The sequence below is a fragment of the Salvia splendens genome, chromosome 3, assembly GCF_004379255.2.
Source record: "Salvia splendens isolate huo1 chromosome 3, SspV2, whole genome shotgun sequence".
Taxonomy (NCBI): Eukaryota; Viridiplantae; Streptophyta; class Magnoliopsida; order Lamiales; family Lamiaceae; genus Salvia; species Salvia splendens.
Window position 1 is genome coordinate 23,113,476 of NC_056034.1, and position 72,089 is coordinate 23,185,564.

Genomic DNA, 72,089 nt, shown 5'->3' on the forward strand with positions numbered 1-72,089 from the left:
AATGGCGGACACTTCCCGCTTCTCGTACGCCTAATTCACGGCCTGGTGGAACGGAATTGTTGCTATGGCAGCACAACTTGGCCTTCCGACTCCCCCTAAACCTCGACCGCCTCCGGAGGATGATTCGCCGGCAGAGTAGTTTTTTTATTTTTTCACGTTTAATTGTGTGTTTTTTATTTTTTGTTTTTTATTTTTTTAGGATTTTAATTGTGTGTTTTTATTTTTTTTTAGTTTAAGTTGTAATTTTTTTTAATGTTGTGTGTTTTTTAATAAAGTGTGTTTGTTTTTTTATTAAAGTGTGTTTTTTTAATTGAATTGAGTTGGAAATAAAAAAATGAAATTGAATGAATAGTAATTTAAGGAACGGTTAAGGAACGGAGGGTTGCAGGTTCCGTTCCTTAGTTAAGGAATGGAGTAAAAAAGTACAGTGGGGCCCGCAAATAGTAGTTTATGGAACAGTTTAGGAACGGTATAGGAACAACATTGTGGATGGACTTAATACTATCATTACCACAATCAAATCAATATTATTTGCGCATTAAATATTACTAAATATTTGATTTTTGTCTTTTTGAGATTCCTCTTGCATTGCGCCGACAAGCAACAAATATAAGGATGTTCACACGCCACATTTTTTCAGTCCTCTTATTTTCATGCCCTAACTTTTCAAACCAAAATGAATCCGAAATCCTTTGATTAGCATCATCATTCTTCAGCCTACCGATGTTATTATTAATTAAAAGGATAGTTATGTGTGTGAAAATATGAAATCAGAGGTAACGGTTTTTGGGATCTGCCGCAAATATGATTAACATCGGTAGTTAGTAACGGTTATGTGTGTGAAAATATGAAATCATTCAGTAATTTAAAGGCAATAGTTGGTAAAGAAACGTTTAATTTTATATGTAATGAAAAAGTTCAAAAAAAAAAACTCTACCATTTTTTTTAACAAAGTTAGGTTCAAAAACAATTGGGCTGATTGAGAGAGCCCGAGGGGGGCTTAATGGGCCTAATGTTGAGCGATTAGCCCAAACTATGTGTGGGCTAAGGTTAAGAGTGGGGGATATGAATTGGATAGCCCATTATCATATACCATCCACTAAACTTTTGTAGTAGTATCAAGCAGCAGTTTAAACTACTAACTATTCCATCCGTTCCTTGTTAATAGATATATTTATTTTTGACATGGAGTTTAAGAATAGTGTGTTAAATGGATTGTGAAAAAGTAAAAGAGAATAAAGTAAGAGAGGTGAAGAGAATAAAGTAAGAGAGGTGAAGAGAACAAAGTAAAAAAGAAAATTACTTTTTGTCGAAAATAGAAATGACTCAATTAACTTAGAACTTTCCAAAATAGAAAAATGGCTCTATTAACATGGAACGGAAGGAGTATTAATCTCTATACAATTTACCTGTTTATCGCATAAGAGAGGCATCGGATCGACTGCCTGCAATTTTAGTTTATGTAGTAACATAGGATTATGTAGAGTTTACATATCGTTGTCGTTAATAGTGACTCAATGTGAGAGAGATAGTAGATACTAACAGTGTCGTATCGACTACGTGAGAGAAAATATAACGTAAATATTATACATATCTTTGTGTCAGATTTTTCAGATTGTGAGAATACTATCAACGTGGGAGTGACTGCTCTTGATGGAGCAGCCGTCCCGCCGAAACAAGATGGTTAAGAGCATTCACAAACTTGTCCCATTATAATGATTGATTTCCATTTTTAGGAAAAAAACAACACATTTAATCTTTTTTTATTCTCTCTTATTTTATTTTCTAGTTGTCACTCTACTTTTTACCTACTTTATTCTTTTTCCACTTAACTTAATAAATATTACTCCCTCCGTTTCATAGTAGTAAAGTTATTTTGTCATTTTAGTACGTTTCATAGTAGTGGAGTCATTTCTCTCTTTAATAAAAGTAACATATTTCTTTTCACTTACTTTTTCCTCTCTCTTACTTTCTTCTGTCTTTATCTTTCTACCTTTTTTATTTTCTACTTTATTCTTCCTTTACCTAACTCACTTAACATAATTTTTCTTAAATCTCGTGCTGAAAAGAAACGCCTCCACTACTATGGAACGGAGAGAGTATTTTTTAAAATCTCGTGTAAAAAAAATCAATTACTTATAGCAAAGCAGAGAAAGTATTACTCCCTCCGTCCTTGAAAATTTGTCACTTATTTCCATTTCCGTCCGTCCCTAAAAATTTGTCACCTTTCACTTTTACCATTTTTTATAGTGGGCCCTACATTCCACTAACTCATTCATGCTCACATTTTATTATAAAACTAATATATAAAAGTAGAACCCACATATCACCAACTTTTTCAACCCACTTTCTATTACTTTTCTTAAAATCCGTGGCGGATCAAATGGTGACGAATTATTAGGGACGGAGGGATTACAAATTTGTACTTCTAAACAAAGTATATTTCAACAAAATTTATTAGAAGCTCGTATAACTACATGAAAATCCAAATAATAGTTATTTATATTGATGAATTACATACTTATGGTGCAACTGTTGTAAGATAATTACTTTGTTAATTCACTTATAAGAGCATTCACAGTGGAAAAGAATAAAGGGAGCCACGATGCACGGAGGGTGTTCCCCTCTACTATGGGGGAGTTGGGACAAGTTGGAGATGGGCGCTATAGGGCCGTCGGGGCGGGAGGGGCGTAGCATCCGGCGAAGCCCCTTGTGAGCTTCCAAACCGCGACGGGCTTACGGGGTGGTTTTTCAAGGGTGGATAGGATTCTTTCTTTTTCTAAATAAATTTAAATATCAAATTTTACAAATACACATCCTTCACGACCTAAAACTTCATTATTCATTCCACACATTTATCTTTTATGAAATTTATCTCTCTACAAAATATAAATCCGACGCCGGACGAAAATGCTCTTCTCGATCTTGCCCTGGAATTGATTGTAGACCCACTTCTTGAAATTTCTCAAGAAATTGGGAACATGTCATTGCCCCGATTCATCATAGTCATACACGCAACCCGACTCAAGATAGCTTTTATGAGGCTCTCTGTGACTTCAAAATGAGTGACAGTCCAACAATACTCCAAACTGGAAGTCAAGGATACGTCGAAGATGACCGAGGAGGAGCTCCGAATGACCAATCTCATGTTACGCGTACTCATATTTTCTATCCAGACGTTATTTTATTTTATTTTCTATGAATTCTGTAATTTTATTTTTTTTATCTATGAAATCATTTCGTGTTATGTATTTTGTACTCATATTTTAGTTTTACAACTAAAACAATGTACTCCTATAATACAAATTAGTTTAAGAGGCGTGACGTGAGGACATCCATTATAAAGTTGTGGCCTGATACAAAAAAAAATAGGAAAATGATAATATGGGGGAGAGTTTTAGCGTGATGGGAGTTCTCACAACGTGAATGCTCTAAGAGCATCTCCAAGGAAAAAGGAAAATGGAGAGGTAAAGTCTTATAATTATCATATTTATCTTTTTTTAATGAAAAATCATTCTCAAAGGGAAAAGGTATTTGAGAAGGTATTATACATTTTCCTATTTTAAAGAGGTATCTTCACCTCTTCATTAATGGAGAGGTAAAATCTTATAACTACTATATTTGTCTTCTTTTCATGAAAAATCATTCTCCAAAAGGAAAGATATTTGAAAATGTATTACACTTTATGTTTTGGAATGCATTTTACACTATTTTTAAAAAATAATTTATCTTTTTATATATATTTTTTTGGATTGGAGTTTGTTATTATTTGAAAGAGTATATTTTCTTTTTTTAGAAGATAAATAGATACTAATATTTATATATTTTTTCCATATATATGTGATAAAATAATGAGATGATACCGTTACCATACATGTCACCATTTATAACAGAATAAGCAAATTATTGGCCACAAATCAGCTACATATTAATTAATAAGTAGGTCATTTGACCATAAAGCAAAATGCCTGAAATTGCATCGCGATTAACACTTATGTTATAACATGTGTTTTGGTTAATCTCCCAATACAGATTATTTTATTTCTGAGAATAACACCTAGAGAAACCTATATTTTTATTACACCAAAATTAGATTGGGCCAAACTAGAATATCTTGGAATTAGCATAGTAAATTATTTAATACTCAAACACAATACAGAATCCATAAAAAAATCCTCCCCGTCTCTCTCAAAACATAAATTCCTGTTTTAAAGAGCCCTCGCATGCATGTGTTGTTGGAAATCAAGATCGGAGCAATAGCAAACTGTAAACAAGAACACGAGGATATACGTGGTTCGGCGTAAGCCTACGTCCACGGGAGAATAACGAATCGATTTACTTCAAGCACGATCAAGAACTACAATCATACAACAAGATCACACACTCAAGAACAAGCTACTCTCTCTTCGCATATGAACTCACATCAAACCGAAGACTATACAAGCTAGTTCCTCACAAAGATAGTGTGTATCTCTCACTCTAGCTATTGATTGTTGTTATGATCTCTCAGCTGAGTTTTCTCTCTCGGTTCTTCTCCAATCTCTGATATGGAGCTGCAACTGCTCTTATAGGAATCAACTATGCAGTTGAAACTGCCGTGCAAGTGAACTCAAACTGCTCTTCTCTAATAGCCGTTGCATAACAGAATTTTGAACTCAAACTTCTTGATCACGTGTCGCACACTCCACGCTCGGTTCCGATGCACCCTCAATCCTACGGCTAGGATTAAAACTTGACTAACAAAACAGATCTAACGGCTGCCGGAAACGAGTTGTCATAACAGCCGAGCTGCCGAGCTGCCGAGCTGCCGAGCTTGCCGAACTTGCCGAACTTGCCGAGCTTGATGAACTTGCCGAGCTTGGTGCTTGTTATCATCACAAAACTCCTAACAATCCTCCACCTTTTGAGATGATACAACACTTCTTTCGATCACCTTGTTCTTTGTCGATCTCATGTCCGAGTAGCGCCAATCTTGACTTTTCTTGTCAGTATCCTGACTCCGAGAATCATCCCCAGATCCTCCTTTATCACTTCCTTGATCAGCCACAACGCCCCCACTGGACGATCGCCTCCACCGGACGATAAAACCTCCACCTAATCTGAATCTTCCCTGTTCAGAATTGGAGTTGCTGATCCCTAGAGATATCACACATCTCTCATAAGTGATAACCGAATTTCTGTCAAGATTATGCCATTTTCATCGCTTAGGATCGATGCCTGGACCGCTAACGAGCACGCGTCGTCGACACTGCTCTCATGCTTCTTCGCATCCCTCAAATATCTCCTGGTTACACACAGCTCCTACGGCTTTCGTCACGAAACCTCTGATAGAAATCCTCACCTCCCAAATGGGTGTGTTGCTTCTTCCTTCTCGGCTCAAGACCGAACTCCCTTCTCGGCTCAAAACCGAACTCCCTTCTCGGCTCAAAACCGAACTTCCTTCTTCTGCCTCTAGTATGAGCTCGCCTCTTCTCGGCTTCTAGTAAACTCAAACGCTTTTTCTCCGCCTCTGCATGTTGAACACGCATTTCAACCTTTGAACCCAGCTCAGCACGTAGCTCCAAGAATGATAGTTTGTAGAACCAAGGATGATAGTTTGTAAAAGCAAGAATGATACTTTCGGCCGCAATCCAATCGGTGGATGAGCTCCTCCACGAGCTCCGCGTCGGAGAAGCAATTCTTGACGAATTTTATCTTCTTTATGCGATCCTGGATTGGCACTCTCTGCCGCACCATCTTCACAATCTCCGACATCTCATCCATCAGTGCTTTCACAACGTCCGTAACCACCGCCTCCATCGCAACGAGGTTCACGGGATCCTCCGCCTTTGCCTCCACCGCGATGATCCTTTCAAGAATCTCAGCAGCAGTCTTCTGTTCCTGAATTTGTCTCAAAACCTTATCACCAAGGTTCAAGATCACCGCACGATAAGCCTTGAGCTGCATCTCAGCCAGCTTCGCCTGTGCCTTCTCATTCAGAACAGGTGCCTTCCCTTTGCTCTCGGGATCGGGCTTCTCCAAGACCGCTGCGCATCCCTTTTCGAACTGATCTCCGACTTCTTCCAACGATTCTCCTCGTTCCCACAGACGGCGCCACTTGTTGGAAATCAAGATCGGAGCAATAGCAAACTGTAAACAAGAACACGAGGATATACGTGGTTCGGCGTAAGCCTACGTCCACGGGAGAATAACGAATCGATTTACTTCAAGCACGATCAAGAACTACAATCATACAACAAGATCACACACTCAAGAACAAGCTACTCTCTCTTCGCATATGAACTCACATCAAACCGAAGACTATACAAGCTAGTTCCTCACAAAGATAGTGTGTATCTCTCACTCTAGCTATTGATTGTTGTTATGATCTCTCAGCTGAGTTTTCTCTCTCGGTTCTTCTCCAATCTCTGATATGGAGCTGCAACTGCTCTTATAGGAATCAACTATGCAGTTGAAACTGCCGTGCAAGTGAACTCAAACTGCTCTTCTCTAATAGCCGTTGCATAACAGAATTTTGAACTCAAACTTCTTGATCACGTGTCGCACACTCCACGCTCGGTTCCGATGCACCCTCAATCCTACGGCTAGGATTAAAACTTGACTAACAAAACAGATCTAACGGCTGCCGGAAACGAGTTGTCATAACAGCCGAGCTGCCGAGCTGCCGAGCTTGCCGAACTTGCCGAGCTTGATGAACTTGCCGAGCTTGGTGCTTGTTATCATCACAAAACTCCTAACATGTGTCATGACAAATAAATCAACCAAAAACACATTTTTTTATTCTATCTTCACATGGGTCTGGTAAAAGTTTTCAAAGTAAAAATAGGTAAAATTTTTACCTCGTGACACAGGTGGAAAGTATTAATGGTCTCTGGATAATTCTCTGGAATAAGGAAAAAGTGATGAAACTATTGGAGTTTTGAGTCATCTCATTTTTTCTATCTCCATTTATTGATAATAGTAAGAATAAAGCTATACGGTCACATTATGGCCAGCCATAAATTAATTAAATAACAAAAAAAATTGATTTTTTTAAATTTTTGGTTTAATACTACTTGATTTTACTTTTATATCATCTTCATTATATGTTGTTCAACATGTTAGTGTTGCTCTTTCGTAATTTTTGCTCAACTTATTACTACTGTCATTTCTTTATTGTTGCTCAATGTATACAGTAATTCGTGATATTAATGTGTTTTACGTAATGGAATTCAAAGATAAGTATCAACTCACAAGTTCATTCACACACATATAAGTTTATATCGGTAATTCTAATTTTTTTATACATGTAAATGGACTAAATTAACTCTTTATGGCCGGCCACATTATGGCCATTTAGCATCGCTCTAATAGTAAATCACAACATATTATTTTATTAATACAGTAATTTACTGTCTCCATTTATAGATAATAGTAAGTCGCAACATATTAATTTTTTAATAGATTAATTTACATTTTTCTATTAACTTTCATTAAAAATTCCGCATTTACATTATCTGTATACTGTGCCTCTTTTGAGTATGGATGATTTATTTAGCACAAATTGACCAAGACCAAGTTTCTGGTGATAAAACTATGCAGACTGCAGAGAACAGTGTCTTTTTCTGGGATATGCCTGAAAATGGAATTTGCTATTGTCAGCTATCTCTCTCTCCCATGTTTTTGATTTGTTGTGCAAACACAGAAAGATAGGAGTACTAACATGAAAACATGGTAGGTTTTACACACGTATTAACATTAACACTTATTTTGTGATAATTATCACTGTCTCTGTCCAAGAAATTATATTTATATTTATTTTTCATCCGTGATGGGTGGAGTGGACTCTTTATCTACTAACCCATTACATTCATATTTTATTATAAAATTAGTACTAGAAGTGAGTGAGACCTGTATTTTGTTAACTTTTATTCCTACTTAATTATTTTCATACTTCCAGATAATTGGAGCATTTCTTTTAGCTACAAAATTTAAGAAATTAATGTACTAAATATTAAAAATGTACTAATTATCTTAAAATGAAGCGAGATTTTTTGTTAAATTGCAATGGTGAAAGTGAAAGTTTAAATCATATGGCCTATTTTCATCCTCGAAACCCTACTACCCTTAGGCCATCCACAACGTTGTTCCTATACCGTTCCTAAACCGTTCCTTAAACTACTATTTGCGGGCCCCACTGTACTTTTTTACTCTATTCCTTAACTAAGGAACGTAACCTGCAACCCTCTGTTCCTTAACCGTTCCTTAACCGTTCCTTAAATTACTATTCATTCAATTTCATTTTTTATTTTTATTTCCAACTCAATTCAATTAAAACAAACACATTTTAATAAAATTAAAATAACATTACAACTTAAAATTTAAAAAAATAGAAAAAGACATAATTAAAATCCTAAAAAAATAAAAATTGACATAATTTAAAGTACAATTTTATAGAGACAACCAAGAATAAGTTTGTCTCACATCGAAAGTGGAACATAAAACATTCAAGGATGTCTCTATAAAATAGAGACAACCAAGAATGAGTTTGTCCCACATCGAAAGTGGAACATAAAACATTCAAGGATGTCTCTATAAAATAGAGATAATCAAGAATGAGTTTGTCCCACATCGAAAGTGGAACATAAAATATTCAAGGATGTCTCTATAAAATAGAGACAACCAAGATGAGTTTGTCCCACATCGAAAGTGGAACAAAAAACATTCAAGGATGTCTCTATAAAAGAGAGACAACCAAGAATGAGTTTCATAAATTCGCAAGCCCATCAAATATATATGGGCTAATACGAATTTCTAGTATTCATTTATTTGTAAAAATTGTTTTTAAATATAAAAAACTATTTTTATAAATAAAAATATTTTTTTTATTAAATTCGATTTTTTTAAAATAAAATCGAATTATTGCGTCACCGTGACGACGCCCACTCGCGGGGCAGCGAGTGGGTGTCACGCGTCGAATGGGAGGCCGCCACGTCGCCTCGGCGCGTGGCGGAACGTGTCTTGCCGCGTCTCGCGGGAACGGCACCCGGCACGGCACCGGCACGGAATGGCGACGACACGGGCGGCTGCAACGCGTGCCGCCGCGGTTCCGTTCCTCCGGAACGAAATAAGGCACCGCAACGGCACGCGTTGCGGATGCTCTTACAGCTTCTTTTTTATTTGTTTAAATTGTGTTCCCGAAGGTGCCGAGCAGGCTTATTTCCTCTCAGTGTCAGTCCTAGTCCTCTCTCTCTCTCTCATCCCCCACTTTTACTATTTCTAAATTTTAAAGAAGTGGTAGATTTTAATGAGTTTAAGAAAAGCGGTTTTAACTTTATTGGTAATCTTTATAAACAGTTTGACAAGTATCCAACAAAAACAAGAAACTGTGTGTGAAACTGCAAAAATAGCTTTTCCAATGGATTTCAATGTGAAGCATTGGAGAGAGGAGTCAGAAGAAGATGAGCATCAAACATCAACTAAGCTACCAAGACTGGACTCATCATCTCCTGCAGCTGCGCTTCCCTTGTTTGTACCTCAACCTCAATCCAACCACTACTACTCCACCAAACTTCCCAGTACCACTACCACTACATCTCTCCCTCTTTATATATATATACTCATAATGGTTGATTCTGATTCAGGGATTAATTGATTAGTGTTCATAACTAATATGTGCAGGAATTGGGGGTGGTGGGAGCTCCTTCAGTTGGGCGCAGTGGCAAGAGCTTGAACTTCAGGCTCTCATATTCAGCCACATAATGGGCGGCGGAGGCGTTCCGGCGGAGCTCCTGTATCTTGTCAAGAAGAGCCTTGTCTCCTCTCCTCTCCATTATTACCATCCTTCTTCTTCTTGTAAGTAGCATTCATTAGTTATCCTTGTTCAAGTTGAAACAATCATGTGATCAATGGTTGATAGTGGCAGTGGGGTATTGGGGGGGCAAAGGAGGCATGGATCCTGAGCCGGGGAGGTGCCGCCGGACCGACGGCAAGAAATGGCGTTGCTCGAGGGACGTCGTCGCCTCCCAGAAATACTGCCACCGCCACATGCACCGCGGCAAGAACCGTTCAAGAAAGCCCGTGGAAATTCCCACTCCTTTCACCCTCTCCCACCCGAGGTAGGAGTAATGTTTTTTGTATTTTCTTCATCTTGAGTGCTATTCCCATCTATGTTTCACTATTTTCATTTTCTAGGCCCGAGACTCAACCCGCCGGAGATCCCACGCTCCGGCATTTCTTCGACGATTGGCCTACATCACTTGGGATGGGGGCAACTAACCTGTCCATCTCTTTAAAGCTTGGAAGCGATGGGGGCTCTACGCCTCAAATCAATTGGGATGGGCCACTGGCCGAGGCGTTGAGCTCACCAATGACCACTCTGCACACCACCTCTGCGTCCCACACTAGTTTTCTTACCTCCTAGCTTTTCAAACTTGTTCTGTTTTCCCTTCTTTCTCATCATGTCATACGCTATCTTCTGTAATGTACAATGTGAGCTCTTGAGTTTATCAACATTACATTCTTATAATCCTATTTCATTTACGAGAAACCTAACAGACACAAGAAACGATACCACTATATTTTAACATGAGGTAAGTCGGGCTTAAATACGAACAAGGATATACATGGAGATTACATTCATCATAGTTGGAATATCCCATCTGAATTCTTTAGAGGATGCACGGTCGAGATTTCCATACACAGTTAACTATGGATTTTTTCATTGCTCTTGAGATATAGCCACTGGGCAATGGGGATTTAGCATTCCATTGTTTTTCGACTTTGTTTTTGCTTCTTCAAGGGTAGTGTTGCAGTGGACAGAATAGCGCGCTGGAGTCATAAACCAGAATTACCAACTCATTCACAAAGCTAGGCTTCAATAACACTAGTTTCAACATCAACACGTTCTGCTTCATCTGTTACTAACGCATAAACAACTGCTGTTCTCGAAGGTGCATACATTAAGATCATGCCACCCTTCCTGTAAACATCATTTTGAGGAAAATGCTATCACCACCAGTAGTATAAAATTTACTACCAATACCCAAATTTTTGATGAAAGAGGTTCTAAAAGCTGAGTTCATGCTCTTATGATAATTAAAACGATTTCATAAAGAGGTCCATAAAAAACCTAATGTAGCCATACGTAAGTTGCTCATGGACCGAAGATATTACTCCTACTAGTTAATCAAATAGAGAACAAAGAAATGAAAGGCTACGCTATTAATTGAAGAGTGCGAAAAAAGTGAGTGCCAAAGGTGAAATATTCTGTTGAATCCTCCTAATAGCGAATCATCTGAGTCCAACACAACCTCAAATGTATACCCATACTATAAGAATATAGGAATAGACAACAACTGTATCAAAACAGAATTAAAAGTACAAAATAAAATGTTTTCTCAAAGTACCTTGTATTTTCCAGCAGCCTACTACTCGGTGGTAATCTGAATAACTACAGCTCCAATGAAAATTGAAGACGAACACTAAGTCATCCCTCTCGAATACAATTATTCTGTCTCCTTCTTCTTTCTTGGATATGTATTGATGCTCTGATCTCATGAACTGTACAAAACAATATTTGGCTATTTACATCTATTTTACCTAAGAAAATCAACTGGAAAGTTGAATGATAAAAATCTCTTGAGGGCAATGACAAGCTCTTACCAGTTCCCAACTACGAGCTAAAACAGGTTTGGCAGAGGGAGCATTACAACATGCATGTCTCTTTTCCAAATCAATACAAGCAGAATATTATGCCGAATGCATATTCTAGATAATAATAATATCTACAGCTATCAGAAATACAATGACACCCTTAGTTCAACTAATGCAAGGAAACTCAGTGCAAAAATGAATTGTTCTAGATAGGATCTCACTGTACTATACTGATTTCATTATTTACATTCAGCCAATATAGAAGGCAAAATAGATTCCAAAGAATCAAGAGTTACTTTGAGTCCTTGGGGCCACTTTCTTGTTTTAGTATTCCTTTTATAAATAAATATCAACCGTATAAGTTGTTGGTCATCATAATCCAACAGTAAGAGAGGCTGATAGAGCACAAGTTGCTCAAGGATCTAACAACATGAAAAAGTATTGAATTCATTAAAACTTACCAGATCAAATCTACGCCTGCATTTGTCATAACTGAAGCCATTTCCTGGCCATTAGGAAGATATTGATCAGCTCTAGGAAAATCTATCCACTCTGATTCGAGTTAAAAGGACAGTTAGAGAGTGTACTTATAATTCATTTAGTGCAGCAAACATTTCATGTGCACCTACCAGGATGTCCAAATTCATTTCCCATGAAATTTAAGTATCCTTCCCCACCTAATCCCATTGTTATAAGCCTGATCATCTTGTGCAAGGCTATTCCACGATCTATTACAGGTGTGGATGGTCTATCCAATCCCATGACATCATACATATCCTGAGACGGATTCAGAACATAAGATCAAGTTTAGATATCATAGTGGTACTGGTACACAATATCATCCTAAAGAGATGTGCTGGATATCTGTATTAACTTCTTGCGGAGAAGTATGGAAGAGGTTGCAACTATACAGTCAATTATATTGGTCTTTGTTTTCAGAACCCTGGCTTCTGAAGACATGGAAAATATACCATCCTTAGTCTAAAGAAGCTCTATTCCCATATATTTCCTTATTTTTGTGGTAGTGATAATTAGTTCTTTCAAACATAGGATTGGCAGTTACATCCAGGCAACTTTACAAATATGCCTGACCTTATCCATCAACCAGAATGCGATAGTTTTATCACCAACAACAGCTTGGTCATGACTTTCTGCATAGGAGACGCATTTTTCCATCCACTGTTTGTTAATGTGTGTATAATATCTCCCATTTTCCAATCTTCATCCCTTTTCCTGAAACCAAAGAATAAGGAAAGAGTGACATTGGATTGTGACAACAATGTGGCCCCAATATTAAACTATGTTATAAATTATTATCCAATGAGTTAAAAGTCAATTTTTCATATGAGAAAATGTGAAAGTTTAAAGAGGTCCTGTTCATAAAATTGAGGTTATATAGTGCCAAATTAGATTGCATTTGACTCAAGTAGAAAATAGCCTTTTTTTACCAATTAGTAGTTTGCCTTTAGAAAACTAGAGGGAAACAGAAAATAAGTAAAACAGACTAACTTTGGTAGAATCAAATCACCCAATATTATTGTCTTCTCACCAAAAAACAATGCCTTCAAGGAAGGGGAGAGCTTTATCAATTGATTGTCAATACATATATATGTATCAGAGTGTCAAGGGACACATACTTAAGCGTCTCAATCCATTTATCAGCAATAGCCATGTGTAGACGATAGTCAAATCCAATACCTCCATCTTTGAGCGGAATACAAAAGGCTGGCATTCCACTGACCTGAAATCAAATGAAATTCCTAATGAGATAGTTCAGAAAAAAAAAAGGTATTTCTGTTAAGAGAATATATGATAAAGGACAGCTACGAGCAGACATCAACATCAATAATGCACTTCACAAATTCAGAGTATATACTCTCTTTTTAGAATAATGAAGATCATTAATTTGACAAAGCATAGGTATATGAAGGAAATCATCAATGGTTCCTCAAGTTCAACAGAATTTATGCAACTTTAGCATAACAAAGAATTTTGGCAAAGCCGCAAAGGTTTACAGCTTGCAGGTATAAAACTTGTTAAGTGATTTTTGTTTTTAAACATGGAGATTACTAAGAAAAAACTGAAAAGCGATGACAGGAAAATACTTTTTAAAGAAGTACTCTTGAAGGTTGGATCTTCACTCTTTTACATATTTTACCACTAAGCTTCCAAGTACAAGACAACCGTAAAGACCTTATTTCAATATATCCAGCTTCTCCATCTACCCAACCCATAACTAAAGATTCAGACAATCAAACAGAATAGATGAACGAGGCATGAAAGACTTTGGCTTCATTACAACTGCAAACTTACATCTTCACCTATCGACAAAGCTTCAGGAAAAAGCCCGTGAATCATATCATTGACCAGCATCAAATAGACCACTGCATCAACATCCGTTGCAAACCCAAATTACTCGTTGTAGTTCCCAGTAAATGCCACCTTTCATTAGAGAATACATTAGTCGGGATACAACTGATTAAGCACGGGATGTGAAAGAAACATATTATGTTCAACTGCTTTAGGAAACAGGATTCCATTGTGACAATGGCAAACTCAACACATAATTAAGGGAGGCTAGTCTTATATTCATGCTGAGTTACACCTTAAGTTAGTTCATAATCTGTGATGGTTTATCTATACAGAATTGCACGTGATCAGTTTAATTTATACCATCAAACTGTGGAACAGAGGAAAGCGCATAAATGGAAAATGTTCAAAATAGATGCTGTAGTTGAATCTCCATTTAGTGCGGAACACAATTGTTTTTTGGTGAAAACAGAGAATCTTGTGAATCAAACATCCTACTAAAATGATGCATGGAAGAGAAAGTAGGGGAATCTCAGAGACCAAAAATGATAGATTAAGAAAGCCTCTGAAACAGAGTACCCTGTTTCATGAATGATTAATGAGAAATATTTCAAAGAACAAGAAAACACAGTTGAACCAAACGGTATTGTCAACATGAATTTTAATTTAATTTTCTTTTTGACACAGGTTTTCTGTATTAAAGGTGGCAGAAAATGAAAGAGCAAAACACAGATAAACTGTGACAGAAGTTTTGGGAAAATTACAAACGGAAAGAATATTACCAGTAGAAAGCTTTGGTGGGTAGGGTACATAAACAAATTCATTTGGAAGGTTTGCAACAGGTGTGAAAGATGTCATCAAAACAATACATCATCAAAGCGAAAGAAATCAATTCCCAATTTAGTTTCTAAAAAATCTTACAAAAATTCAAAAAAAAATGAAAAGAGTTAGCGGAAGCTTTTTGTTCCGTTAACAAATATGACTTTCCGTTCTCATTTTACATTTGAGTTTTATACTCTGAAGTTCTCAATTCTTTGAGTTTTTTTTACTAGTTCAGTCATTCTGGAGGAATGGAATGGGAAGATGTAATGTCGACAGTGGAGGCATTGGCAGCGGCATAGGGTGGCCGGAGACGCCGTACTCCGATGAGAAGGGGGAGAAGCCGACTAGCCGAGAATGAACTTCAGAGGATAAGGAAATTTTCACCTTTTTTTTTATTTTCCTCACTTTGGAAAACCAAGTTGAAATTACACTTTTTATTTATTTTATTTTTTACTTTGTTTATTGAATTAGGTGATGATGGTGTCATGAAATAATTGAAATCCTCTACATTATTCTCTCTCATTTTACCATTTCTCCACTTTAACTATTTATTATCATTTTTATAAAATGAGTGTTCAAAAGTAATTGAGACTGCTAAACGGGACAGATGGAGGAATTTCTAATGTCACCACATGTAGACTAGGTGTCGAAAATGAAGAGATTTGGTGACAATTTTTCCTTTTTTTTATATTGATATTTTAGAATCTTACCAATTTCTTCTATAGGCAGTACTCCCTCCGTTTCGCCATAGTTGAGGCGGAACTTTTCAGGACGGAGTCTAAGAAATGGATATTTAGTGGATTAAGTGGGTAGATAATAAAGTAGATGAAGTAGGTGGACTTTTTAAATTTGAATTTCAATTTTGGATTTGAATTATTAATTCAACTTGAAACAATAATTCTTTTTTTAAATGATTTATTTATTTGTTAATTATTCACATTCAATATTTAAATTCTGTAGATAAAAAATAAATGGGCCTACAATGTGCAAAATGAAATCTGTAACATTTGAATATTTAAAACAGACAGCAGATAGAAAGTTGCTCTTTTATTAACTCAAAATTGATTCTGTAACTTTTCAAAATTCACAGCCAAATACATTACAAACAATTCACCAAAATACTGGCGCCACTTTCCATTAACTTTAAAGGTAGCGCCACTTTCCATTCACTTTAAAGGTGGCGCCACTTTTCAGCCAATTTATTAATACTCCACTGCTACCAAATCTCTATCCAACCACTGCCATTACACCAAATGGAGTAAATGCTCTCTATCCAGCCACTGCCTTGGATGCTCTCCATCCAAAATCTGCCTTGAATGCTGTGTATCCAACCACTGCTCAACCACTGCCTTGAATGCTCATAATGGGGCATCAAGAGTACTCCTCATAATTCAAGAACCAAGTGATTCAATTCATCATTGGAAGGTGCATTGGCATTGTTCCTCCTCGCGGCACACTTAAGGAAGCACAACTCAAATTCAAAATCTCCGGTCAAACCTGTACACGGTGGTGGAATGCTGCAAAGAAACAACAACAACGAGGACAATCAATGCAATTGGTAAGTCTAAAAAAAGTGAGAACTTACCCCAAAAAATTGCATCTTGATGTTGAGGTACTCAAGAGTATGCATTTCTCAAAGAGATGCAACCTCTTAAGTGTGGCAGCCGGTTTGGGTTGTTCAAAAGCCACTGTTTGGAGGTGGGTTAAGGCTGGCCTAATTAGGCCACACACATCAGCCATTAAGCCCAGCTTAACAGCTGCAAACAAGTTGTTGAGACTGAGATTCACAGTTGAATCTTTAGAACTACACAGGATCTTGAACAAGATCAAGTTCAGGAACATGTACAACACCATACACATTGATGAAACGTGGTTCTACATGACAAAAGGAGCTCAAAGATTTTATCTTGCTCCAGGAGAGGAAGAACCTCATAGAACATGTAAAAATAAGCAGTTCATATAAAAAATTATGTTCATGTGTGCAGTTTGTAGGCCCTTGTTTGGTGTTAATGGTGAAGTCTTGTTTGATGGAAAAATTGGAATTTTTCCATTTACCAAACAAGTTCCAGCCAAAAGGTCAAGTAAGAACAGAATGACAGACACTTTGGAGACAAAACCCATAGAGAGTATCACAAAAGATTGACCAGGGACTGCTTGATCAACAAGGTAATGTTTGCATCTCTTTAATGCAATTAATTTGTGCACATCAGCTATTACAAACTAGTGTACCTACATACTCATGATACACTAGTAATGAAGCTTTGTAATGTTGTGCAAATGAGGTACTGTTTGCATCTCTGTAATGCAATTAATGTGTGCACATCTGCCATTACAAACTAGTGTACCTACATACTCATGATACACTAGTAATGAAGCTTTGTAATGTTGTGCAAATGATGATTTAATGCATGGCACCTTGTTGGGAACAGATATTACCTGCCATCATAGCCAAGTGGCCTGATGGGGCAACTAAAGTTCTTAAGATACAACAAGACAATGCAAGACCACACATCAAAGACAATGATCCAGCTTTCAAAGAAGCTGCACAACAAAGTGGTTTCTCAATATCACTTGTGCAACAACCACCTAACTCTCATGACACTAATGTCAATGATTTGGGTTGGTTTAGAGCAATACAATCACTGCAAACTCAGACTGCATGCAAAAATGTGGATGATTTAGTCAATGCAGTGGTGCAATCATTCAATGACTTACAGCCACAGACTTTGGACAATGTTTTCCTAACTCTTCAAGGCTGTTTCATGGAAATCATGAAAGTTAAGGGTCATAACAGCTACAAGCTGCCCCACATAGGGAAAACACATTTAAGGAGAACTAATCAACTTCCAATGGATCTAGAAGTTCCATTGGATCTGGCTATGCAAGCAATTGCTTACCTGCAGGACCAAGGGAGCAATCAGGGATTGGAGATGATTGCTCAGTCATTAGGATTACGAAGTTATAGAAGAAGCTTTTGTGTTTTTTGGATAGACTGCCTTTGTGCATGAATGATGCATTCAGTGATTACACATGAATGCACATATCATGCTAGTGTTTTGAATAGGCAGTCAATAGGCTGAAATGATGCATTTTGTGTTTGTACAATGTTGTAACTGTGCAGAAATCATGGATTATGTTTATCTAAATGCAGGTAACTGTGCAAACAATTCATCACCAACCACATTCACAACAACACCATCACCACCAAAATCAAAACATCAAAATATCCCCAGAACCATCACCAACCAAATTCAGAACAGCACAACATCACCAGCACCAACCAAATTAACAACATCACAACATCAACAGCTCCATCACCAACCAAATTCACAACATCACCAGCACAATCACAGATATATAAACCAAAGACATCCCATTCAATTAGAGTGCATATCACGGATCACACAAACATAACAACCGATGACATATTAAAACACAAATGACAATCCATAACCCTAAAGTCAGCCACAGAAAGATCTCACCCATATTACGGATCTAAGCAATTTTTACCGAAGAGTGCCTTCACCACCCTTTCTGCCTCGGCCTTGTTTCTCTCCCATGCTTCCTTGTCAGCCTCGGTGATGACATATCGCCTTACAAACTCTCCATCCGACATTACCGGGTTGTCGGTCACCTCATAGATGGCGTCGCCTTCACCACCAGCAAGACCTCCTGTCAGGGAGGCGCGACTTTCACCGCCAGGTACGCCTCCGGTCGGGGAGGCGCTGCCTTCATCGCCAATTACGCCACCGGCCGGAGTTCGGGAGCCGTCGACACCACCTGCAAGGCCTCCGGTCAGGGGAGAGGCGCCTACGCTTCCGGCGGGTTCGCCGATGTGGGAACGGCAGATGAACGAGAATAGATGGTGGATTAACCCTTCATCATCTCGGGCTGATTGTCGAGATCTACGGCGGGAATTGCTCAAAATACGACCTCTCCCCCGAAACTCGCCGAGATACGACATCTTCTCCAGGAAGCGGACAAAATCGGCCCTCTACCGCGCGAGCCGGCTGGAACGCGGGTGATACAAGGGTTAATCCATCCATCGCCATCGGGGTAGTGCGTTCTGTCCATTGTGCGGTCGGCGAAATGAGAGAGGATGAAGGCGGCGGATCTAGGGTTTCAGAATTGGGGAAGAGAGAATGGAGAGTTGTTGTGTAGAGAGAGAATGCAGACGCGTATAATGAGCCAAACAAAAGGGCGATTTGTTTCCTTCATTTAATTACACTAATTAAGTGAAATTAGGGTAGGTAATAAATATGCATAAATCACCATTAAATCAGTTAATTATTTCCTTTTTTGGAAACGACTCAACTATGAAGAAACTTTTCGAAATGATAGAATGACTCAACTATGGCGAAACGGAGGGAGTATATCTACTTTTCGGTACAGAAAATACTGGTTTGATTGCTGGACTTGAATTCGTTGAAGATCATGCATTTAAACTAAACATTTTTGGATTACCAACAATATCTATATAATTACACAAATTCTAATCATAGAACAGGCCATTGATTCGTTGTCTTATTTCGGTAAATATTTAATATAATATATTGATGGGGTGTGATCCGTTGCTAACTTTTTAAGTTGATAACTCTGCTAACTCATCAACGAACTGTATTAAAAATATCAACACGATGACATTAAAATGTCAACACATAATGTCAACACAATATATTGAAATGTCAACAAAATTACGTGTTGACATTTTTAATACATTGCTTTGATGAGTTAGCGGAGTTAGCAACTTAAGAAAGTTAGCAATTGATCATACCCCATACGTTGATTCGGTAAATATTTAATAAAATATATTGATTAATTGTTTATTAAAATTACATATGTGTGCTACAAAATAAGATTATGTTGTTCTAATATAAGACATTTTAAAATAGTAAAAAACCATAAAATTTGGTCAAATTATGGCCAATCTCATAATTTTTAAAAATGGTCAATTAAATTATAACTTTGACAAGTTTCAAAATTGTGCCATAGATTTGAATTTGGGGACAATTGAGCGTGATGTGGACGCTGGGAACAATCACATAGAATAAGTTATTAAATGACGTCGATCCCCTCGAAATTTATGTCTTTTACACAAACGTAAATAAAAGATATACAAATTAGCAATTGTTGAGAATAATTTATATAGAAGACGTAAATCTAGAGTGGAACGATGTCGTTTAATAATATATTCCACGTCATACGTTCCAGACGTCCACGACATACATTCTCGACGTCCACGTCATTCTCAATTTTTCCCAAAATTAAATCCATGAGACAATTGAGAAAATCGTTAAAAAATATGATTTGATCGGCCATTTTCGAAAGCTATGTGATAGACCAGAATTTTACCAAACTTCGTGTTCTTTTTGACTAATTGCCCTTTTAAAAATACTGATATATAATCGTATGCCGAATAGGAAATGCTTCACTTAGAGTGAGAAGGGAGAAGTACATTGCACGTATGATATTAGTTTTTATTTCTGCTAAATTATTTAGAATTTGTATTCATCAATTGAAAATTATATGTCCCGTGCATGACACGGGGGTTAATACTAGTATTTATAAAGTGAATGGTTATCTAAAAAGAGGCTATTTTTCCCATTCAGGCCCATTATCCAAATTAGCCCATATTTAACGGGCTGAAATGTACATCTACATTGAAAGATGGGCCACGTGTTTGCTTCGAGTCCAAACTCTTCTCAGATGTTGAAACTTAACAAATCCAGGAAATCTCTACATCAGTTTCATCATCTTCCCAACTCACCAAAAAAATCCAGGTCTGATCGTTCAGCACCAGTTCTGCTTCCAAAGCTTCGGATTGTATTTCCGGCAGTTCAGCTCGCTGTTTTTGGGTAGAATCCCCGCAGATTTCCGGCCAGGTATTATTATGTCAGTCGATTATTTCAAGTTTTTCATCGAGATTTAGCTGCTGTATATGATCTTCTAATTCCGTATACACACATGTGTTAATTTATACTTTTGGATCTATTGGTTTGATTTTGTTGAACACTACATGCATCCGTATGCATAAAATTGGTCAATCTTGAAGTTTGTGATTTGGAAAATTGGTTCTGGTTAGCCAATCTACTAGCTGTTGTATGTATACTATTTTCATAATTTAAGAATTTTAGGTTTTTTGGTTAGGCATATGACTCGCCATTTGGATTATTTGTTACTTGATCTTGGTTTATGGAAAACAAAAATTTAAGTGATGTTTTGTATTGGATTGAAGAATTGCAGTTCGAAGTTAGAAGCTAAATATGGCTGCGGCTGAAGAGAATAGCGCGCTGTTCCCAATTTTTGTGTTGACGATGATTGCACTGCCTCTAGTGCCTTATACCTTTGTCAATTTATACCTCACCTTCAGAAAAAAGAGCCAGAACATTAATTGCCGATGTTCAGTTTGCTTCCGCTCCGGGAAGTATCGGAAATCCATATTTAGGCGTGTAAGCATCTAACCTGACTGCGCGCCTCCTCCCAATGCTGTTGACACAGTGTCAGTTGATCCCGTGTAATGTAATTTTATGTCGTATACTTAACCTCTACTGGTCCTGTCACATTTCAGATTTCAAACTTTTCGACTTATAGCAACTTGACGGTTTTGTTGCTCTGGGTGGTGGTTGTGCTTTTGAGTTTCTACATCAAACATATTAACACTGAGGTACATTCTGTTTCTTACTGTTCTACCCTCCATCAAAGTAGTAGGAGTAATTAATTAATGTCATATCTGAACTGTAAGATCTTTGAAGGGTAATGAGCATATTTATTGCATATGCAACAAGAAGGGGTTCAAAATATGTATCGAAAAACAATCCAGCTTGTTAACAACATTTGGTGTTGTTTCTTTAATGTTCTTTGACTGTATAACATATCTATTCAGAATCTAATGGATCTTCATTTTGCAGATCCAGATATTTGAGCCATTCAGCATACTTGGATTAGAACCTGGAGTGTCAGAACCAGAAATAAAGAAGGCCTATAGGAAACTTTCCATTTTGTACCATCCTGATAAAAATCCTGACCCAGGTTGAAGGTGTTTAATGATTGCAATTTATGATTACTGTTTAATGTATAACCAAGATGGAAACTGGCAGTGTCCTTGTTCCAGTTGCTTACTGTATTTTAATCCTTCTTATGCAGAGGCTAACAAGTATTTTATCGATTATATATCCAAGGCTTATCAGGCTCTGACTGATCCTATATCCCGGGAGAACTTTGAGAAGTACGGGCATCCTGATGGCAGGCAGGTAATTAATATACAGAGACCTTTTATTTGGCATCATCACCTTTTCTGACAGTTTTACATGAGAAATCAGCTCAGTGGTTTTTCCCTCTGTAGGGCCTTCAAATGGGAATTGCTCTTCCTCAGTTCCTTTTGAACATCGATGGAGCATCTGGTGGAATTTTGCTTCTAGGAATTGTAGGAGTTTGTATCATTCTGCCTCTGACAATAGCCGTCATATACTTGTCAAGGTCATCAAAATATACGGGGAATTATGTCATGCATCACACGATGTATGCTTATTACCACTTTATGAAGCCTTCATTAGCTCCGAGGTATATAACCATTTGGTATTCTACCTCTGACACTACATGTTTAAATTGTTATCATGTCATGTTTTTTATAACTTGGTTGTATCTGTTAGACACACGGACCTAAAAATTGTACTCCCTTCGTCCCACAGTAGTAGAGGAATTTCGTTTTGAGCACTCGTTTTGGAAAAATGATAATAAATAGTTAACGTGCAGAGAGAGTAAAGGAAGAGAGATAATAATGTAGAGGAGTTATTCGGAATGATTAGGATTTTTGAATCAATTTGTGCTAGTTTGGAGTGATGAGCGTGTAATACAATGTAGGTTATAGCATATTTTGCTTTTTATATCTTTGCAATGATCTGGTGACAAATTAGTGTGTATCTAATAACCGTACAGCAAGGTGATGGAAGTTTTCATTAGAGCTGCTGAATACATGGAGATCCCAGTTCGTCGAACGGATGAAGAATCACTACAGAAGTTATTTGTGTTGGTCAGGAGTGAGCTAAATCTGGACCTTAGAAATATCCGACAAGAACAAGCTAAATTTTGGAAACAGCATCCTGCTTTAGTAAAGGTACTGAATCATCTGTTGAGTTTGAGATGTTAAGTGCATTGATATATCCAGTGTTGTCAAAATGTCGTTCGGGTCGCTCGGGTCGCCCGGGTCGCCTGGGTCGAGACCATCACCGCCCCAACATGGGTGGGTTGATCGAGATACAGGGTCGCCGTTGGGTCGGCTGGGTCGAGTGGGTCGCCTGGGTTGAGTGAGTCGTCTGGGTCGCCCTAAACACATGCTATCTCTGATTTTCTCAAATCTCTCACATGTTTTCTGACTCTCTCAATCACAATTCTCTATATATATGCATGCACCACATCAAACTTTTCAAACCTACTTTCTACACTTTAGAATTCGGCCTCTTCACTCCTAAACAAATAAACAATTCAAAGATCTGTTGCTGCCACCCTTCATATATTCCTTTGTTTTGATATTTTCAGACAATGGTTTCAATTATTTATTGTGTTATGACTTATGAATTGTTTTGATATTTTGATCATTTCTATTTTCCATTTTATCTCTATTCACATGAATTGCGTCTACATTTATATTATTTGATATATTATAAACATTAGAGCAATATATTTATTTTAATTAATATTAAAAGGCAAAAAAATTAACCTAGCTTTGTGGGTCTCTCGACCCGCGACCCGAATTTTCACCCCATCGACCCGGTGCGCCCCGCGACCCTAACAACAATGGATATATCATATACATTTCCCTTCTAAAAGTGTATGTTTTGATGTTCACAGTCTGAGTTATTGATTCAAGCACACCTGACCCGTGAAACCGCAGAATTGTCTCCACATCTGCAGCGAGATTTTAAGAAAATGCTTGCCCTTGCACCTCGTCTTCTTGAAGAGTTGATTAAGGTATTAGCAGTATATCATCAGCTTTATTGTACCAGGAGTAGCTTTTATGGGTATTTGATAGAGGAGTCCGAGTATATTAAAAATGATTTGTGATTTTACATGATATACTTTTTTTAGGACAACTATCCAGATGGCTTCCTGAAAGATAATCACATTTTTTTTTTCATTTTGCTACTTTGCTTTAAGTAATATGTGTGGTTGAAAATAGAGATATATTCCACCCGTGTTTATTTACTGTTATATTATATACATAACACTTCATGAATCAGTTTCTTGATACAAATCTTTGTTCCACCTTTATCTAAAGAATTTATATGGAACAACTGTCCTTATGTTCCTTTTTGCTGTTGCACTGATGCTTCTCAACTTGCCTGGTTATTCTGAGGCGACTTTATTATCATATGATACACAGAAATAGAAATTATCTTCCTTTACAGATGGCAATCATACCACGAACCCAACAAGGACATGGATGGCTGAGACCTGCAATTGGAGTGATTGAGCTATCCCAGAGTATGATCCAGGTACTTCCAGAGTTCCAAAGTGTTATAAAGTGACTTACTGTCCTACTTATTTGCTGTTATGAATAGGAGTACCTTTTTCACTTTGACATGATATCTGTATCATAACTGATTTGTATCTGTTGCTTCTTTAAATAGCAATTGATTTGGATTCATATACTTCCGGTTATTTGCATCTTTTTAGCTCATGCCACTTAGGGAGATATCCTCTTTCTATTGAACAAGAAATTGGTCATCTTTTCTCTGATTATTTTGCCATACATTCTCATTCTGAGAATAAATCAATACTAGTTGTCACTGGAGAGGTTAAATCAAGCCCCCACTCTGTTAGATCAGAATGAAACTGGAATTTGTCCCATTAGACTCATTATTCTTGTATTGTGAATATAAAATTCTAAAATTTCATAAACAAGGGACGCATTTGACTGGTAGTTTTTTACCTAATCATGTAGAGTAGAAGTCCTTAGAGTCAATAGTTAGTGAACTTTGCTGCAACCTTCTGGAAAAATATGAAATAGCTGCCTTCTTCAGCATTTCTGAACTATATCGATTCCTTTTTATTTTTTGTCAGTTTTCTTACTTCCTTGAAAGATCTATGACTTCGTTGGAACTAAAGTGACAGTGTTCGTGTTCTTTATGCAGGCAGTCCCCCTTAGTGCAAGAAAAGCAACTGGGGGTTCAAGTGAAGGTTACGGTCCATTTCTTCAGCTGCCGCATTTTACCGAAACAGTGGTCAAAAAGATTGCCAGAAAGGTCTCTCTCTCTCCCCTTACCCCTCTGCTTTTTTGTGTAAATATTTGAGTGTCCCAATGTCAAAATACTCAAGTGTGCATACACATTTGAAGTTGCTGACACCTTGGTTCTATGGTCATAACCTATTTGTGGAAAGTACTGGGGCTTCAGTGCATAGTTTTCTTGTTTTTTAACCAAATCTCTCAATGGCCTCATAAAACTTTTTTTTGGCAGTGTTATAAAATTTTTCATTGTATAGTCTGTTATGGGTATTGACTTCCTAAATCCTTGTCTTTGTTTAGAAAGTTCGCTCATTCCAAGATCTTCGTGAAATGAAACAACAAGAGCGTGCAGAGCTGTTGACTCAGGTTGCTGGCTTTTCTGATGCTGAAGCCCAAGATGTGGATATTGTTCTTGAGATGATGCCTTCCATTTCAATTGATTTAACATGTGAAACGGAAGGTGAGGAGGGAATACAAGAGGGTGACATTGTGACCATGCAAGCTTGGATTACTCTTCGGCGATGGAATGACTCGATTCGTGCCTTCCCACATGCTCCCTACTTCCCGTATGAAAAAGAGGAGAATTTTTGGCTACTGCTTGCAGACGCATCGTCAAATGATGTATGGATGTCTCAAAAGGTTAATTTTATGGATGAGGCGACAGCAATAATTGCCGCGTCTAAAGCAATTCAAGAGTTGAAGGAGGGATCTGGTGCTAGTGCAAAGGAAATCAAGATAGCAGTAAAAGAAGCAATTGATAGAGTGAAATCGGGTTCGAGGCTGGTGATGGCCAAGTTCCAGGCCCCTTCCGAAGGAAATTACAACCTGACCTCCTACTGCTTGTGCGATGCATGGATAGGTTGCGATGCAAAGTCCAATGTTAAGCTCAAGGTATTGAAACGAACTCGTGCTGGCACGAGGAACATCGTTTCTACAGACGAAGTGCCTTCGTTAGAGGATGGAGCTGAAGACGAAGATGAGGAAGGTGACGATGATTATGATGATGATTACGAGAGTGAGTACAGCGAAGATGACGAGGATGTCAGGGGCAAAGATGCTAAAGGAGCTGTGGCAAATGGCACGGTACATGATGATGCGAAGGGTTTGAGTTCTGATGATGATGGTTCAGAAAGTGATGAAAATTAAGGTTTTGTACTGTCGATTATCCTTTTGTTACTCAAGAGTGTCACATTAAAATGACTAGATAACAGAACTATTTGTGTTCCACTTCTCAATACTGGTAATTGGTTTTTGCCATTTTTGGGAGGGAAAATAGAACTAGTTAACGTAGTTATAGAGATGGAATTTGAGTTATCAAGTGCCATAAATATCCTCATAACGTCACATAGCATAATTTCTTACAGGCTTATAATTAAATAGACTTGGGTAACTTGAGCGTTTTTTTTAAATAATTTTGAGCTCCATAGTTTCTTGTCACCTACAATCAAAGTTTTAGGTCGGTAAATTATCGATTATGGGAACCTTTTTTTTTTATTTTTATTTTTTTAAAAAAAATCCAAATTTAGGAGAGGCACATGAGCTTAATGTCTCTCTCTGTAAAGAATGAATGTATCTCTCTTTAAAGAATGAGGCTTATGTGTCTTTTATAGAGAGGCATGACTCATGGACTTAAATATATTCGGTAATTTAGAAGAAGCGTTGAGGCAAGACACAAGAAGAGAGATGCATAAGTTGGATATTAAAAAAGAGCTTCCCGATTGCTCCCAAAATAGAATTTTGGCAATTTTAGGTTCAATATCTGTCCAAAAGGTAAGTTAACTCACTCGAGCTTATTTCATGACACACAAGCATGAGATGAAAAGCTTCAAAATGAGAAACCATGTGGAAAGGTATGCTACCATGAATTATCTAACTATCATCTAACGTTACTAGGCAATTTGGGGCATATATAAAAGGAGGATTTTGTTTATCCACAACCATCATGTAGACTTTTGTTGGGGTTTGCAACCAAAGTCTTACCAAAGCACATCCTTCAACATGCTAAGAACGCAATCAATTCATGCATACAATTAAATCCTAAACACAAATCATACAATTATATAGTTTATTGTTTTTTATTCTCCATGGCCCGCTCTTCTCCACATGGCCGTCTTGATACTCAACAACGAATCTTCTAATACGTTCCCACACTTAAGGTATGAGCACCAAACAAAAGGGGTTTGATTTAATTTTGGATTTATTTTTATGCTTCTGTTGATCATTTATAAATGATTATCTCTAGATGATCTAGAAAATGTATTCGTTGACTTCTCCTTTAGTAGCTGCGGACCATAACCGCATATAGCATATGTCATAAATATAAGAATTTCTATAATCCTTTAATTAACTTCTTAATTTTTGGACTTTTCTAAACTAAAATTTGGGTATTTTGTTTAGTGGTATTTTCATCTTGCTCTGCCAGAAGCTAGATATCTGACCAATAATATTATGTCATTAAAATCAAACTGGCATCCATCATTCATGATATGCATTTATAATGTGTTTAATGTTATGTTACAAAATTTACTTATATTGTTGAATGCGTTGACAATGTTATCCAATGTACACAAATATAAAACATGTTTATATTGAGTACTACTCACATGATTTTAGCACTGGGTGAAAAGAGTCTTTGTACACTCCCTATACCATAAAACATGTTCACAACCAAACAAGGAGAAGAAATATTTTCAATGGTATTCAACCAACATCTCACGTCACAAGTTGAATAATTTTCTTTCCATGAATTCTTGAAAAGCATCCAATCAAACCTTTCTCATGTTTTCTAAACCATCTGACCAAACAGTATTTTTGTTTTTGGAGGGGATTGAGAGAATGTGCTAGCTAGTACTCGAACTCTCGGGTTCGAGCCAACTCAACTCGAGATGGAACATGCAGTAGCGACCAGCAAATTACTAGTTCGACCGTAGCATCACAGTAGCATCGAGTGCTGGCTACTCACAATAATATATAGCATGCATTTCTCCGCATGGGACGGTCTGATGGGTCAAGAAACGCATCACCTGCACCGGACTTGTTTCAGACGAGCGTCTTCTTACTATTCTAAAACAACTCGAATTCCAGATGTTCTTCACCGGCACTACAGTTGACAATCTTCGTCCCCTTGTCATGAGAGGGCACCATTTGCTGATTCCCAGCATCATGAAACTCGGGGATTTGGGGCGGAATGGCGCAGCGAATCAGCGCCCAGTTCAAGCCCTCGAAGAACGGGTGCCTCTTGATCTCAGCAGCTCCGGTTTCTGTACCCAGCCTATGATCTGCTTCCTTCACCAAAAGCCTGCGGATGAGATCCCTGGCCTGAAAACTAATAATAGGGGAATCGGGAAATCGCAGCGGCTGTAGAACCACGTTGGCCAGTGTCTCCTCGTTTCCAGCACCTTTAAACGGAGTCTTCCCGTAAAGAAGCTCGTACAGAAGAACACCAAATGTCCACCAATCAACAGCACTGCCATGACTCTCGCCTTTGATAATCTCTGGAGCCAAATACTCGTGTGTGCCAACAAAGGAGTTGGACCTTGCCTCTGTTGGCTCGGCTACAAGCTGAGGCATCGACTTAGCATGAGCTGCAGCATCAGCTTTTAGCTTCCTAGCTCCAGCATTGCTGGGAAATAGCCTAGCAGAGGTAAAGCACAAGACTTGACATGAAGGTCCGTTACAGAAGGGATCAATGCAGTTGGATCCTGCACAAGGACCAGAAGCTCGAGGTGGCTCCAGCCCCAGCGCTGAAGATTTAACGAGCATCGGGTTGACAGAACATCTAAGTGACAGGTCGAAATCTGTCAGCATGATGTGACCATCCTCACGAACAAGAATGTTTTCAGGCTTGAGATCTCTGTACACAATACCAAGCATGTGTAGATATTCTAGAGCAAGCAGGACCTCAGCAACATAAAATCTGTAAGGACAAAACGTTGGAAGAAAATGATCAATGAGATAGCAATATTTAACGAACAACCAGTCATATTTTCATTTTCCTGAGTTATTTCTTTACAGCAGAATCTCTAGTTGTACTTGTCAATAATTTGTTTGCTAGTGCAATCAACTATGTTGCTTTTCAGGCTTCATCATCCTCTCATATTGATTCATATACAAATAAAGAGCAATTTAAATATTTAAATGCACAACACAGACCATACAATTCTATCTATATGTGAAAAACGAGGACAATACAAGAAGAGCACATTTCATATTGGATTATAGACATATGATTGAGGAGAAAACAAGAACAGTTCACACATTTCATTGCACAATGCAGAGCATAATACTGAATTCTATACCTTGCCTCTTGCTCTGGGAAATATCGGCCAGGCTGCCTCTGTCGAAGAACATGTAAATCTCCCCCCGGAGAGAATTCCATGACCAAGCATGATAAATTGTCTGATGTAAATTGTGCATAAAGTGTAGGAAGAAACGGATGATCAAGCATTTTTAAAATTTCTCTTTCAGTTTGAGCCCTGGGCATCTTCTTCCTTCTTGCCAAGAACTCGTTATCCATAACCTTTATTGCAAATGGGCAGTTTGTTCCTATCAGCTCAGCAAGATAAACAGTGCCTATATCCCCGGATCCAAGTTTTTTCAGCAAATTAAAGTGACTCAGCCCTAGGAAACCGAATTGTTTCATTATACGGTTAATTGCTCTCCATCTCATGTCCTTTGACATGTGTGGCCTGTTTCCATAGGTCGACCCACTTATACTGCTCTCTTCACTGAGGCTAGTGGTGCTACTACTCAAATCACATATGCTGCTCGAGCTTTGGGAGATGTCCCCTTTCTCATTCAATTTCATGTTCATGTTTGCTTTATTAACTTGAGTAGCCGTATTCTCCCAGCTAGAAGGAATTGAATCTGATTTGCTTGCCACCAATGGCATGTGGTTCCCACCACCTCTAAAAGAATCAGCAGTAGTCGCTGCCGGAGGATTGCCACTGGAACCCACATTTGTATCCTTTAAAGCACATTTACACCTCTGACAGACTAATTGTCCAGAACCATGGTCCAAGCTACTATTTACTTCACCAGACGATTTTGAACTACCCTCAGCCGATGCAACTACTTTCTTTGATTTCATTATGATGAGATTCTTGTTCCTCGTGCCTGTTCTCACATTATGAGGGGTGATTTTAGCCAATCTAGCGTCTTTATTGCTTCTCGCTGCACCTAACAAAGGTGCAGTCTGTAACTTCGATTTTCGTCTCAATCTAGGTCCTGCCCTCTTTCCTACTTTTACGGAAGTGGCAGAATTCTTACATGGACCACTTGCTAAATTTTTTTGGCCATCATGAGAATTATGATGAGGCAGAACTGACGATAAATTATGTTTTTCTTCAATTGTATGAGCAATTTCCACCTGTGTATCAACTTCTGAAGCTTGCACAATTTCATTACAAACAGGAGACAACTTTGATTCCTCGAGTACTGAGGTAGAAGGAATTTGTGAAGAAGAATGGGCACTCTGATCAGGGGAAACAGTCTTAGACTCTACAAGACTCTGAGGCTGCTTACTGGCATTACATTTGACATTTTCTCCATCCATGATAGATTTTTCAACATCATATCCATCACAATCAGCTACTCGATGACCAGGTTCACTAGATATGCTTACCATACTCTTCATATCTCGTTTGATGCGATAACCAGGAGGCGAACTGGAACTTTGAACGGGTGAACTCTTGCAGGAACGATGGCTCCAAGTCAAACTCCTAGAAGAAAATGAGATACTTTCTTCTGTCATGCGAAATGTTTCCCTATTGCTTTCTCGAATTTGAGTTGGAGAGCATCCAGATCCACCAGCCTCAGATACAACAGACCTGAACAAGTTTGCGTGCTTTCCAGCTTCCGAAATCCTAGGAGAAGCAGATGTCACTGACAGTCGTTTCATAGCAGCCATCTCTGCTGCCTGAGAAATGCAAAGACCCCTGAGCGCCTGCTTCAGAGAAACTGGTCCTGAAAATCCATTTCCTGGAGAGTTAGAACCAGAAGACCTCATTGGCCTCTTTGAAGCATTCCTCCATGAGTCTGACAGATCTAAACTCTTGGATGTTCTCACGTTAACAGCTTCGAACAGCTTATTGATATCATCCTCTACGCATCTACTATAGCCTTTTTTCAGCATGCTTGTTGCTTCTGAATTGTACTAAACTCATTCTTCAACTCAATTGTTTCACAAAGAGCACGAGAAGAGCCCATTTCAACGTCTTGCTAAGTGACTAATCACGCGAATCTAAACCCACAACCACTGAAGCCTACAGAAGAATCATAACAGTGTATTCATGGTGACCAAATCCTGGCTATAATAAAAAGGTTGCAAGAATTACAAAAACTCCAATTCTCTTACAGCTTCACCAGCACCTTAATCCCTGATTTAATATTCAAATTCTTCATCAGGAGTTTGCACCAGCAATTAACCAGATGAATACAACATAAAGATGAATGTTTTAAGATGCATTTGAACACATGAACTTAAAAAAATAGGCGGGCATCGTTCAATCGACAATGAGTTGAAGATTTTGACTTGCTTTGTAAACAGAAGCAAAGAAAGCTTATAGCATTTGCTCTAAAGTCATTCTCTTTTATACAGATTTATGCATAATTCAGTTACACATCAACAAATACAAGTAATAACTAGTCAATCAAACAGTAGCACCCTTTATGGAAAATTATGAATATCCAGCAAAGCAATATAAACTGGACCATCTCCTATTTTACTTATCCATAAATGGGAATCCAAATTCGTATAGAAAAAAATTACTCCTGAACAAGAAAGTTTCAAATTAGCTAATGAGCTCAAGTAAAATCTCTAGGAGCAGAAGAAAATCAAAAAGTATAAAAAAAACGATCTTTTTGAAATAATGAGTAGTAGCAAGAGCAGAGATATCATAAATGAAGAGATGAGCGGTAAGAATGTGGCACCTGAAGCAACCATAGATCTACTCCAACCGGTTAAATACAACGTAATAATCCAATTGATTCGTTACTTTTTGAATAAGGAAAAGGAAAACCCTAAAAGAAAGTGGAGGCCGGCGACAGAGATGGAGGAGATAGATGAGAGTATCCACAATATGGTGGAAACTTCCCCGGACAGTCACTTTTACTTCTGATTTGTCCGGCGGCCACAAAAAAAAATTTCCGTGAACATTTTTTTAGCCACATTTCACTTTATTTTATTTTTTTGTTATATATTTTAATTTAATTATAATTAAAATTATCGAACTGTAAATAATTAGAAAATGTAAATAATTAGAAAACGGGATAATACTAAAATTAAAAAAAGTATTGTGACCAAATATTCGTTGTATTATGGATACGAGAAAATTATACAACGAACATTTAAAAAAACAAATAAAAACACCGCCACCGTCTACTCGGTGGCGGAGTGGGAATCCGCCGCCTCTTCTCCACCGCTTCCGCCTCCGTCGTCCGCTGCCTCCGCCGCCCCCGCCGCCGCCGCGCCAGACAACCCCAGCTGCTCCTTAATCCTACACATGAGAGCGTAGTATATCTCCTTGGTGATCGGGTCGGTTGCGGCCTCGTAGAAACGGCAGTTATCTTGCAGTTGTTTCATCAACTGCACATCCAGGTTCCTGTTCAAGACCTCGTAGGGACCAGTGCCCACGGAGTACGATCTAGAAGCGGGCTGCGAGATGAGCGATCCATACTCGGCCGACGAGAGGCGGGAGGAACCTGCAGATCCTCTAGAGTCTAGGATAGTGGCCTGTTGCCCCGGAGGGCGTGGGCGCCTATTGTGTGTAGCGGAGGGCTCCTCCGTTTGGGCGTCGCTGAGGTCGATTGATTGTGACCCACTGCCGCTGCTGTAGTCCCCGGCTCTGTTGTGTCTAGTTCGTTTCGCCCCAGGAGCATCCCGCTCCTCCCCATAGATGACCTTGAATTTCGGGCAGTTCTCGAGAACGAGATACTCCTCCCAGGAGGTGAACTTAGGAAAGCCTTCAGTGTTGAATTGAGACATAGACAGATCCTTCACGTCGCCTTCGCTGCGGCCACTCTCAGCAGTGAGCAGGTTGTTTTGGTATATGCCCGCGAACCTTTTGGTGGCTCTCAGAATTCTAGACCACTTTTTGCGGATCTGTTCCGCGTCACGCGGTTTGGCGCCTCTCGGCTTGAACTTGTTGTAGACCAACAGGACGCGCTTCCAAAAGCTTGTCTCGGTCTGATCGGTGCCAACTATGGGGTCCGATGTGACGGCATCCCAGGCCATCGCCACAGCAATGGACTCCGCTTTGGTGTAGTGCGTGGACCGATGACCGCCGACCCCCATCGCCTCGCTGCCGGCGCCGCCCCGTAGCTGCCGCTGCCCCCTCCTCCCCCGCCGCCGCCGCTTCCACCCGCCCCACTGATCCCGCCGACTCTCGTCGGAACCGGCGTATCCACGCATGCTGGCGGGGTTTCCAGTAAGCTCGGACTCAGCAAACCAATCATCTGCCCCAGGTCGAATCTATCTGGATCAGACAGAGGGGAGATAGGCTTGGTTGGAAAGGGGTATCCAGTCGCGGATGGTTGAGTGCGTCCATATTGGGTCTGTAATCTCCGAAAGCTGATCGACCCAAATTCCTCTTAAAAGAGGCCTGACCCCCAAATTGGGTCTGTTGCCACGGTGGGGATGTCGGCGACCACGACTGAAATGGAGGGGGAGTGTGACTCGATCTCCACGGCTGAGATGGAGGGGGAGTTGGACTCGATCTCCACGGCTGAGAAGGAGGATAGTTGCCATATCCCGATTCGTCGGTGTCGGGTGATGCTTCGTCTCCACCGTGCATTTTTGGAGATAGAAAAATTAGAGAGTGAATAATGGATAGAGGGTGAAATGGGTGTGAAGATGTGTGTGGAGGAGGGGTATTTATAATAAAAATTTCAAAATTAATAATAATAAAAAAAAAGGCGGCCGCCGCTCTCCGACCGACGTGTCTTTGCCGCTTTGTTACTGATGGCGCTTCCGCCCCCTCCCATCTGTCCACGCCAGGGCGGATGCCTTCCGCACTATAGATAGCCGCGACGGCGACGTCTCCAGGGCGGCCGGCGCGCCGCCCCTATTGTGGATACCCTGAGGGTATCCACTATGGGACCGCCGCGCCTATAGCCCCAGCGGGGGCGATCCCGGGGAGCCTTATAGTGCTGGACGAAAAAAGGGGGCGGATGGTCATGCGGCGAAACCGGGGCGAGGACGCGCCGGTCGGCCTTTCACCGCGCCTATAGGCGCGCCGGCGCGCCGGCAGAATTTACTTATTATTTTTTTTTTATTTTCGACATTTTTAGTAGGAGATGGGGAGATTGGAGAAGGAAGGAGGAGGAAGAAAGAAGGAGTAGGTAGTGCATGTTTTTGGAGAGAGAAAGAGGGGTAGTACACGTTTGTACCTATTTTTATACATCGTTTACGAATTGTTTACGAATATTCGGTCTCAATTACCTCGTTTTCTAATTATTTACATTCCGATAATTGTAATTATAATTGATTTAAAATAACAAAAAAATTAAAATAAAAATTGGTTATAAAATTTCGGGGCTATTGAAAGTGTCCTCCTATAATGACGGAAACCTTTCTTTTAGGCACGAACAAAAAAATTGAGGCTATGGATAAAAAAGGAGCGGGGCTATTGGGGACGTCCGCCTAGTGGATACTATGACATTACCACTACTGTCTCTCTCACATGAATCTGTCTGTCTCTATCTTAGTTTCTAAAATTTTTTTCTCTCTGCTTTTTGAATACAACATCTGGTCCCACTGAATGTGGTAGTGGGGCCCGCTTAACGTCTTTGGATTCAGTTTTGATTGAATATAAGTAAACCAATAAAAATACTAATGTTTACCCGATTGCATTTGGTACATATAAATAAGGGCTTGTTCAGTGTTTTGAATATAGCCAGTTTTGGTGCTATTTTTGGGAGATTTCATCCATTCAGCTTCACGGGATCGGCCCGAATATATTCCCAAAGCCCGCACTGTTCCTCTTTGATTTACCAACATTCAATTCTCCGTGTGGAGCTGGTATATGAAAACTAGAGACAGCTGTAAAGTCCTCAATCAGTGCAAGATTACTTTTATGCCCCCGCAATTAATTTTCATTTGGAGTTTGAAGGTTGCTGCTTTTTGGAAGACATTCATAAAAAGGGATATTTTTGGAAGACGCTCATAAAAAGGGAATAAATAAATATACCATAAATGCAAATTTGACTTTATTTCTGCCTCCTTGAATACGTGAATTGATTTACAAATATGTGGGCCCATCCTTATACAAATAGTAAAGGAATTTAATCAATACATTTGGAATGGCAAAAGCTGAACACGCCCTAAATGTGTAACGTAGAAAGGGAGCAATTTAGTTAGCATAGTTATAACACGTTACTATCTGAGTAAACCAATCAAAATACATACTCCCCCGTCAGCATAGTTATAACACGTTACTATGTGACTAAACCAATCAAAATACATACTCTCTCCGTCCCAATCTAAGTGATACGTTTTTCTTTTTGGTACGTCCCAATCTAAGTGAGACGTTTTCTTTTTTGGCAACAATCAACTCACTTCTCTCTTCTACTTTATCCTCTCTTTCTTTTTCTTACTTTATCCTCTCTCTTACTTTTTTCTTTCTTTCTCTTTCTTACTTTACTCTTTCTCTTACTTTACTTTTAATAATTTAATTCACCAAATACCACTCGAGAAAACAGCATAAAGGGACATCGTTGTTGATTTTAGACGTAATTTCAGACGTAAGTTGCAAGAGGAAGGACATAATGGAGAAAATATGGAGCGTTTGTGGTCTCTCCTTTATCACGTCATTGTCATTGCAAAGTTTGAGGTATTTATAAGGAGTGGATTTGTCAATAAAGAAGATAAAAAGCAGAATGCTGCTTTTTGATATGTGAATGTTGTGCGTAAGAACTGTGTGTACTTTTGTGCTAGGTCAAGTTTCTCAAATCCAGAGAATCTGCTAGATTACAAGGTCTAGGAACTCGGAGGATCCTGGAAGTCTCGGTCGTCGGACACACAAATTCCGCGTTCAAAACCCTCAACCCGCTATTCTATAAATTAGTACAGGGAAGTAGGGATCGATCCCACGAAGATGGATGCGTATGAAGGCATTTAGGTGATTCTGGAAAAGTGATTGGCTGCTGCCACGCAAATTTTAGGTTGAGGAAAGCTATTACTAGACTTAGGAATAAAATCTAACACTAGACCTAGGAAACAGAGAACAACATGCAAACATCGAACACATTCTTAACTTCAATACCTCAAACAAACTTCCTTGACCTAGTAAACGGCTACCAAATTTGGCTAAACAGAAAGTAAACATGCAGTGGGGACCATTTTCCAGAAACAGTAAAGTACGGATCAAAATCTGCAGATAACAAACTATGAATTTAACTAACAACAACCTGCATCTCGTTACCTGATTCAAACACGAACATGGAGAAAACAGAGCAAATAACTAGATTCAAACAAAATATAATAATTCGGACGTCGGAAACTGGCGATTAACCGGAAACAGAAAAGATCTACATATACTAGACGAAGGGAAACAAAAACACATAAACGAGTCATCAAATTCATGCACAATCAAACAACTTTGCTTCAGATCCACACGTCGGACGCTCAATCCACTCCGGATCCAAGCAATCCGGACTCAACTACAACCAAAAATAACTCCATAAACACCGATTCAACAAATCTTCTCCGATCAACGACAAACCAACCACGATTCTACTCCAATTCAACAGATCAAGTGCGAAAAGCATACATTCAAGTAAACAACTACTAACTCAGAAACAAACATCATCCATACTCAAAATCAACTTCATCATAATGGAAAATAGAAATTGCGTAGAAGGATCAATAGTATTTCAACAGTCAACAAAAGCCGAGCTTCGAACAGAGAAGACTCGGTGAAATTCACAGCAGAAACTGAAATGAAAATAGTAAACTATTTCTTCGCCCTACGTGAGGACGGTGGTACGCAACATCAAACCGAAAGTGAAACCCGAACCCAAAAGAAAAAAATTCTCTCCTCCCTTCTGTAAATTGCATGCTCTCTCTTATATAGATGCGGAGGTGATCTTCTAGAAGCCTTCACTTGAAATCTCTGTTCTGCCCTTCAGCTTAGCGATCTCCCCCGTCTGGCTATTTTTCCTTCATAATGCTCACTTTATTGCTAAATTTCCTTCGCCAGGCAATTGTCTTCCTTTCTTCCTTGGCCTAGCGATATCTTCCACCCACCTGGCTTAAAAAATACGTTAGACCCTGTAAATGCATGAGTTTATCCTCCTAACCAATCCATGAAATTAGCCTTATCAAACTGCTCACACTTAAACCATACTTGTCCTCAAGTATAATGACAAGAAATAGAAATAAGACGAATTTCAATGCATGGTTATCCTATGACCGATCCTACAAATACAAACTCCTAGACCTAGACACACTAACAGACTCACAAAGAGAAAATAAACACTTAAAGAAAAACACAAAGGCATGAACTAGTTTCAACTTTTAGGCAGCTGTCCCCACAAGCTTAAGGTCTATCCGATCATCTACATTCTCCAAATCCTCCCCTTTCCTTCTTCTACCTAATCGGCCTGTCAGTTCGTCAAGATAGCCTATTGACTTCCCAATTGTTGGATTCACTCGATCACTCATTCCTCACCAGGGATGTTAGGATCGATTCACTCTTAAGTTATTATCACACCACTGATGCTTCGGGTTATGAGAGTTTCTCCTACCTAAAGTCCCATTTTTTTTATTCCTGGGTCAGGTTACTATTGCTTCCTGCCCTTGGATTTCTTCTCATTCTCTTCCCCTTTTTATATATTTATTTCATATCCCCTGGACTTCGTCCAGCTTATACCTCCGAATATTTATTTTATTTATCCCCTGGACTTCGTCCAGCTTATACCTCCAAATATTTACTTTATTTCTCCCCTAGACTTCGTCCAGCTTATACCTCCTTTTTCTGGACTTCGTCCAGCTTATACTTCCAGAACCTTTTTCCCATTTTTTTCTTCAGACTCTTCTCCCTAAATATCTAGTGGCGGTCCCCTTTTTATTGTACATGTTAGCTCAAAGTGTATAGGTTTATAACTCACTTTTATAGTGGGGCTTCACAACTAGGTTATCTAAGGCATCCTCTATCATTCTTACTTCATCCAAACCGAATTCAGCTTGTTAAGGAAAAATGCATCAAAGTTGACAAGCATCCTATCTTCAATCGCTCTTACTAAGGGAATCTGACCATATTGTATTCACTAGCTCATGCGATAAACATAAAACCTAGACCTAAAGACTCCTATTCACATTAGACACAGACTGCCCTAACTCCCTCTCCCTCCCACTTCACTCAAGCTTGTCCCCAAGCTATCCTAGTGAAGGGGGGGAAAGACAGTTAATGCAAACAAAACATAAACACAAAAGAGAAATTAGAACAAAACAAAAACCCAAAACATGCCAGAAAAACACAAACTTCTCACACTTAGACCAAGGATTGGGCTAAGTGGGAGAAAACATATACACATATATACAAAGCGAAGCATGCTGGAACAACAAACACAAAAGCACAAACTCAGGACGACAAACATATAAACATAAAAAAAGAAAGAAAGCGAAAATAAAAACTGAAAAGTAAAAGTTACTTGGTCATTGGGGGAGGTCTCAATTCGGGGTCTGGCCCCCGCGAGAGCCAAACTGGGGTGGAACGTAGGGGCGGGTCACCTTCACTTTCTTCCTAGCCGGCGACGCCGGCTCCTCTCTTTCCTTCTCACTTTGCTTCGACGCAATCTTCTTCATAGACAAGGGCTTAGATGCTGATGGGGCTAACAGGGGCTTAGACGCTGGTGGGGGTTGCTGAAGAGAAGAGCTTCCCTACCCTGGCTGCTGGGACACGCTGCTGGGTCCAGAGGGAAGCTTCTTCTGGGGCTGGGGAAACTTCTTCTCCAGCCAATTGGTCATCATCATTATTAGCTTAACATCTTCCGCCATGCGATCACTGTGCGCGGATGACCTTCCCACCAAGTCAGTGATGCTCCCTCTGAGGGCCTGCATCTCTTCTCGGACCCCGCCGAGCTCCTTCCGCATTGCGCCTATCTCCTTCTTCATTTCTTCATAATCTACGCTGGTCACTGTTTCGACACCATCCTGCTCTGTCTTCACCTGGGGTTCCATCCTTCCCACCTCATAGAAACAGACGTCCTTCCCGTGCATGTAGAGTAACTTCTTGTTGAAAAAGTAATCAACGTTGAATGACTCCGGGGGCTCGCACATGATTACCTCAGGTGCGGACTTGGCTATCTTCATGATTATGTTACGCTGGAAGTATGCACCGAGAAGATGGCAAGTATACATGTGGCAAGAAGGATTGGCGGCCATCTGATGACAAGCCTGAGCCAACCAGTAGCCCAGGTGTACCTTAACACCTTTCGCCATGCACCAAGTAAAGTAGAGGTCTGCCGTGGTCAAGGCAGAGTTGGATGTCCCCATCAGGTTGTAACTTATAAACGTCTGGGCGAAGTGGAGGATGCGGTTCTCAATATGGAAGCCCTTGGAATAGCTTGTTTTAAACGTTCCCACCTTGGGGTGGGTAACAAATTCCCATGCCGATTGTGCCTTGAAACCGGGGTGTACTTCAGAGCTCCTACCATGCGCTCGTTCCAAATGCCATTATCATCCTCGACGCGGGTGAACAATCCCATCCGCAGGGACCACTCTCTTATACTCATTTCGTGCTCCTCGGTGAAGAGTCTGAAAGAGATGGAATCAGCATCGAGGTCAGTGGTGGGTTTGAGCCGGAATGTCGAGAAGAACTCCTGTGCTAACGCCGTCGGTACCACCGCAGTGCTATGTTTCAATAGCCAATCGAACCCAATAGCACCAATATATTAGCAGAATTCCTCGTCTAAGTCAATCTCCCGCAGTTCTTCTGGATCGTACTGCTTCCCAGACTTCGCCAGCTTACCAAATCCACTCCGCTCCTTGTAAGTTGCTGCCCTCTTTGGATTGTCAAACTTCCCCATCGCTTCAAGCAGCCCTTTTGTCACCCAGACCTCAGCTGTCTCGTAGTTTAGCTCTTCTTCTTGCTCATCTACTTCTTCATCCTCGGACTCACCAGCCGGGCTAGGGCCGACCTGCTCCTTAGCAAAAGGAACCTTGGTTGAGGCTGTGAGTGGAGCTTCAACAGATTTGACCGTTGCGGTCTTCTTGGACTTCTTGGTCTGGGGAGCGGCCGCATGCTTACCCTTGCGCTTTCTTTCCACGGCCAAGCGGCGTTCTTCTTGTTCATCCTCCTCCTTGTTAGACCCAAGAGCCTCCTCCTCTTGTTCGCCCTCTGTCCCTGGGGCAAGGAACTCCTCTGCTGTATGTTGGGCGAGATCATCTATCTCGTCCCTCAAGCTCCGTCTGGCCATACGCCTGACCTCTCTTTGATCCACTGGCGAGTCTTTATCCTCTGGATTTTCTACCAGATCTACCACTAACTTCAGCCCACTTTCCTCGGGCACTGAAATTTCAGCAAGAACGGGGGCCTCTTCACCCTCCTCTTCCAAACTCAGGGTCCCCCCCTCAATATAGACAGGGGTTTCCCCTTCAGAAACTAACTTTTCAAAAACAAGGGCTTCTCCGCCTACAAACTTCTTCGGGGTTTCCCCCTCAGCAACTACTCCTTCAACAACAGGGGTTTCTCCCTCCAAACTACCATCGAAATTAGGGTGTCCCTGTTAGGTTTAGTATACTGAAAAGTATGTTTCGAGCAAATTCGCACGAATAGGAATCTTGCTTGTATGCGGAAAAACTCTACAATCCACTTTTGACCCGATTCAGTATTATTCGAGCATTTCGCACGAATAGAATCAGTATATTATTACATTGTGTTTGCTTGTGCGTTTATAAGATGTTTTATAAACATTCAAATGCATAAGAAGTAAACAAAGCCTAAGTCTTTTGCTTAGTAGACTGGTTGTGGACGTCGTCCACTTTAAGGTAACTACAGTCGGTTCTATGCAATGCTTTGCAAAAGAAAAAGAAGAATTTCACAACCTAGATAGGCTTTGGCTACCTATCGTGAAAGGTTGCAATGTCAGTCCGATTATTTCTAAACCTTATTGAAATAAGATGACGTTGGTGTGGTATAGCACTGAATGGATCTAACAGCAAGACGTGTCTTTATGCTATCTACTGAAAGACGAGGTCTTGATAAATATCTATTTCTTAATCAATGTACGTTAGCATTGAGCATACGATATTGAGTATCTACTACTTTGACTTACCAAATGTGCGGGTTTTTCATCACCCAACGATCCAGGTATATTGGGTAGTGGTGATCATTATCTAGCGGTGCTAGGATTGCTATTATGTTGAATGGTGCGCGAGGTGAGTCTCGTTTGATAATGTCCTCAAGAGGAGCTTGAACAAGGTTTTATTATTCGGAAACTGGCCAGTTGGAATTTAATTATTCCATGAATAATAAATAAGTGTTTCTTGCTAAGTCCACTCTTGGAATTAATAAGATGTTAATTAATTAAGTCCATAGCAGACTTTAATTAATTAATGGACATTTCTATCTTAAGCGCGAGAAATAAATAATAATAAACAAAATGAAAACCCGGATTACTTGTAATTTCGGATTTGGATGGGGAGGTCAATATTACGTCTGTAGTGGCTGCTCATAATATTCCAATATAAGCTTGTATTAAATTGTGGGTTCAATTTAATTAGTAAAAAGCTAATTGGGGGAGCCCATATCCAAAACCTTCCATAGATCCCTGACTGGGCCCAATATGAACTTAATATAAATAGGAGAATAAAAGAGACACAATCATAATTCAAAAATATGGATGAAAATTTCGTCCACTTCTATTATGATGAAGAGGACGATTTTTTCAAGGATTTCTCCTCCGTGAGTTCTTCAGCTCCTTCTCCGTGAGAAAGTTCTGTCTTCTTTATTCGAGTCCTAGTGTTTCGATAAGATCAGCCCACCCTGATGTCGGAATACAGTTCGGGACACCAGTCAGAAGATCTGTGGTCTAGTATTGAAGATCATCGTGGAGAAGGTGCAAGCAATCGGCGATTCTTTGGAGAATCAAATCGGTAACTCTAAACCGTAGAATTCATGTTTAGGATTTATATTCTATGAGCATGAATTATTTGCGTTCTAGCATACAATTTTGTGTTAACATGTGAATAGATTAATTCCATAATCGGTCAAATAGATCCTACGTCTGATTTATTTGTTTTGTACAAGTCTTCCGCTGTGCAAGGGGCTCCAAAACCCCAACAATTGGTATCAGAGCCAATTTTTGGCTCTGATTATGTGGATTAATTTCATGTTATGTGATTGCTTGAATGCATGATATTCTTCGTTGTGCGGTTGTTATCGAATGATTTAACGTATCGTAAGAAGCGAAGAACAACAAATATTCATCTGTTCGTTGTCGGGAAGTATTTAAATATGTGCTGCATCGTTGTAATCTTACTTCCTCAATACTAATCATTAGACAATGTAATGATTAAATGTCATGATGATGTTGGAGAATTACATGAATGATTAGTTTCAATCTATTAATTCTATCAAGAATTGGGTGCCGTGAATTTTTCTTTGCGGCACAATTCGTTAGATTGATTACGTCTATTTGCGTTTTGCGGCGACATACGCAAGAGTTCACGGATCAGGCAGGCTGCGTCGGCAGCCCAAGCCAACGGGCTGGGCAGTTTGCGCGACGCGGCACAGCAGATGCAGTCATGACAGCCCGAACGCTGCAGCAAGAGCAGGGACGCAGCTGCACGATTGCAGCGGCGATCTGCAAGCGCGATGGCAGCGGAGTTCCAGGCAGCAGCGGCTGGAGCGATGTCGATGCAGTAGCATCGGAGACGTCAGGCTCGGCAAGCTCGCGAGACGAGTGGGAGCCTTTCGCGGCAGTTTCCCGGACTCGAGTGACGACAACGCAGCGGTAGCGATGAAGATGGGGCAGCGGTGGCCGTGGATTCAGTGGGAGTCCAGTCGAGCAGGGTTTCGTCCTATGCGCGACGCTCGCGCGGGTGGAACCCGCGCGACGTCGCATCGCTTCGTCTCGTAACTTCGCTTTCCAATTTTGATTAGGGTTTCCAAATCCTTGGATTTAATTTTGAAAATAATTCAAGATTAATATGGAAATAAGATTTGAATATATCTTTTGAGAATTTTATATATTATATGAGATTTGATTATGAATCAAATCTTGGATTAATTAAATTCTTTCCTTATTTAATGGATTTATATGGATTTTATTCCTAGATTAATCCTAGTTATATTTGAAAAATAATTATCTAATATTTATCTATATCTTATGGATTTATATGGATTTATTCCTAGATGAATCATAGATGGATTTAGATAATGACAATATTATTTTATTCTTATCCTATGAATTTATATGAATTTATTCATTGATAAATTCTAGATGGATTTGGATAGTGATAATATAATATTTTATTCTTATCTTATAGATTTATATGGATTTGTTCCTAGATAAATCTTAGATAGATTTGAATAATTATAATATAATATTATCTAATTCTATGGATTTATATGGATTTACTCCAAGAATAAATCCTAGATGGATTATGATTAATATTAATATTAATTTATTTTATCCTATAGATTTGAATAGTCAAATCTTAGATGGATTAAAATAAGCGTTAATCCAAGTTATCCTTATCTTTTGGATTTATATCCTAGATAGATTAGGATAAAAATAATATATAAGAAAATCCGTATTTAATTGGATTTAGATAAACTTATTTATCTAAGAAATCCTAAGTTATGTATGATATATTCTAGATATCTATTCTAAACAGAATTAAGATTTGTATAAATCTTGGTTGGTTAGATTTTATTTATCGTATGGATTATGATGGAATCGTTTCTATCTAGTAATATCCTAGAACGATTTAAATAATGATAATCCTAGATCAACATTATCTTGAATTGAAGGATTTGATTTTATCAAAATAAATCTAGAATGATCCTAAATGGATTTAGATAGTTAACACTATCTTGATAAATCCTTAATGAATATGGATAATCATTATCCAAGATAAAACTTAATTATTTAATTGAATCTCCCTTGACTAGATTAAATAATTGTCGTTAATTATCCAGCGTGTTTAAATGCCATGCATTAAATGGAATTATCTGTTTATTTGGTGTTTATCTATTTTAAGTGGATTATCTGTCTTATATGCTTATGTGATAATTATGCAAAAACCATATAAAATATCTAAGCGATAATTACAACAAGTGCGTTGTATATGGTCTCCATCAATTGGTCTGCAATTTATGAAGTTTTTTTTTCTAATATTATCGCCACCTGCTCTGTGGGGACAATAATCCTAAGAAATAGCGAGTTCATGAGGGCGGATTTCTCGAAGATAAATAGTATGAACTAGAATGTGGTTTCCAATATTATCGCCACCTGCTCTGTGGGGACAATAATCCTACGAAACTGCGAGATTCAGAAGTTCACACAGAATTTATGAGATAGCTTGATCTTGTTAGCAGCACATGAGCATTGTTATGGGAGTGTGTTGTAGAAATGAGACTCTGTAATGCTAAATTCGGTGGTCTTGCTTAGGCAACATTTGGCAGCCATGCCGTGCTGCGGTCTCTGGACTATTCGTCGGTGTTGTGACCAGTAAAATTGTAAAATTTTAATGCGTATTGACTTCCTCTGGAGGGTACAAAATTTTAATTTTACAGTTGCAAGATACATAATTGTTTTGTGGTTATTTGCGATTATGTGTTGAGCATAAGTATGTGATAATAAGTTTATATGCCAAATGTTCATTATGTCATTCATATTTTGTCTGCGGTCTTTAAAGAAATAAACTCGAATGCCAAAATTATGTAGACTGGAAATGTAAATGGATAAGATTCTCATCGCTAAAACTTGGAGTTTATACTCAATGATTCATGTCCTCTATTTCCTCGACGTAATTCCATGAAGATTCTTCGAGAATGCATTTTGCATGTATTTGACGAGTTCTTTAAGGATTAAGGTCAAGCTATTTTCTTTTAAGTAGCATGACAAGTCTTGGTTAGTGACGATGAAAGATGGATATCAATAGAATCTGTCAAGATGATTCGATTGGAATATCCTAGATGGACAGAATATTTTGAGGAATCTTTTGATCACTCAAATAGTTTCTAACTCAAGTCATCGCCTTGAGTAATAAGAAATGACTAAAAGAAGGTTTAACCGAAAAGTAGAAAACCTTCAGAATATTAGTCATTATATTACTGTTGGAGGAAAGTAACATGATAGATGACGAATTCGTATAGGCTATATTTTTCCTATGTCCTAGTTCATTTGAACAAAAGACTAGATATGAAAATGGGAGAGCCTGAATTGTCATCAAAGTTTGTTTAAAGCGAGTGAAGATGCTTTGTAAGTTAGATTGACCTCTTTACAAGAAGGACAATGACTTACTTGAAAATGCACTTCTAAGTAAGAGATCTTGATCCAGTTAGGCTCTTTGTTGCAGTGGGAGCTGTTTATGCTCAATTATTGTTTTATGGTTGATGTTTAAGGCATCATAGTATTGAAACAATATAGATGCAACAAGATTGAGTATTAAACAACACATCAACTTCTTAAACAATGAATGATAAAGTATTTATGGCTCTTAGTTTTAAGGCCAAGAAAATACTTAGTTATTGTTCAAACTGATCTAGACTATCAAGATTTTAACAATTTGTTAAATAGCTTGAAAGTCGAAAATGTCTGTCTGATGCACTATGAGTTAGGGTCATTTGATTCAGGATACTTATAGAAGTGCGACATAGAAAGACAAGCAAGTCTTAATGGTTTGCACCATAAGAAGACGAATGGATTATGATCAGTAGTGGGAGTCTAATCTCCTTTGACGAATCCAAGCATTCTTCTAAAGAATGGGATAGTAATGTAAGAAGGAATCGAAGTCTTTCAAAGACAAGTTTGATTAAGTGATGAGTTGTACTCATAAAAATCTTATCATTGATGGGATAAACGTTAGATATAACGAGATACACCTTAAAGAAACTACCAGCATCAGTACCTTCTACAAAACACGAGTTGTGGACTAGAGCGACTTTAGTCTAGCACATCTCAAGGTGTAATGTTGTTCCAACGCATGTTGGAAAAGGTATCCAAGTAATTGGAGTTGAGTACTGAGGTATGTTTAAGGTTGTCCCAAATGATGTAAGATTATGAGTTCTGTAATCTTCAAAGATACAATTCTTGTATGAAGATCATGAGATGAACTACAAGCCTAACAATGTGATAATTCTCAAGATAAAAAGAGAGATATCGGCTTTTCCATATTACCAAGGAATCATACCGTTAGAAACTTTTGCACTAATGAAATCAACTTCAACGCTTAAGATTGTAAGAACCATGTCGTAGTGGGAGTGTTCCTAAGGAACATAACAAGTTCATGGGTCCAAGAGTGTCGTAAGATGCAGTCTTAGATTGGCTTGAACATAATCCCTTCAACTACAATGTATAATTGGTTCATTTGGATATTCATCCTTGAAAAGGTTATAGATTCCAAACTACAATCTTAGATAGACAACATGTTTTACAAGACTTGCAACACTACCTACAGGCTGTGTCAGTCAGTGGGAGCTAGTATATTTGCAAATGTAAAAATGGATCTCAAATGGCAAGACAATGACAATGGACTTTGCCCAAAGAGAAATATCATCTTATCGCTGTCGTTGTGCCAAGATTTGTTCGATCCTATTGTCTATCAGCACTTACATAATTAGAATGTATGTATCATGATTGTCAAGACAGCTTTCTATTAATAGAAGTCTTGAAGAAATCATCTACATGGAACATCCTAATAGGTATGTAATAGAGGGCAAGAAACACATGATTAGAAGCTTATGAAGACCTTTGTGGTCTTAGGCAAGCATCGAAATCAGAGATAAGTGTTTTGTCGAGATTGTCAAATGTTTGGAATTTGACATGTACTCTTTAAGTGTGTAGTAAACACAAGGAAGTTGAAAGTGCATTAAATATGGTATTATTGGTACTCTACGATGATGAAATCTACAAAAGTTGCAAACAACTAAGATTGGCATCTAGCGTAGGAAACTGGTTGTCTACCCAGTTTAAGATAAATGATTATAGAGAAACTAATTACATTCTAAGCATCTAAAGTCTTTAAGATTGCTAGAAAGAATGTTGAGATTCTCTTAGGAATCCTATATCTACACATAGCTTGGAACATTTTAGCATTAGAATTTCCATACAAAGGTTTCTACCTTTCAAGATGGAATTGTCTTGTCTCTAGTCAAGTGTCGTTTGACGCTTAGTGAGAACAAGAATTATGAGACTAGTTCTGCAGATAGATGTCTTGTCTTCTTGGACTTCTTGGTCTGGGGAGCGGCCGCATGCTTACCCTTGCGCTTTCTTTCCCCGGCCATGCGGCGTTCTTCTTGTTCATCCTCCTCCCTGTTAGACCCAAGAGCCTCCTCCTCTTGTTCGTCCTCTGTCCCTGGGGCAAGGAACTCCTCTGCTGTATGTTGGGCGAGATCATCTATCTCGTCCCTCAAGCTCCGTCTGGCCATATGCCTGACCTCTCTTTGATCCACTGGCGAGTCTTTATCCTCTGGATTTTCTACCAGATCTACCACTAACTTCAGCCCACTTTTCTCGTGCACTGAAATTTCAGCAAGAACGGGGGCCACTTCCCCCTCCTCTTCCAAACTCAGGGTCCCCCCCTCAATATAGACAGGGGTTTCCTCTTCAGAAACTAACTTTTCAAAAACAAGGGCTTCTCCGCCCACAAACTTCTTCGGGGTTTCCCCCTCAGCAACTACTCCTTCAACAACAGGGGTTTCTCCCTCCAAACTACCATCGAAATTAGGGTGTCCCTGTTAGGTTTAGTATACTGAAAAGCATGTTTCGAGCAAATTCGCACGAATAGGAATCTTGCTTGTATGCGGAAAAACTCTACAATCCACTTTTGACCCGATTCAGTATTATTCGAGCATTTCGTACGAATAGAATCAGTATATTATTACATTGTGTTTGCTTGTGCGTTTATAAGATGTTTTATAAACATTCAAATGCATAAGAAGTAAACAAAGCCTAAGTCTTTTGCTTAGTAGACTGGTTGTGGACGTCGTCCACTTTAAGGTAACTACAGTCGGTTCTATGCAATGCTTTGCAAAAGAAAAAGAAGAATTTCACAACCTAGATAGGCTTTGGCTACCTATCGTGAAAGGTTGCAATGTCAGTCCGATTATTTCTAAACCTTATTGAAATAAGATGACGTTGGTGTGGTATAGCACTGAATGGATCTAACAGCAAGACGTGTCTTTATGCTATCTACTGAAAGACGAGGTCTTGATAAATATCTATTTCTTAATCAATGTACGTTAGCATTGAGCATACGATATTGAGTATCTACTACTTTGACTTACCAAAGGTGCGGGTTTTTCGTCACCCAACGATCCAGGTATATTGGGTAGTGGTGATCATTATCTAGTGGTGCTAGGATTGCTATTATGTTGAATGGTGCGCGAGGTGAGTCTCGTTTGATAATGTCCTCAAGAGGAGCTTGAACAAGGTTTTATTATTCGGAAACTGGCCAGTTGGAATTTAATTATTCCATGAATAATAAATAAGTGTTTCTTGCTAAGTCCACTCTTGGAATTAATAAGATGTTAATTAATTAAGTCCATAGCAGACTTTAATTAATTAATGGACATTTCTATCTTAAGCGCGAGAAATAAATAATAATAAACAAAATGGAAACCCGGATTACTTGTAATTTCGGATTTGGATGGGGAGGTCAATATTACGTCTGTAGTGGCTGCTCGTAATATTATAATATAAGCTTGTATTAAATTGTGGGTTCAATTTAATTAGTAAAAAGCTAACTGGGGGAGCTCGTATCCAAAACCTTCCATAGATCCCTGACTGGGCCCAATATGAACTTAATATAAATAGGAGAATAAAAGAGACAAAATCATAATTCAGAAATATGGATGAAAATTTCGTCCACTTCTATTATGATGAAGAGGACGATTTTTTCAAGGATTTCTCCTCTGTGAGTTCTTCAGCTCTTTCTCCGTGAGAAAGTTCTGTCTTCTTTATTCGAGTCCTAGTGTTTCGATAAGATCAGCCCACCCTGATGTCGGAATACAGTTCGGGACACCAGTCAGAAGATCTGTGGTCTAGTATTGAAGATCATCGTGGAGAAGGCACAAACAATCGACGATTCTTTGGAGAATCAAATCGGTAACTCTAAACCGTAGAATTTATGTTTAGGATTTATATTCTATGAGCATGAATTATTTGCGTTCTAGCATGCAATTTTGTGTTAACATGTGAATTGATTAATTCCATAATCGGTCAAATAGATCCTACGTCTGATTTATTTGTTTTGTACAAATCTTCCGCTGTGCAAGGGGCTCCAAAACCCCAACAGTCCCCCCTCAACAACCACCTCTGCAGAAACAGGGGTTTCCCCCTACAAAACCTTCGCTGTCGTCCGATCATCATCCGCCATGCGCACAAGCTCCGCTGCCAGATTAACCTCATCCCCCTGTTCACCGCCATCTGTTGCGTCTCGCTCGGCATATTTGTGGTCGGCACGGTTACTGCAGACGAGATTGAGGGTTGGGTCGTCGAATCCTCTAGAATCGTCGGTGGTGGTGGTGTTGCGGTCGTGACTGCAGTAGGTTTTGCTTTTTCCATCATTGCTGAAAAGAGGGCGAAAGCTTTCATCGCCTCCTCCGTACTACCGAATTTCTGCATCAAATCTGTCATGAACGCCGCCGCGTCGGAATCTGCGGTGGTGGTGGGAATCGCTGCTTTCAGTGTGTTCTCCAAGATCTGTATCTGCAAGTTCCACAAAAACTTGGAAGAATTTTGGTGATCAGGGTGGGATGGATTGTGGGTATTGCGAGAGAAAAGATTTAGGGGAGAAAATAGAGTAGAGAGAGAGTTCGGTTTTCTAGAGATTGGAAAATAAAAGGAAAGGGAGGAAAAATTGGTAATTTTAGATAAGGAAAGGGAACGGTTGCAGGGCGGTTGCAGGCATGATGTAAGCAACCGTACGCCTCCCCATAAAGTTAAAATTTGAATTTCGAAAATTTCACACTTCCCTCCCAAAACGTCTGGTCCGAAAATCTCTCCACCCCCATGTAAATGCTATTCTCCGCAATACCACACTTAGGAAAAATAAAAATGAAACGCCAGACTCACAGGTCAATGATTCATTATGAGACAAGACAATTTCCCTAAGAAGCCTGGTGTTTCGAAAATATTTTTGGAAGATTAGATTTTTTTCTTTGTTTGGTAGTTTTTTACTTTTTGAAAAGCAATTAAACATTTACACTTTCAATTGAGTACTCTCGAGATCCATGGTTTAGTGTATAGATTAAAAATGCATTCCCATTTACCTGACCCAGGAATTCGTCGAGAGCACTTACTCACTAGACCGATTAGGCGATAATAGAGAGTGCGCGTAGTGGTACTTCCTCCACCACACACAACTCTGAATTATCCCTAAAAACTTTCACTCGATGACCATTAACAAGGAAAGGGACAGAGTTCGAGGCACTTCCCTGGATTTCCACAGCTCCATTTGCTCGAAGGCCAACAATCGTGTATGGCCCAATCCACTTGGACTTCACCTTTCCAGGCATCAGCTTGAACCTGGATTGGAAAAGGAGAACCTTCTGACCCACTTGTAGTTCCTTGACCCGGAGATTTTTATCATGCCAGAGCTTTGTCTTCTCTTTATACTACATTGCGGACTCATACGACTCAAGCCTTAGCTCTTCCAACTCCTGAAGTTGCAGTTTCCCCTCTTCCTCACAAGCCTGGGGTTTCATATTAATCTCCTTCACCGCCCAATATGCTCTATGCTCCACTCCCACGGGCAGATGGCACATCTTGCCAAACACCAGTCTGTAGGGCGACATCCCAATAGGAGTTTTATATGCAGTCCTGTAAGCCCACAATGCATCACCGAGCCTCTTGCTCCAATCTTTCCTTGACGGGTTCACCGTCTTCTCCAATATTTCCTTGATCTCCCTATTCGAGATATCTGCCTGCCCATTAGACTGAGGATGGTACGGAGTAGAAAGTCTGTGGCAGACTCCGTATTTCCTCATCAGAGCTTATATGGTTCGGTTACGGAAATGCGTCCCTTGGTCAGATATAATAGCTCGGGGCACACCGTACCTGTTAAAAATGTTAGCTCTAAGAAACTTAGCCACCTCTTTGGATTCACAAGAAGTGATTGCTTTGGCTTCTATCCACTTTGAAACATAATCTACGGCCACAAGGATGTATGTATTCCCGTACGAAGATGGGAATGGACCCATGAAATCCATCCCCTAGACGTCAAAGATTTCGCAGACGATTACTAGGACCTGAGGCATCTCATCTCTCTTTGAAATTCCTCCAGTTTGCTGGCATCTCTCACAGTTTTGACATAATTCAAAAGAGTCCCTGTGTAATGTAGGCCAATAGAATCCACTGTCTAGGACTTTCCTCGCAGTCCTCCTTGGTCTAAAATGACCCCCACACGCCAACGCATGGCAATGATTAAGCACATCCCTCTGCTCCCATTCGGGGATACATCTCCTGATAACCTGGTCAGCTCCCATCCTCCACAAGTAAGGATCGTCTCAGAAATAATACTTAGCTTCGCTCTTTAGCTTCAACTTCTGGGCCTGAGAAATTTCTTGTAAACTAGGCACTTCTCCAGTGACCAAGTAATTTGCTAGGTCTGCAAACCATGGTTCAGCGTTCAGCTGACACTTCCCTTTCTCAGCATCTCCTGGACCTGCTATCGCCATTATTTCCTCCCAACTGATAGGTCTAGGAGATTCTCTTATGTAGTACAGATGTTCCTCTGGGAACGCGTCTGGTATAGCTTCCACAGTCTCTCCCTGGAAGATCCGACTCAGATGGTCAGCCACTTTGTTCTTTGTCCCCTTCTTGTCTCTCACCTCCCAGTCAAACTCTTGCAGAAGTAACACCCACCGGATCAAGGAAGCAAAAATATTGCTTTCCAGCCAGCCTCTCTAGCATCTGATCAATGAAGGGTAAGTGGAAATGATCCTTCCTGGTTGCTTCATTCAGCTTCCTGTAATCGATGCACATCCTCCACCCAGTAACAAGTCGAGTGGGCACCAATTCATTCTTGTCATTCTTAACTACCTGAATTCCTGACTTTTTGGGTACCATGTGAACCGGACTGACCCATTCACTATCTGGTATGGAATAGATGATGCCTAAGGCAAGCAGCTTCAAAACTTCCTTCAGAACTTCCTCCCCCATGTTTGGATTTAGCTTACATTGCGGGTCCCTCTAGGCCCTCGCACCTTCTTCCAACCTGATGTGGTGCATGCAAAGATCCGGACTGATTCCTACTAGGTCTGAGAGAGTCCATCCGATTGTCTTCTTTTTCCTTCTGATTACCTCCAGTAATTCTCTTTTCTGTTCTTTGGTCAAGTTGCTGTTGACGATGACTGGGAAAGTCTCATTTTCCTCCAGGTAGGCGTACTTGAGGCCTGGTGGGAGCGTTTTCAGTTCCTTCTTGGGAATACTTGTTTCCTGGGGCAAGGGATTTTTTTTCGTCGCATTTGTCTTCATTCCCTTAGCAGACCCAGAAGAATTTTCCACGCTAGCCACATGGGCTAATTCCCTTGACCTGGCTGACTCCGGATTTCTACAAAACTCTGAAATAGCATCGGCTAGCTCTTCATCCGTTAATTCCTTTATGTGCATTGCCTCACACCAACCAGCTACTTCTCTGTCAATTGAGTGACTTAACTCTGAATTATCAATCTGCTCCTGCATCAACTCGGTCTCAAGATATTCCTGGACTAGGGGGTTAATAACACCGATAACATGCAAATTCTCTACATCTAATGGTTTCTTCATTGCTTCATCTATGCTAAATGTATATTTCTCCCCATTGTAGTCCAGGCATATTGTTCCATCGAAGACATTGATAATGGTCTTAGCGGTACGCATAAAAGGTCGTCCTAAAAGCACGCCGCTAGACTCAGCAGATTCATTATCACTCATTTTAATAACATGGAAATCGGTCGGATATAGAAAATCATGCACTTTGACTATAACATTTTCCAAAACTCCCTCTGGACAAATGCACGACCTATCCGCCAATTGGATCACCACTTTTGTATCCACCATTCCTACTCCTACCAACTTTTTGTATATGGAAAACGGTAAAACATTTATCGATGCCCCTAAATCACACATAGCATGCTCAATTCTGACATCACCAATGGAAATGGGTAAGGTGAACATACCTGGGTCAGTGCATTTCGAAGGCATCATGCGTTTCTGAATCACTGTTGACACGTTCTCGCCAATCAGGATCTTCCCACTGGGTCTTGTCTTTCCAGCTATAAACTCCTTGATGAATTTGCTGAAGACTGGCAATTTCAAAGCCTGTAAGAACGGTAAGTTGATTTCCAACTTTCCAAAGATATCCAAAAAATCCACCGGTTCATCCTTCTTCTTCTTAGTCTCTCCTCGGTGCGGAAATGGTTTCAATTGTTTCCCGGCACTTGTAGATCCTCCAGCTAATTCATTCTCTACTTCTGGCTCTGGGTCTAGGAAAAACGGTTCAGCTTCTCTTGATAGCGGTTTCTCCCAATCACCTTCCCGAAGGTCATCTCCTCTTACGGCACTGCCCTCCTTCGAGTTTCCAAGTTCGGAAGCTGAATTCTTCATTTCCTTGCCTTCCGTGGGGGTTGTCTCTTCATTCATCCTCATCACTGGACCGTCATAACCTCGCCCAGATCTTAAAGTAATCTGACTGATGTTAGCTCTATCTGGTGGCCTTACTGAGGCAGGAATCTTTCTTTCATTCCCTCGCATCTCGCTCAAGGAGGTAGCGATTTGGGACAATTGCTTGGCCAACATGTCCATTGCTGCCTTCTGCTCTAACTGAGTGTCTTGAAGCTTATGCACCACGTCATTGTTGGATTGCAAATTGTTCTGCATATGCTGTTGAGAACTGACTAGATTATGCACCATATCATCAAGATTCCTTGGTGGTTTAGAATTAGGTTGGTTGGGAGTCGGTCCCGAACCTAGGTTTGGTCCACTCCCTTGGTTCTGGCGAAAGTTTCCCTGACCCCCTGAACTGTTGTTGTACTGATTTCCTGGCCCTTGGTTCCCTTGGTAAGTAGGTTGGGAATTCTGATAATTTCCTGGGTAATTCCTTTGGTGTGGCGGTACATAAGAGCTCCCCTGGTGGCTCTGATTCCTGTTCCCCTAATTAGAATGATCGCCCTGGTTCCGGTTGTTCCAGTTATTTTGCACCTCGTGGTTTCTCCCAGACCAGTTAGTCTGCCTTTCTGGTTGATGTGTAAACTGGGTGTTCTGTTGTGGAGGTGGCTGGCTCGGGTCGTTGTCAGACCATCTAAAATTGGGATGGTTTCTCCATGGTGCATCCCTCTGTTTCCCTTTATTCCAACTTCCATCTGGATTCCAACTCCCCATCAAATTAACCTGGGCCTGGTAATCTCCCTCTTGAGGGCCATAGTATTGCTGGGGTGAAGCTTCTCCTGGACCCGAAGGCTTCTCTTTTTTTTGTGAGGCCGGTGGGTTAGTTTTCTCGATTGCACTCAAGAGTGCTTTCTCAAGCCTATCTATCCTCGCCTCGACCCTTTCGTCATCTTGCTCCCTCAGCGCATTTGCTGACCCTCTCCTCATAATATTCCTCATGCTGTCGTACGCCTTTTTGGCCTCTATCAACTTTTCCAAGATCTCTCTCGCTTCACTTCCCTTTTTCTTCGTAAAATTTCCTCCACTCGAGGAATTCATCAGATCCTTTGATTCAGGGTTTGCTCCTTCATAAAACAGGTAGTAAATCTCTGCCTCGATCATTCTATGGTTCGGGCAAGCATCTAGCAATGCTTTGAATCGCGACCAATATTGACTCAGAGATTCGTCATACTCCTGTTTACATTCCACGATTTCCTTCTTAAGAGCGTTTGTCTTGTTTGAAGGGAAAAAGTAATCCAGAAATTCCAACTTGAAATCTCTTCATGTACGGATGGAATCCGGAGGCAACCTCAGTAGCCATGTGTTGGCCTCTCCCTTCAAGGCGAATGGAATTGCACGTAGGCGATAATCTTCCTCTGTTATGTCGTTGGGCCTTTTCTGAATACTGCACAGCATGCTAAACTCATTGAAGAACTTGTATGGACACTCGTTCCTACGCCCGGAGAACGTCGGTAGAATGCCTAGCACATTTGTTTTAATATTGATCGACCTCTGACGCTGATTCATGACTATAGCCTGGGCTAGCTCACCATCCAGATGGGTAGTGAGCGAACCGATCTCTGGATCCGGATCGACTACCTGTGCCATGTCTTTGACCTCTTCCTCCTTTGTTTCTGTTTCTGAAGACGACTTGGGATCCTCCCTTCCTGACGAACTCCAATCGTCGTCACTGCCTGAACCAAACGGAAATGGATCTCCCGTAGATAATCCCGATCTGGTGGTGACCGTAGATGTTGTGTCCCTGACCTGCTAAATAAATCGATCGTTCCTCCACCCAGATGAGTTACCCCAGTGTCCAAACCGTGAGCCTCTGCTCATAAACTGAAAATAAAGGAAAAAGAAAAATAAAAAATATGTACGCCAAAATCTTTTAAACACAATCGTACATTACGCCATCCATCCTCGGCAACAGCGCCATTTGAATTTGTGCGTAAGAACTGTGTGTACTTTTGTGCTAGGTCAAGCTTCTCAAATCCAGAGAATCCGCAGATCACAAGGTCTAGGAACTCGGAGGATCCTGGAAGTCTCGGTTGTCGGACACACAAATTCCGCGTTCAAAACCCTCAACCCGCTATACTATAAATTAGTAAAGGGAAGTAGGGATCGATCCCACGGAGATGGATGCGTATGAAGGCATTTAGGTGATTCTGGAAAAGTGACTGGCTGCTGCCACGCAAATTTTGGGTTGAGGAAAGCTATTACTAGACTTAGGAATAAAATATAACACTAGACCTAGGAAACAAAGAACTGCATGCAAACATAGAACACATTCTTAACTTCAATACCTCAAACAAACTTCCTTGACCTAGTAAACGGCTACCTAATTTGGCTAAACAGAGTGGGGACCATTTTCCATAAACAGTAAAGTACGGATCAAAAGCTGCAGATAACAAACTATGAATTTAACTAACAACAACCTGCATCTCGTTACCTGATTTAAACACGAACATGGAGGTAACAGAGCAAATAACTAGATTTAAACTGAATATAATAATTCGGACGTCGGAAACTGGCAATTAACCGGAAACAGAAAAGATCTACATATACTAGACGAAGGGAAACAAAAACACAGAAACGAGTCATCAAATTCATGCACAATCAAACAACTTTGCTTCAGATCCACACGTCGGACGCTCAATCCACTCCGGATCCAAGCAATCCGGACTTAATTACCACCAAAAACAACTCAACAAACACCGATTCAATAAATCTGCTCCGATCAACGACAAACCAACCACGATTCTACTCCAATTCAACAGATCAAGTGCGAAAAACATCCATTCAAGTAAACAACTACTAACTCAGAAACAAACATCATCCATACTCGAAATCAACATCATCATAACAGAAAATAGAATTTGCATAGAAGGATCAATAGTATTTCAACAATCAACAAAAGCCGAGCTTCGAACAGCGAAGACTCGGTGAAATTTACAGCAGAAACTGAAATGAAAACAGTAAATTGTTTCTTCGCCCTACGTGAGGACGTTGGTACGCAACATCAAACTGAAAGTGAAACCCGAACCCCTCTCAAATTCCGAAACCCAAGTGTGTAGAAGTGTGTGCGAGTGAGCTGAGAGCCAAAAGAAAAAATTTATCTCCTCCCTTCTGTAAATTGCGTGCTCTCTCTTATATAGATGCGGAGGTGATCTTCTAGAAGCCTTCACTTGAAATCTCTGTTCTGCCCTTCAGCTTAGCGATCTCCTCCGTCTGGCTATTTTTCCTTCATAATGCTCACTTTATTGCCAAATTTCCTTCGCCAGGCAATTGTCTTCCTTTCTTCCTTGGACTGGCGATATCTTCCACACACCTGGCTTAAAAATTGCGTTAGACCCTGTAAATGCATGAGTCTATCCTCCTAACCAATGCATGAAATTAGCCTTATCAAACTGCTCACACTTAAACCATACTTGTCCTCAAGTATAAAGACAAGAAATAGAAATAAGACGAATTTCAATGCATTGTTATCCTATGACCGATCCTACAGATACAAACTCCTGGACCTAGACACACTAACAGACTCACAAAGAGAAAATAAACACTTAGAGAAAAACAAAAAGGCATGAACTAGTTTCAACTTTTAGGCAGTTGTCCCCACAAGCTTAAGGTCTATCCGATCATCTACAGTCTCCAAATCCTCCCATTTCCTTCTTCTACCTAATCGGCCTGTCAGTTCGTCAAGATAGCCTATTGACTTCCCAATTGTTGGATTCACTCGATCACTCATTCCTCACCAGGGATGTTAGGATCGATTCACTCTTAAGTTATTGCCACACCACTGATTCTTCAGGTTATGAGAGTTTCTCCTACCTAAAGTCCCCTTTTTTTATTCCTGGGTCAGGTTACTATTGCTTCCTGCCCTTGGATTTCTTCTCATTCTCTTCCCCTTTTTATATATTTATTTCATATCCCCTAGACTTCGTCCAGCTTATACCTCCGAATATTTATTCTATTTCTCCACTGGACTTCGGCCAGCTTATACCTCCGAATATTTACTTTATTTCTCCCCTGGACTTCGTCCAGCTTATACCTCCTTTTTTGGACTTCGTTCAGCTTATACCTCCAGAACCTTTTTCCCAATTTTTTCTTCAGACTCTTCTCCCTAAATATCCAGTGGCGGCCCCTTTTTATTGTACATGTTAGCTCAAAGTGTATAGGTTTATAACTCACTTTTATAGTGGGCCTTCACAACTAGGTTATCTAAGGCATCCTCTATCGTTCTTACTTCATCCAAACCGAATTCAGCTTATTAAGAAAAAAGGCATCAAAGTTGACAAGCATCCTATCTTCAATCGCTCTTACTAAGGGAATCTGACCATATTGTATTCACTAGCTCATGCGATAAACATAAAACCTAGACCTAAAGACTCCTATTCACATTAGACACAGACTGCCCTAACTCCCTCCTCCTCCCACTTCACTCAATCTTGTCCCCAAGCTATCCTAGTGAAGGAGGGAAAGGCAGTTAATGCAAACAAAACATAAACACAAAAGAGAAATTAGAACAAAAGAAAACCCCAAAACATGCCAGAAAAACACAAACTTCTCACACTTAGACCAAAGATTGGGCTAAGTGGGAGAAAACATATACACATATATACAAAGCGAAGCATGCTGGAACAACAAACACAAAAGCACAAACTCAGGACGACAAACATATAAGCATAAAAAAAGAAAGAAAGCGAAAATAAAAACTGAAAAGTAAAAGTTACTTGGTCATTGGGGGAGGTTTCAATTTGGGGTCCGGCCCCCGCGGGAGCCAAACTGGGGTGGAACGTAGGGGCGGATCACCTTCACTTTTGTCGCCGGCTCTTCTCCTTCCTTCTCACTTTGCTTCGTCGCAATCTTCTTCACAGACAAGGGCTTAGATGCAGATGGGGCTAACAGGGGCTTAGACGCTGGTAGGGGTTGCTGAAGAGAAGAGCTTCCCTGCCCTGGCTGCTGGGACACGTTGCTGGGTCCAGAGGGCAGCTTTTTCTAGGGCTGGGGAAACTAGTGATGAATCCAATATTTTGCATTGGGTAATATGATATATAATTATAATGGTTTGGACTTCGGAGTTTAAAAACTCAATCAATTTTTTTTCACTAAGTTATGAATATACAAGATGACTACATAAAAGATAAAATAATTTAGAAATAAAACCTTGAACATAAATTATTTTAGCAAAGTTTTTATTGATTTTATAGACAAAATAGTTTAGAAGTAAACATTTGAATAAAAATTTCTATTGATTTTGAAAAAAAATAATTTATGGAGTACATTATTTTTTTATACAATAGATAAAATAGTTTAAAGTTCAAATTTTGAACAAAAATTATTGTAGACTTTGCTTATGAAAAAATGTATATCAATTCATTCAATTATTTCAACAAATTTAATAATACTCCCCCCCGTCCCCCCAAAAATTGACAAAGTTGTATACGTGACACGAGTTTTAATGTGGAACTGGTAAAGTAAGAGAGAGATAAGAAAAATTAAGAGGGGGAGAAAAAGGTAGTGGAAGTAGTGTTACTGGATTGTGGGGTCCACATTATTAGTGGTGTGTGTTTGTTCAAACTTTCCTTATTTAGTCTTTGTCTAATTTTGAGGGACGACCCAAAATGAAAAAACTAGTCCATTTTTTGGGGATGGATGAAGTACTTGTTAACCAAAGGGAGTTGATACAAACCTATATGAATTGCAACTTACATATCTGCCTATAGTTGACCAAGGGCAACTTGACACATCCCAGCCCATCATGGATGGACTTGTCCGGTCATATCTGAGCCCACGAGCGAGAAGCTCGCTGCAGCACACCCCAAGCCCGGCTTAATAGCTGGTCAACCATGTTGCTAGAGACGCCAGTTAGGGTAGCAAAAGGTATAGAGTGGTTTAATTCAAGATTAAACCCCTCAACTTCTATACCCTATCATTGTTTACCCTCCAAAATAGATAAATTATACTCTGAACCTCTTTTTTGCAAGACCAATCCCCAGAGTATACCAATTGTAAAACTGACCCCCACTATTCACATATTATTGGATAAAGGCCCACCAAAAACCAAAAATTCGAAATATACCCCCAAATATGCTGCACTAATCGTTTCCAGGTCCTCGAAACATTATCCACTACCTGTATAGCTTCTGAAAAACAGTTTAGGGACAAAGACTGGATTTTTTTTATTGTGGAGCGACAGACACTATGTCGTTCGATATCTCTGATTTTACTGGTGTTACTGATTCTAAAAAGAAATATGTTCAGACTGTCAATGGGGAGTTACTCTTAGTCTAAGGAGCAGACAAAATTAAAATATTGTCTATCTTGAAATTTTCAAACTGTTTATATGTCCCGACATTATCTAATAAGCTACTATCGATTAGTCATGTCACGAAAGAATTGAATTGCACCTTACTAATGCAACCATCTTTTTGCATGCTTCAAGATATCAGGATGGGGGACGATTGTTGGGCGTACCATTGAGCGAGATGGAATCTACTATGTGGATGAGATAGCTCAACAGAGTATTGCAATGCTGACTCATGGATCCATAGACCGACAGGCTTGGCTATGGCACCGCCGTTTAGGGCACCCGTCGTTAGGGTATCTTAAAACTATAATTCCCAGTTTTGATAACATTGATCTGATAGATTGTGATACCTATTTTTTGGCCAAGAGCCACAGACACTCATTTAAGATTAATAACACCTGAATGAATCATGTTTTTCTCCTATTCACTTTGATGTTTAGGGACTCGCACCAGTTACTGGGAGTCAAGGTTTTAAGTATTTTGTGCTTTTTATTGATGATTGTTCTCGTATGACATCGGTTTATTTCTTGAACTAAATTCGAAGTCTTTGAGAAAATTGAATTATTTTATACCTATGTTCAAACCCGGTATAAGAAGAAAATCCAAATCCTTAGATCCAATAATGAGAGGAATATGTCAATACCCGAATGCAACAGTTCTTTGCCAAACACAGCCTTGTCCACCAAACTACCCGCCCTCACACTCGCAAGCAAAATGGGGTAGCAGAGGGGGAAAATAGGAAGCTCCTTGAAATGACACGAGCCCTCCTTATCGACTCTAAACTCCCAAAATCTTTTTATCCTGAATCCCTAGCCACATGTGTATACACTTAACTGTCTCCCTACAAAAGGCCTTGACCGAAAATCACCCATTCAAGTCTTATCATCCCACACAAAACTACTCTTACCCTTAACCCTTAACCCTTGACCTTAGGATTTTTAGGTGTCTCGTCTTCATTAATATACCCAAGCATGAAAGAACCAAGTTTTCCCCGTGTGCTGTAAAGGGAGTTTTTGTGGGCTATGGCAAAAATCAGAAGGGGTGCTGCTGCTATGACCCAAAATCCAAATGTCTATTTGTCACAATGAACTGTGATTTTGTTGAACATAAATACTTCTACAACCAACTTAGCAGTCAGGGGGAGAGAGGCCAGACAGAAACTTCGAGTGACCCGCTAAGTTTGTTTCCTAACCCCATTTCTAGTCCTACGCCAAGTCCTGTCACTGAAGAAACCTCAACAGAAGAAGTCCACTTTGCCACCGAAAATGTCCCAGAAACGCCACTTGAGTCTATCTCGCCCAATGCCATTGCTCCGATCACTCCACTTGAGATTCCTGAGGTAAGGGAATCTTATAATCCTAGTGAAATACTATTGATCGAGGCTAATCATGATAATAGGGAAGGATCAAGTGGCGAAGAAGGCGTAGGAACTGACTCAAGACAACCTTAACTACCTCCAAGGACGAACAGAGGAGTACCACCAAAAAGGTACTCCCCAGATTGGAAGGGGAGGAAAACTCAGTACTCTGTAGTTATGTCAGTAAAGGCCTAGATGACAGAGATGGCCCGAGCTTTTAAAACAGCCCATTATGAAGATGAGATACCACACTCAGTAAAGGAGGCGATGAGACACAAGCATTGGAGAGAGGTGATGAAAAGGGAGATGGATGCTCTTCTGAAGAATAATACATGGGAAAAGTGTGTTTTACTAGAAGGGGAAAGGCCAGTGGGATGCAGATGGATATTCACAATCAAGAGGCGTGCTGATGGTACGATCGAGAGGTACAAGGCAAGACTCGTAGCAAAAGGGTACACGCAGACATATGGAGTAGACTAATATTAACACAATCGACCTAAGAACATTAGAAACAAATCTAGAATATGGAGTAGACTACGCCGAAACTTTTTCAACCGTTGCAAGAATGAGCACAGTCTGAATCTTGTTGTCTGTCGGAGCTAAACAGAACTTGCCCCTCCATCAATTTGATGTCATCAAGGCCTTCCTACATGGGGAGTTGAAGAAGGAAGAAGAAGTCTATATAGAGGTCCCACCGGGTTACGCGGAGGAATTTGGTCCAGGGCAAGTATGTCGCCTTAAGAAGACATTATATGGGCTGAAACAGTTTCCAAGAGTGTGGTTTGGGAGATTCAGTCAAGTCATGCAGAAGTACGGGTACAAACATAGCAACGCCGACCACACTCTGTTCCTCAAGTAGTCCGATGGCAAAGTGACATGCCTACTGATCTATGTGGATGACATGATTATCACAGGTAATGACACTGCAGAGATCGAGAAACTGATGAGCAACCTTTTCCAAGAATTTCAGATGAAGGATTTGTTGGAACATGTATACTAAAAAGCATTTTTCAAGTTTATTATAAATTTATTAAATTACTTGTATATTGTAAACTCTCCTTATTAATGAGAATAATAAATGTTTTCTTCATGCTGTGTATTTTACTTTAATGGGCATTGACTGTTTTAATTAAATTAAATTAAAATGTCGGAAAGTAAAATCAGTCTAAGTCTTCTACATTGAAGGGTTGGTCGTGGAACTGGTCATCACAGTTGGTGACTCAGCCGGAACCTTGTAGAATTAAAACTTTTTCACAGGTTAGATAGGCTTTGGCTACCTATCGCGAAAGGTTGCAGTGTCCATCCGAAAGTCATCTTTACCTTGAGAATGACTAGTGAGACTGGTCTGGTATAGCATTGAAAGGATCTAAAGCATAGACACATCTTTATTGCTATCTACTGAAAGACGATGTCTTGGAGATTTAATATTTCTTAATCATTGTAATAATATAGGATACGTTATTAATCATATGCTGCTTTGACTTATCAGTAGGTGCAGGTTTTCCGCAACCCAATATTCTTAATATCTTAGGTAGTAGTAATTAATAACTAGTACGATGCCAGTTTAATTATTACATTAAATCATGTGCTTTCGCGGTTTGACTATATCCCCAAGAGGTGTTCAAGAAAATTTCTATTATTCATAAACCCGACCAGTTTGAATTTAATCCAAGAATAATAGTACAGAAAAGTATATTATTTAATATACATCTTGTACTAGAAAAACTCTTGGAAATAAAATATTTATTAATTTTAAAGTCCATAGCAGACGACAAATTGGTTAATGGATATAGAAAGTCTTAAACACGGGAAATAATATATTAAAGAGGTTAACCAGGATTGCTTGTAATCACGGATTGGATGAGCGGTCAGTATTTCTTCTATAGTGGCACAAGAAATATTCCATTGGCCATATATTAAATTATGGGCTATAATTTAATTAGTTAAGAAGGTCCAATAGGGAAGGCCCAATCCAAGCCTCATAGATCCCTAACCTAGCCCATCACAAACTCTATAAATAGGGATGAAGGAGGTGTGACAAAACACACAATACAAGAAGTGAAAACCCCAGCCTCCACACTTGGAATTTTCGGTCCTCTCTCTCTCTAATAGAGGAATTCGAAATTCCTCTTTGTGTGTTCTTGGTGTACTTATCTTCTCTTTCAAGATCCTTATAATTTCTAATAGATTCCTCCCACAAGTAAGTTAGATCTAGAGTTGGGTGATAGGTTAGAAGATCTTTGGTCTTGCAATAAGCTTCAAGATCTACACGTGGAAAAGTAGCAAGCCACTTCGATTCTTTGGAGAATCATAATTGTAAGATTCAATATCATAATTTAATATTAAATTATGTGAATAATTGCGCAATAGCATATTTATATATGTTGTAGCATGAAATTGAATCGATCCACATAATCATCTAAGGCCCCGTTTGTTTGCCACGGATTGTGGCCTGGGAAAGTAATCTAATTCCCCATTTTTAAAAACCTATGTTTGGTTCAATAAAAAAATAGGGAAAGTAATACAATTCCTAAAATTGGGGAGAGTGGGGCCAAAATACTGGATTCCGATTCCTCAGCAAAACCTTGTTATTCTTTTTCCTAAACTTGGGGATTTTAAAATATACGGAAAAAAAAATCTCTTATCTTCTTCTCTTCTTCTGCTCTATTTATTAGCGTCTTCTCTATGATCACTCTGCTCATTTTTCGATCTGCAACTCTTCAGAATTTCGTTCCAGTCCGTCATCAACAAGTAAGATTTCTGTTTTCTGTCAAATTTGGTTCATATTTTTTTAGTTTTTTACATTATCTCGTGTGTTTTTTGTTTTCTCTGATTTTGCAATTGGATTGGTTTTCTCTCTTTGATGTGTTGCAAAGTAATAGTGAGTAAATAATGATCAATGATTTTTTATGTGTAGGTGGGTGCATCTAATAGTTTTGGAATCATCCAGTTTTCTATCTCCATTTTAGGTATAATTTGCACTAAAAATCTCTTCTTTGATCTTAGCTCCACATGGAAAAAATGAATTCTGCTCTTCTCTTATTATTTTCTTTTATCTACTTATTCTGCTACTTTTTCTGTACTTGTGTGTATTTTAGGTTGTGCTCAAACAAAAAGTTATTTTATTTGATAATTTTGTTGGAGTTGTCCTCTAGTTTTTGTTTTTTTTGTTGACCTGTTTGTTTGGGTGTCCACAAATTACTGCAATCAGATATATGATACATCTATTTATTGCAATGATGTACCAATCATTTGTGCATGATATCAATGTGGCAAGTTGAATTATAAATAAAATTTTGATGTTCAAGAGCTAGATGGTACAAATTAAAGCACGTATTTATCAAAGTAAGATATGAGAGGACAAATAATAAGCCTGTTGAGATGGAGACTTTGAGAGCAAAGTTAAGTGATGCTTTGTGGGGAGACGAAGATATGCTAATTTTATGGTGATTAAATGTTTATTATATATATGTCAAAAGTAATGAATAGAATCATTGCATCGATGTATTTTAGGCACAATCCATTTTTATAGTTTTGGGTAGTTTCCTGATTTGGGAATGTGTTGTAGTAGCTCAACTTAGAGGATAAATTAAAGTCATTAGGCATAAGATCTCTCTTTTCAGATGGTCCAATGGTTGCAACTATGACTCTCTAAAGACTCTTGCAGTCTTACTAACTGTATGTGTTTGTATATATGCTATTGAATCTTCTTGTTCTTTTTATTCCAAGCTTTTATACCTTGTTTTTCTTTTAAGTTGGATTATGTTTGAGAACATTATTATATTTACTTTTACTTTCTCAGGGTGTCTTAGAAAGATGACAGAAATAGAATCAAATTCAAAGAATTTTATTTTTTTTATAGCTTGTCTGCAAGTGAAGAGAATGACTCTGTTGAAGCTAATGATGCGTGTGATTAGAACTATCACTATTAATCATTTATCGAAAATATTATTTAAAGGCCCCACATTCCGTGAATGAGGTTGACCGATCACGCTACATTCATAGATTGATCTATGAGAGTGATGTCACATGTTATGAAGAATTACGTATGGATAGATTTTCATTTAGAAGATTAGTTATCATGCTTGAAAGCTAACTGTTGATGAGCAAGTTGCTATTTTCTTGTACATTCTAGCACATCATCAAAAGAATCGTACAATGAAAACTAATTTTGTGCGGTCAGGAGAAACAATTAGTAGGTATTATCAAGTTTGTACTAAATGTCGTTCTTAGGCTTCATGGTCATTTACTAAAAGCTTCTTCTCCTGTAACTGAGAATTCCACTGATGCGAAATGGAAATACTTTAAGGTATCATAAAAACACCTTGGTTTATATTTATCTTATATACATAAATCTTGAATATTGATTGAATTAAAATTGTAGAATTGCACAGGAGCTGTGGATGGTACCCATATTGAAGTGAAAGTATCCGAGGTTGATAAACCTACATATCGAAATAGAAAAGGTTATACTTCTACTAATATTTTAGGAGTATGTTCACAAGATATTAAAATTATACTCCCTCCGTCCCACAAAGATTGTCTCACTTTGACCAGACACGGGTTTTAAGAAATGTAATGAAAAGTGAGTTGAAAAAGTTAGTGGAACGTGAGTCCTATTTTTATATATTAATTTTATAATAAAATGTGAGTAGGAATGAGTTAGTGGAATATGTGGTCCACTATCAAAAATGATAAAAGTGAAATGTGACAAATTTTGTGGGATGGACGGAAATGGAAAAATGGGACAATCTTTGCGGGACGGAGGGAGTATATATACTTGCGGGTTGGGAAGGCTCCTCGGTAGATGGTAGAGTTCTTCGAGATGCTTTAAGTAGAAGAAATGGATTGCCAATAAAGGATGGTAAGTAAACTATATGATTTTAATAATTTCGTTCAATTGACATGAATAAAATACTTAATAAATTTTTTAAAATTAGGTTACTACTATTTAGTTGATGCGGGCTATACGAATGGTAAAGGCTTTCTTGCCCCTTTTAGAGATCAACGATATCATCTTAGTGAATGGAGGAATGGACGTCAATCAACAACTCCAGAAGAATTTTTTAATATGAAGCACACATCTGCTAGAAATGTTATTGAGAGGTGTTTTGGAATGCTAAAGATGCGTTGGGGAATCATTAGAAATTCGAATATTTATCCAATCAAGCAACAAGGCAGAATTATTATGCCGTGTTTTCTTCTTCAAAGTCACATTAGAGAACATATGCATGTTGATCCCATTGAAAATGTCTATGGTGATGATTCTCAAAATGAAGAAGAGGATAGTGGATTAGATGGAGAGCCAGTCACATATGTTGAACCAACTCAAGAATGGACAAATTGGAGATACAATTTTGCTAACCAAATATTTAATGATTGGATGCAAAATAGACATGTTGCTTGATATTATTATTGTACTTTTTCACAATATTTGAACTCTATTTGTCATGATGATACTCTAGCTTTTTTATGTAATAGTTTAGGATGCTTATGACATTTTGAATTGCAATGCTTATTAATTTTTTATGATTCATATAAGTTTTCAATTAGTAGATTCATGAAAGTTGTTGGCTTTTTTAGCATTAACTCCATTATATTATCCGATAATACTATAGTGATTTGTTGAGTTTTAATATTTTTCAGATGGCTCGCCGCGGCAAGGGAGGTAATCATGTATGGACTATTAAAGAAGATGCGAAACTTGAAGAAATAATTGTTGAGTTGAAGAGAAGTAGGAACTGAGATGGTGAAAGTGGAAGTGGGTTAAAAAAAGGTTATCAAAAGGAGTTGGAGAAAATATTGCAAGAAAAGTTGCCAGGCCATGGTCTTAAAGAAAAACCACATATTGAATCTCATTGTAAGTTATTGAAAAAACAATATCATGCTATCTACGATGTGCGTTCCAATGGAGAACTAAGTGGATTTCGCTGGGATGATGAAAGAAAATGTGTTACTGCAAGTGCAGACGTGTGGGAAGATTACTTAAAGGTAAAATAAATATATTTCTTATTCATTTTTTATTTATTCATTTGTTGCTTACATACTGTACATTAGTATCATGAAATTATGTTATTGTTGTGTAGGGCCATCCAGATTGCACTTTCTTGAGAAACAAACCTTTTTCTTACTATGATCAACTATCATATGTTTGGGGCAAAGATAGAGTTGCTGGACCAAATGCTGAAGTCGTGGTAGATATGGTTGAGGATTTAGATAGAGAGTAAAATATCGATCAAGGAGATGAAGAATCTGGTGAAGATAGTGCACCTTCAATAATTACACCTCGAGGTGAAGGAACTTCCAAAAAACATGAGCGAAAAGGAAAGAGAAGTTCTGATGGTTTGATATTAAGTTTGGAGTGCATGATTAATGTGTTTAATGAGCAAATGGAAAATTCGAATGATTAAATGGGTAAGATTATTGAAAGTTTTAATGCAGGTGAAATGAGGGAGGGAGTATACAAAAAAGTTTGAAAAAAAAATCCGGAAAACGCGTCAAGATCATCCGCGTCCGCGCTCATCCGTGGCCTGCAATGGGCAGACGACGCTTCGGATGAGCGACGGGCGGGGCTCGTCCGTTACCGAACCTTCGGTCAGCCCACTCATCCGCGAGATCATTCGTTGCCCTGCAATGGGTGGACGAGCTCAGACGAGCCCTTGCGATCGTCCGGGAAGAACACACCATTTCGAATGCTCTAAAGAGTTTGCTATTATTTGACCACACAAATATAGTCAACCTTATTGGCATGTATCAAAGATTATCATCTATTCACCAAAGTAGGATGTGGCTACACGTACTATTCACTAGGGATGTCAATGTAACCCGAACCCGCGGGCCGGCCCGAATAACCCGATAAAAATACAGGGTTAGGGTTGTAATTTTGCAGCCCGAATTTAAAATCGGGCCATTCGGGCTGACCCGTTCGGGTTGTCGGGTTAGGCGGGCTGACCCGTTCGGGTTACGGGTCGTCCCGTCGGGTTGAAGGCTTCTGCACAACGAGCAGTTTTTGTAACGGTCATAACTTTCTCTACAAAGCTCCGATTGAGGCGTGCAATATATCCACGCGAAGCTCTTTCGAAGACGAAGAGAATGATATGTATTAGAGGTTTATCAGACTTCAAAATCGCGAGAAACATTGACTCAAACAAGGCTGTTGCACATCCACATATTTTGTGTACATTTTCTAATCAATTTTATATCATTTCTCAACAAACATATAAACATACCAAAATATAGAAATATAATCAAAATCATCCGAGACAACTCTCTAAAACCATGCAAAATCCAAATACGTCAACCGACTATATAAGATCACGAAAAAAATCACCATGTGGTTCATGGATTCATAAATACTCGTATATAAAAGCTTTCTTTTAGTATATTTCAAATATAATAGTGCAAAGTGTTTTGACGCCGCTTCGTCATTGAATTATGCATACTTTGATGATTCTTAAAACAAAGATAAATTATTATTTGACTTATTTACAGCTGGAATAAATTAAATTTGACCAATCATAATTCAAGAAAACTTAGAGTTACTCCAATTAGCTAGCATCTTGATAATTCACTCTTTAACAATTCAAAATATTTTTGTTACATCTACGATGCACCTCTCACGTTATGAAAATTTTATTTAATTTTCTACGAATTGATTTATGTTTATATTTTGAAACAAAGTGTTGATTTATGTTTTAAATGCATAAACATACTATTGATATATATTTTGTAAATAATTATGTAATGAATAAGTTATTTAAATTTAAATAACTTAATCTTTTTTAAAAATATTAAAGAAAATTAAAAATATGTATATCATTGTTGAATGATTAATTAAAAATATGTATATAATTAAAGAAAATTTAAAATACGTATTATTTTTTGAAAATATTAAAAGAATTAAAAATACGCATTGGCCCGAATAACCCGGTGGGTTAGCCCGAAACCCGAAGGGTTAGGGTTAGGGTCGAACTTTTATAACCCGAAAAAATCCTAACCCGAATAGCCCGTACCCGAATGGCCCGACAACCCGAACGGGTTGGCCAGAACCCGAACGGGTTGGCCCGATTGACATCCCTACTATTCACCAATAAATATTCATTTTTTTATATATTCTCTCTATCTTTTTTTTGTTTTACTGTATCTATTTATCATCTATCCACTTAATATATTGGGCATATTTGTTTGAAAAAAATATAAAATTAACATGAAAATTGATTCTTAAAAAATTGAATCTTAAAATATGATTCATATGTTTACAACATCATAATAATAAATAATATAATAATAATATAATTATTATTCAATTATAGTTAGTACTTCATCCGTCCCATAAAAATATATGATTTTTTATTTTCATCTGTCCCACAAAAATATGTGCATTCCATTTTTGGAAAATTATATTAATTTAATAATGTAAGTCCTATATACACCTACACTACTTTAACTATCAATCTCCTCCTCTCTTACTTTACCAATTTCGTCTTAATCCCCGTGCCATACTCATTGCCCATATTTTTATGGGACGGAGAGAGTATAATTTATAATTTTAAAATTTCAGTAAGATTGTTTTGATTAATTATTAATTTATAAAATAATAACAATAATATTACTATTCTTTGTCCATGATTATTGACATCAATTTCTTTTTTCGTTCGTCCACAATTAATTGTCACTCTTATTTTACTACATTTGGTAATGGACCTCACATTTTATTATAAAACTAATATACTACTCCTTCGTCCAATTGAAGATGACTCACTTTCCTTTTTGGGTTGTCCTACCAAGATAACTCATTACTAAAAATGAAAACACATTTATCTGTACTTTATTGTCTTTCTCTTACTTTACTCTCTCCACTTCATACACAAAATAAAGTTGCATAAATTCTCAAGCCGTCCAAGGAAGGGGTCATCTTTCTTGAGACAGAGGAAGTATAAAAATAGGATCCACATTTCACTAACTTTTTCAACCCATTTTTCACTATATTTCTTAAAACGTGCAAGTCAAAGGCTTCAATTAATCGTGGACGGAGGAGTACTATTTAAAATTGCAGTACTTCATAATTTAAATAATTATATTATAATTACTTCTCCGCCCCATAAAATTACGGACACTTTCTTTTTCCATCCATTTCATAAAAATAGCTTATTTTCTTTTATAGAAAGTTCTTCCCAACTCATTATCCATATACATCAATTTATTTACAACTTATACACTAAGATCTGCCATTAAATACTAATAATGTGGGATCCACTATCCACTAACACTATTTTAACAATCATTCTCATCATCTTTCTTACTTTACTAATTATATGCATTAAATCACGTAATGTTCCAAATGCCTCTTTTTTTATGGACGGAGAGATTATTTAATAGTATAATAATTATATATTGTTATAACTATAATTATAGTATGATTTATAATTTTAAGTTATGTTCAAAATGAAATTAATTATTAATTTATAATATAATATAATAATAATACTCCATTAAATAATACTACTCCATTAAATACTTAAATAAAATTCTAAAATAATACTCCATTAAATACTTAGATATGTAAAAATTCTAAAATTGAAAAAATAAATAACTAGAAATCATTTATTTGCGGCAGCAGAATAAACTAGAAATCAAATCCTAGAAAATTTATTTCTACTTTACTTGTTTTGAGAATTTTGATTATTTTTTTAGTTTCAAATAAACAATAAATATTAAAAATTTTAAAATTAGATTAGTTTTTCATACAAAATCCTAGGAAACAAATATAATCACAACGAAGGAAGTACTATTAATTTGTGATTAATTTGCAAGGATCTTTACTAGTACAAATCAGAAACCACCATAAATAACGTCAGCAGTAACGAATGATGAGTCAAATGTAGGATGCAGCTAATTATTTATGGATTGTTTTTGAATTAATAATTCACCAAGTCTAGTCCGCTGCTGGCCATTTCTTTGCCAATGACCAATGATTCAAATATTCTTTCCACACATACCAGCATTAATTTAGGGGCCAATTTTGCATTATGTTTCGTAAGGTCTTTACTCATTTAATATTTCCTCCCTTGTCTTAATTAATTAAATTGACTCGTATTTTTTAAAAAAAATATTTTAATTAAAATTGAACTATTTAATTTTGTTTAAAAAAATCAAATTTTTTTAATTTATTTTATTCTTTCTTCTATTTTATTTTAATTGTACTTAGCTTATTTAATTACAATTTCTTAATTTGTGTATAAAAAAATGCATCTAACCTAATTGAGATGAATATTCACTTTAATCTCAAATTTATTTGTATTAATCATAAGAGCATCCGCAATGGCGCTCATCCCGACGGACGTCCAACCGGCGTGTTGGACGTCCGCGCGGGACGTCCGCCATTGTGCAAAGGTGACACGGATACGGACGCCCGCTGCGGACACCGGAGTTCCACGGCGTTCCCGGGACGTCCGTGGCGACGTTCTTGCGGAAGTCCCGATTATTTTATTTTTTTTTTCAAAAATTCTATAAATACGGCTTGTTGAATTTCATTTCATTCGCCCCACTTGTATTAACGAGTATCTCTCTCTCTCTAAATACTTTTCTTTCGAAGATAAAATGGAGCACCACAATAGTGATTCCCCCGCCACGAGTGA

The 72,089-nt window shown here is 38.8% G+C and overlaps 4 protein-coding genes, 1 long non-coding RNA gene and 1 pseudogene across 9 annotated transcripts; 4 read left to right on the plus strand and 2 right to left on the minus strand.

Annotated features, from left to right (window-relative positions):
• Positions 1-9,226: 9,226 nt before the first annotated feature.
• LOC121794304 (growth-regulating factor 4-like) lies at positions 9,227-10,493 on the plus strand. Of its 2 annotated transcripts, none has more exons than XM_042192405.1 (4): positions 9,227-9,557; positions 9,661-9,834; positions 9,899-10,097; positions 10,174-10,493. In XM_042192405.1, exons 1-4 carry the CDS (start codon positions 9,287-9,289, stop codon positions 10,400-10,402), a joined length of 873 nt encoding a protein of 290 aa, XP_042048339.1. In that variant the 5' UTR covers positions 9,227-9,286; the 3' UTR covers positions 10,403-10,493. The 2 variants fall into 2 exon arrangements, with proteins under 2 accessions (XP_042048339.1, XP_042048341.1); XM_042192407.1 differs by having other exon boundaries at positions 9,905-10,097.
• Positions 10,494-11,393: 900 nt separating this feature from the next.
• On the minus strand, positions 11,394-14,154 carry LOC121794964 (1,4-alpha-glucan-branching enzyme 2, chloroplastic/amyloplastic-like). The gene is made up of 6 exons (XM_042193379.1): positions 13,948-14,154; positions 13,333-13,375; positions 12,727-12,867; positions 12,264-12,411; positions 12,096-12,186; positions 11,394-11,541 (listed from the first exon to the last, which is right to left on the minus strand). Exons 3-6 carry the CDS (start codon positions 12,808-12,810, stop codon positions 11,535-11,537), a joined length of 330 nt encoding a protein of 109 aa, XP_042049313.1. The 5' UTR covers positions 12,811-12,867; positions 13,333-13,375; positions 13,948-14,154; the 3' UTR covers positions 11,394-11,534.
• A 6,333-nt stretch (positions 14,155-20,487) lies between these two features.
• On the plus strand, positions 20,488-26,261 carry LOC121795502 (dnaJ protein ERDJ2-like). 2 transcript variants are annotated; one of them, XM_042194043.1, is made up of 11 exons: positions 20,488-20,648; positions 21,002-21,215; positions 21,335-21,430; positions 21,675-21,795; positions 21,910-22,016; positions 22,109-22,326; positions 22,702-22,879; positions 23,614-23,733; positions 24,171-24,257; positions 24,897-25,007; positions 25,289-26,261. In XM_042194043.1, exons 2-11 carry the CDS (start codon positions 21,030-21,032, stop codon positions 26,132-26,134), a joined length of 2,070 nt encoding a protein of 689 aa, XP_042049977.1. In that variant the 5' UTR covers positions 20,488-20,648; positions 21,002-21,029; the 3' UTR covers positions 26,135-26,261. The 2 variants fall into 2 exon arrangements, with proteins under 2 accessions (XP_042049977.1, XP_042049978.1); XM_042194044.1 differs by having other exon boundaries at positions 20,498-20,648; positions 21,010-21,215.
• A 1,290-nt stretch (positions 26,262-27,551) lies between these two features.
• On the minus strand, positions 27,552-32,104 carry LOC121795504 (annotated as a pseudogene).
• Positions 32,105-64,036: 31,932 nt separating this feature from the next.
• On the plus strand, positions 64,037-67,892 carry LOC121795506. 3 transcript variants are annotated; one of them, XR_006049484.1, is made up of 5 exons: positions 64,037-64,203; positions 64,370-65,761; positions 65,837-65,918; positions 67,099-67,443; positions 67,539-67,892. It is a non-coding gene; the product is annotated as an uncharacterized LOC121795506 (long non-coding RNA). The 3 variants fall into 3 exon arrangements; XR_006049482.1 differs by having other exon boundaries at positions 64,370-65,918; XR_006049483.1 differs by lacking the exon at positions 65,837-65,918 and having other exon boundaries at positions 64,049-64,203; positions 64,370-64,421.
• On the plus strand, positions 66,123-67,061 carry LOC121795505. The gene is made up of 2 exons (XM_042194045.1): positions 66,123-66,316; positions 66,393-67,061. Exons 1-2 carry the CDS (start codon positions 66,187-66,189, stop codon positions 66,857-66,859), a joined length of 597 nt encoding a protein of 198 aa, XP_042049979.1. The 5' UTR covers positions 66,123-66,186; the 3' UTR covers positions 66,860-67,061.
• Positions 67,893-72,089: the final 4,197 nt, after the last annotated feature.

Bases quoted from the DNA above. Each gene is read 5' to 3' on its own strand.
- LOC121794304 (XM_042192405.1), top strand. From the start codon at position 9,287: ATGAGTTTAAGAAAAGCGGTTTTAACTTTATTGGTAATCTTTATAAAC. The intron at 9,835-9,898 runs GTAAGTAGCATT...AATGGTTGATAG, and splicing joins TTACCATCCTTCTTCTTCTT to TGGCAGTGGGGTATTGGGGG. The intron at 10,098-10,173 runs GTAGGAGTAATG...TTCATTTTCTAG, and splicing joins TTCACCCTCTCCCACCCGAG to GCCCGAGACTCAACCCGCCG.
- LOC121794964 (XM_042193379.1), bottom strand. From the start codon at position 12,810: ATGGAAAAATGCGTCTCCTATGCAGAAAGTCATGACCAAGCTGTTGTT. The intron at 12,412-12,726 runs GTCAGGCATATT...AATCCGTCTCAG, and splicing joins CATTCTGGTTGATGGATAAG to GATATGTATGATGTCATGGG. The intron at 12,187-12,263 runs GTAGGTGCACAT...AACTCGAATCAG, and splicing joins AAATGAATTTGGACATCCTG to AGTGGATAGATTTTCCTAGA.
- LOC121795502 (XM_042194043.1), top strand. From the start codon at position 21,030: ATGGCTGCGGCTGAAGAGAATAGCGCGCTGTTCCCAATTTTTGTGTTG. The intron at 21,431-21,674 runs GTACATTCTGTT...TTCATTTTGCAG, and splicing joins TCAAACATATTAACACTGAG to ATCCAGATATTTGAGCCATT. The intron at 23,734-24,170 runs GTATTAGCAGTA...CTTCCTTTACAG, and splicing joins TTCTTGAAGAGTTGATTAAG to ATGGCAATCATACCACGAAC.
- LOC121795505 (XM_042194045.1), top strand. From the start codon at position 66,187: ATGGAAAAATGGGACAATCTTTGCGGGACGGAGGGAGTATATATACTT. The intron at 66,317-66,392 runs GTAAGTAAACTA...TTTTAAAATTAG, and splicing joins TGGATTGCCAATAAAGGATG to GTTACTACTATTTAGTTGAT.